Genomic DNA, 72,089 nt, shown 5'->3' with positions numbered 1-72,089 from the left:
TGCTTAAACTTTTTTTTCATTATTTAAAACATTTCAAAACAATATATGCTCAAAAGACTTTGAAAAGTTGGTATTCTAAATATATTTTTCAAACTAAACTAAATTATGTCCCCAGCTATGGATATTTTTTTTTGATATTTAAATATTACAATCTTGTGGAATTGTCAATGCTTTTCAAATGTAGGCATTGCTCTATTCAAGATAGCAAGATGATCACATAGGAAATTTGACAGATCTGACTGACTCATGCCCACAGTCTTGGTTTAGTAGGAACTTCTCTGCTTACTCACAGCTGGACTTTCATTTAATGAAGTTTTCTTGGCCTGAGGCATGGAATTATGAGTTGGAAAATAGCTCCTATACCGGTCCTATGACCTATTTCTTAGACTCTCTAGGGGAATATGTTGTAGTCCAATGTGATTGATTAGACTCTTCACAGATATAAAGACTAAACCAGTTCTAACTTGATTTGGACAGCAAAGAAAGCAGAGATACCAACCTGAACAATCTATTACCTAATTGCTTACGAACATGCATTGTGGTCCTGAATTCTGTTTCACTTGTATAGCATCAAAATCTATAATTCTCAGTAGTCATGATCTTAGTAAATAGTCATTAATTTCCCAGTGTTATAAGCCAATAATGCATGAGGCCACATAGTAATACTCATTTTCATTCTACTACATGCAACATTAAAGTCTTTGAGCAGCATTTAAAATGTAATCCAATATTACAAACTCATCAAGTACTTGTAGCTCTGAGGTTATTTACTTAATATGAAGACAAATTTCAACCCCAAATTATTTTCTTTAACATTTATTTTGCTTCATTAAGGAATTTTATTTTGTCAAGACATTGGACTTCAAAGATGGTAATATTAGAAATAAAATATTTCTTTCCAAACCATGCAATTGTATGAGAAAACACACTTGAAAACAGACAAAAGTGTGTGAACCAAGACAATTATTAACAAACAGAATGGAGGAAATGTTTTGAATCTACAAATCACTTAAAAAATTGGGGTTTTTTTTTATACAACTAAGAAATTTCGTTCTAGAAAGATACCTAGAGAATTTAATTTGCTCATGGACAGTAAACATAACAGTTAAAAATTTGTTCTTCTGATAGTTTGATGGAATTTACGGTATATGTTTTGGGGAAATGACCTTCAAAAAACAAGGAACTATAAAATTTGCTAAGCTATTTTTGATTGACTCACCTGGATGATTTGTAGGTTTTATTTCTCTGTAAGCATGGTTATTGCAAACTTAAACACACATATAACAGATTAATGATCTAAATTTTTAGATATTATTCACGTAACTTCAGAAGTATAGAAATGGTAATCTTAGAGAATAGAACTTAAATGCTCATGCAACACTAGACTGTAGTTCATTGGGTGCCTAATGAACTACACCTAAACACATATCTTCACCACTGACAATTTAGCTCAGTATATACAGAATTAAGGCATAGACATCATTAATAAATGATCCAAAATGTATAAGAATTCTGAGGACATATTCAGGGTATCATACATATCAATTTGACCCAAAGAATCATAGACATTTTGCTGTCAGAAGATACCTTATATATAATCTATTTCAAATTTTCTTATTTTACAAATGAGTTTTCAAACTGAAGACCAGAAATATCATATCTGGAATACATAACAATGTTTAACTGAGATTGTATGTTCTCAGTCAAATATTTAATAAAATTATTTTTAACATTGTTGATTATTTGTTTCTGATTTTTTGTTCCAGCATAATAAAAAAGAGAAAAATGTGAAGACACTTAGATGAGAAGATCTCTGAGAGCAGAAATCCCTTTTGACCCCTGAGTCCCCAGCCAGTAGCCCAGTACTTTTAAAACTTATTCCTTAACATTATAAGAAATAAAAGTGAAGTACAAATGATTACTTTTTAATAAATAAGCTTATATTGAAATATAAACTCCATTATTTATTAGCTTTGGATTAGTCACTATTTCATACCTGAAGAAATAGGAAATAAATCAGTCCTAGAATTTTGTTAATAGTAAGGATTATAGAACATAGTCCAACCTAATGGTGCACTGGTAAATGTTTACAATGGCATAATTTGAAGTGGAGTGAACTGGTTGTACCGTTTGCCAACTTCCATGTTGTACGTATTCCCAACATGGCTCATTTTATGCCACCAACATGCTGCCAACTGTCTTTCAAAATACTTGAAAATTTAACAATCAGCTCTAGTGGACCAGTGCAAATCAGCTCTACCACACCTGTGGTCCAACCCTTCCATAACACAAGTGATTTCATCTATAATGCCAAAATGTATATTCTAATAAAATACAACTTATTTGTGGATTTCTCTGTGATACACATGATAAAATATTTTCTAATCTATAAAATACTGTGCAAATCTTGGTTGTCAATGAATTTTTATCAATAATTATATAAATTATTTATGTGGTTCCTTATACTATCTTGTTTTGAAAACAAAGTTTTGAAAACAATACATGAATCCATGTTTATTCATTTGAATTTTAAAAATCATAATTTACCCTAAAATTTTAACAAAAAAATAAAGTAATAGTTTATGGTAAATAAATATTTGTTATTTTTAATAGTTTGTGATAAATTTTGTGGGGCTTTTAAATAGAGTTGTGAAAATAGCTGTCTTTTTTGCAATGTATGGAAAGTAACTTCATATACATTCTTAAACAGAGCAAGGGACTTGAAATATTTATGGTCACAGATAAACATACACAATCTTGCATTTACAGGGATAGAATTTAAAGTGGTATCTTGCTTAAAAAACTCATCTGATTTTGGATTTTCAGATTGAAAGTGAAAGTGGTTTAGCTCTTCTGTTAGGATTAGCAAAGTGGCATTGCTTTTCCATTAGGATTAGCTGTCAACCATCAGCTGTAATACTAGAAAAAACACAGCTCTACTCTGAGCAAGCCCAGAGATGCTGCCAGGAAGTTAGTATCAGTTTCTATCCTTGTATGCAGAGCCAGCAAAATTTACACGAAGGCAAAATCTGTATTGATTGTTTAGCATGAAAAGGTCTGCATTACACTTCCAGTGAATTTATTATGATCTAACTTATTTCATTTAATGAAGCACTCTAAGGTTTTTTATTTCTCTTTATCTAAATTTGGCTTCTTCGAAGATAGAAACATCTAAGGTGGCACTGATTGCCTTTGCAAATTCAGAAAGGATGCACTAAAACAAAGATGCCATTTCTGTTTAGGCTTCTTAGATTTGAAATTCAGTATCTGCTTAAGTTATTCGGGAAATATCACTATGGTATTAAATTATATATAGATATGCATATAAATATATAAACATGTTAGTTTATATGTCTAAGTATATTAATTAACACATATACACATATATGCATATATATACAGTATATATATTAGCATATATTTTTCATGGTTAATTTTTATTCAGCAAACATTTGCTGAGTAGTTAGAATTTTCAAAACATTGTTCTAGGAGCTGAAGGGAAAATACAGGTGAGTAAAACACTCAGGATAAAAAACAAGATTTTATTTTCTAGTAGAGAAGACTGGCACATCCATGGGAAATGAGATTGATATATGAGGCGGTCAGGAGAAAAGGAAGAGCAGAGTATAAAACTGCCGGAATAGAACCCAAAGTATAAGGAGTTTATTTAAAATACTAACTCAGCAGATCTGTTGTGGGTGAACAATTCTACTGGGTCTGGTGAGGGTAGAATGGAAAATTTATGCTTAGATCATTTTTAGGGAGACCTTTCTCCAGACATGGGTAGGATATAACGTCATTGTCATGTGGCTAGACAAAGATAGGATAAAGGTTTTTGAAGGGAAATTTTCCAATGCTTATCAATTCTTAAAATGCGCATAATCTTTGGCATAACAAATTCACTCCTAGGAACTACCCTCCGCTTCCCTAGCCAGGAAAAAATGACATTTTATTTTCCTCCTGAGAATTCTCAAAAGAACATTGCTACAATGTGGTAAAATTAGAAACCACCTACCTAACTTTCCAAGAAAGGAAAATTGTTAAATGACATAAATTACAACTGTACAATTGAATAGCAGGAAAAAAGTAACAATGATTTTGTTTAAAAATGTACTTACAAATATGAAAAAAATTTTCACAATAGATTATCATCATAGAATAGTATCTGATATAGAGTTAGCACTCAATACGAGAACATTTTGCTCTTCTAAGTAGGACTTGGACATAGATTCATTTAAAAAGATTTTTTAAACATTTGAACAAAAGTATGGGCCACTGATTTTTTCATTGCTGATGGATATTAACCATAAAATACATGCATCTGTGGTTAATCACTCATACATAGTATTTCACAATTTATATCTATTTTGTAGCCAATTGGATCCTATAATGATATGGGTTATACACAATTTCAAAATCAAACTATAGTTATACATAGCAAATACAGGTAATTGCCAAGTTGTGATTATCATTGCATATACCTCTAGCACAACTATGTGTGTGCGAGATATGAGAACTTTCTTTAAATTGAGATTTAGATTTCCCTCATGGTGAGTTGATTATTTAGAACTTAGCACTGTACGAAGAAAGTAGCCTTGGCTAAGCATTATGTCACGTTTCTTGTTTAAATTGTTAGAATTTCCAGGTACCAAGTAAACTGAAGTTGTAACTTACCACTTCTATTCTCCTAAAACAAACAAAAATCCTTCTTGAAAGTTTTTCCTTCAATTTGGACCTTTATATGCTCTCCAAAGCTTAGTTTTTCTTTCCTGTTGGTTGTTTCTATAAGCCCTGTTAAGTCTTAGAGTTGCTTTTGTGAAGGGGGAATGAACATAATGTAGCAAAACTTAGCAAAATAATGAATAACTGCATTGCTATTTATTGCTTCAAATGATATTTGCAAAATATGCAATAGGTTTTCTTTTTTGTTTGTTGACGCATAGTTCTATAGCCCTAGAGCTTCCCTTTAAGCAAACTTACTTTTCTGTACAAATAGCTTTTTGGCTCTCATACTATTACACAACCGACTTTCCTTAAATGTCATAAATTTCTTACCACAAGCTGAACAAATATATTTATCTGGCATAAGTATAAGACAGTGTCAAAAAGAAAATATCTGGTGGTCTTGATAAGTTAATTTGTCACTGTATGTTTACTTATATACTTTCAAAGCCTATCCAAACACATGTTTAGAGACATAGTTGATCTAAGTTTCTTTAACAGAAAAGCTCTAACATGCATAAATTTTCAATGGAATTTATTTGCATTTATATTTTGTTCCCTTTAATATTTTGAGTTTTATCCAGACACTCTATGACATTGACCAGTAAGGTTGGGTATCTCTGATCTAACATCAAAGCAAGGCATCTGCTACTACTGTTGAAAATATTCTTCTGAAGTTTTCTAAAATGTTACATTCAGCAAAATGATTTCAATAGCTCCTGGACAAGGCTAGCAGTTTTTCTTTCCTTTTACACATTTTTATCAACCCAACTATTCTTCATTTTATATCAGAGAGAAAAGACAGGACTCAAGAGTGAGCCACTTTGTACCTGCTAGCTGAGGAATGTAGGATGCAGCCAGAAAAAAACAGGAGTTAGCATGTTTCTTTCAAACTAATACAACCTGAACTAGCTACTTACATTTAATCGAATTCCCTCTGTACCAGTTCCCCTTTAGGTAGGCATCTCTAATAATGCATTTAAATCAGGACAATAACTTTATCAAATAATTGCTACTAATTAGAAGGTCCTTGGTACACATAGTTTTTCTGATTCTTCCCTTCAATAATTTCTGCTTTTCTAGTTGGTCTTTTAGGTGACCCCATTAGTGGCATAGCTGAGAATTCACAGTTAGGAGTCTTGTTCAGCCGAATTAATTAAGTGCCATTTTCCTTCTGGGAGGAAATTAACTGTTTAGATAAATATAATAATTGAGTGTTTGTTTCTGTTTATTGTAATCACACTCAGAATTCCTTGGCACAGTTATACCTTGTTTCAAAAATATTCTGTCAGATGGTGGGAAATATAATGGCATGCTGAAGAAATGGCAAAAATCTAGTTTGGCTAAAATGTCTACACTGGGCACCTAAGTGTGCACAATAACCATTAAATATAAAGAGTATATTTGAATCAAAACCCTGGAAAACTTTCAGTTCCTAGCTAAGATGTTTGTGTTTTAGCATGCAATGGAACTCTTAGAAAGTGAGCTCAGATCTGTGATGTGGGAAACAGTCTTACTGATATTCTAATTATTTTTGGCAATACACAGAGATAATCTCCTGAATAATTGCTGTATTTGTTTTACCTACTATCCTTCATTGCATCATTCAAACATTTTTTTTTTTAAAAAACATTTATTAAGGGCCTAAAACTGTATTTGTAATATAGTATCAATTACCTAATTTTACAAACTATAGTCATATCCATCGCATAAAAAGATGAATCAGATACAATACTATCTATCATTCATAATCCAGAAGATAGGATAAGAAAATAGATAAATAACTATAAAGTGAATTTCAAGAGAAATAGAGGATCAGGAAAAGATTCCTGAAAAGGTGGCCTAAGCATTGGACTCAAATAAGTTATATCTTTATAAGAATTATTTTATAGGCCATCTTAAAAAGAAATAGACATATGTATCAATAGAAAATATCATTTGTTTTGAGGGATTCTAGGTTAATCTACTATTGCCAAAGTAGATTTCCAAAGTCTGCTAAAAGCATACAAATGCTCCTATTTTTTGTTTAGAGAAAAATTCCGTTGGGTTGTCTCATTGTACTTTGGCTACATTGGAGTTATCTGTTTGAACGGTATGTCAAGAGAGGAGTAGCTCACCAGTGTGTTATGCTTAGTTATAACCTTATAACTAACATTATAATACCTGAGTGTACTCGTTCATCACATCACATTTTTCCATAAAATTCGAGACAAGTAGAAATTGAAATTTTGATAACATTAAGATGCCAAAAAATAATGAGAATCATTGAGTTAGAATCAGAAAGATGATAGAGTGACTGAACCTAAAAGACCAATGGGAGGCATGAAGGTGGTAGAATACTAGTAAGAGAGCAGGTATGTGAAACTGAGGAAAAAGAGGTCATTGAAGAAGGAAGGAAGGAGGTCATGAAATTATGAAATGATCTTATGTTTTTGCTTACTATTGGTTCTACCTAGGACTAACATCCATTGGGCATGTCCCAGCATCTGTTCTGACTGGTCAGTGTCCACATGGTATCCACTGTTAAATAGTCTGCTTCTATTTAAAAATCACATGGTACTTATAGTTCATATGGTACCTCCTGTTAAATATCCTGATTTTATTTCAAAATCATACTTCAATTAAATTCTTCAAGTAAAAAACAAAATAGTCGAAATTACTATTGTTGGTCTGATTAAGTCATAGTTTCTCTTCTCCTTGAAATTCTAATTTGGTTGGAAGATATTACAAAAATCACCACAGTAACTGGCTTTAGTTTCTTAGTCCATCCAATCTTTTCTTTCTGGAGTCTGGCTCATTTCCCTGTTTTACAGTTCATTGAAGCCCTTTGTGGTCACTGAGTCCCATCCATCTTATTTTGGGTTGACTTTGTGAATCTCACACATTTAGAGTAGGCACTGAGGATAAGTGGAATCTGGGAACAAAAATCTCACACTGGAGAGGCATGTGACATCTAAAAGCAGATTTGATAAAAATGAAAAGAGACAGCTTTGGAAGTCATAGATATGATGAATATATAGCACATTCTGTGACCTTACAAAGAAAATATTCACAGTTTATTTTGCATTACAAAAGAAATATTAATGTTCATGTATATTTCCAGAATGTGACATTTTAATGTATTAATACAAAAAGAAGCATTTAAAATATATTTGGTTTCATGTGTATGTTTGTTCGAGGTTAAATTTTCCCAGATCATCACTTCTGCTCCCTCATATTTTCGCAAACTTTAACTTCCATCTCTATTATAAGCATAATATTCTCCTTTCATCTCTCTGACTTCTGTAATTTCTGATTGCATCTCTTTGGTTTTATATTTTATACTTAGCACTTATTTGAGGCTTTTAATCTTCAAAGCTCCTGGAGAACATTACCTAATTAATCTTTCCCACAGTCTTATAGAGAAAGTCATTATTAGAACTTCTACTTTTTACATGTGGGAAAAATAGGGTAGAGGTTAAATGGCTTACCAAAAATCACACAGAGTGAGTTGCATTCTGTACTCAGACTACTTGATCATGTTGCTCCTGTTTCTCTCTTTTGATCTCTTCTTTCTGGTGTTATTTAGTATCATTCATTTAATTTAATATTGCAAATTTTATTTCTTTGTATTTCAGTCTCTCACAGTGAACAGCAACTTTCCTTTTTTTAATAATAGTTTCTCTAATAATTATCTATTTTCTATTCTCTCAATGCTAGTTTTGGGCCTATCTTGTTTCTGTGTTTATTTTGAATTGTATAAGCCTTTTACTATATCTTCCATATTCTTTTTAACCTGTTCACAATTTTACTATAATACAAGACCTAATTTGCTAATCTACTATTGTAATGGAAAAAGCAACACCTTTAAAAGTCATAATTCAGATTGAATACTTTTTCATTTGCTCTATATAAGTTATTAAAATAAATTAATGCCTTTGATCTATGATATTTTTACATATTAGAAAAATAGAACTTATATTTCATTAGACCACTAAAAAATGAAATAGATAACACACATGAAGTGCCCAGCATAGGACCTGCACACAGAGTTGTTTCAATTCTTCTTTTATATCAATTATTTTTCTAAATTAAGATATATTTTGCATACATGTAAAAACTAAGATTTTAAGTGTGCAATTTTATGAGTTTTGACAAATGTAACCATTATCTGGCTCAAGAAATAGAGCATTTTCACCATCCCTGAAGATTTTCCAAGAATGGTTTCAAGTCAATACCATCTTGGAGGCAACATTGTTCTGCTTATCTTGGTTACTCTAGAATTTCATATAAATGGAATCATATAGAATCTATGCTTTTTCATCTATCATCTTTCAGTCACCATATTTGTTGTTGGATATTGTTTGAGTAGTTTTTTCCTTTTATTTGTGTTCCTAATTCTCTACTTGATGGACATTTAGGCTGTTTCCCAATTTGGAGCTATTTTACGTAAGTCTTCTTTGTACCTTACTCAAAAAGACTTTTTATGAACAAATGTTTTTATTTATCTAGGAAAAATACCTCGGAATAGAATTGCTGAGTCATAAAATAGGTAATGTTTGGCTTTGTAAGATGCTGCCAATCAGTTTTTCATAGTGTTTATACCATTTTATACTGTTTTTGGCAATGTATGAATGTTTTATGGTTCCACGTTCTTGTTAATACTTGGTAATAAAAGTAATTTAAATTTTAGTCATTTCATTGGGTGGATAGTGGTAGTTCATCATGGCTTCCTTTTGCATTTCTCTGATGACTAATGATGTTGATCAACAATTGGCCCAATTCTTTTTCTGGAAGAGCATTATTTGCTTATCTTGTAGCAAAACTGTTATTTCTCAGTAGATTTTTCTTCACATTTTGAGACATTAATAAATATATTAGAATTTTTCATTGTATTTTTTAATTTTAATTTTTCAAAGGTTATCACAATAAGGATTGTTTTCCTATCAAAAGCAAGAAAAATATGTGGTCAACCGCACTACTTTAATTCTCAGTATTCCCAATACAAAATTGGCAAGAACTATTGATTGTCCCCTTTATGATAGAATAAGAATTGGATTTTCTTCTGAAGACAGAACAATCTTTGGACTATATAGGGTTTGATAGGAAATTTTTGGTGAAAATGGAAAATAAGCCTGGAAGAATTATAACAGAGCAGTGATCTTCTTTTCTGTTAATAAAGTTCGATAGTAAACCACATCAAAAATGGGGAAACAATATTTTTATGTTAATTAAAACTATATAGGTTAAGTAGTTTAAGAAACAATGACTTAAGGAATTGAACCTTGGGTTTGCTTATTAGGATGTGGTTATACGAAGATAGCTGTCAAAGAGGTTGGAGAGGAAGGAAAGAAAAGATCAGGAATCACGCAAGTGGAGTCCAAGTTCCTCCTGAGATGAAATCATTAGCATACCTATTATATTTTCTCAAACTTTTCATTACCTAGCACATTTTTCCTCTGAACAGTAGATATTCAAAATTTCAAAAAACTATAATTTTACTAGCCATGACTACAAAATAAGGTGCACTTCAAATGTTTTTTTTAATATGGCTACTTCAACCGTCTTTTTCCACTTGTTTATTTATCACTTTAGAAAATACTGAAATATGACTTTTTAAAAACAGGATAAAAGTATATATGTCATAGAGGAAAGTTCTGCACATAGTATATAGCTGATTACATTAAGGCTTCTAAGGCTAACAACATAGTTGACCAAGCTGCCAGTCTCAGCTAGCTAACCTATTGAACCAAGTTAGTTATTGGTGATATTGATTTCTCAATTAGTAGCCTTAAAGAATGGGAAAAAATAAAATTTCCACAGGCGAATTAGTCCTTTTATTCTGTGACTTGAGAAACATGCGTCATAAAAGCTTTGTGCCTTTCTGTAATGGATAATCAGTAGATAGAAAGAAAGATAGGTAGATGCATAGATAGATGATAGATTGATACAGAAAGAATAAAATGAAAAGAAAAATTTCACAATAGGAACTGTTCTCTCTTAGTAACTATATTTAGATTCTTACAATAATATAAAGCAATTACATTAATTGATTCTCTAATATTTCCTGAGTACTCATAACAATCCAGACACTATGCTCAAAACTGAGTTGACAATAGGAGACCAATCAGGCATAAGTCATGTTTGAATGTCCAGCTTTTTCTCCTGGCTTCAGAGTAGGGGTGGGTGTGTGTGTGTGGGTGAGTGTGTGTGTGGTGTTCTTGACAACAGACAAAGAAATGGATGCAACCCCAGGACAAAAACTCTGGAAAACAGCAGCCATAGAAAGCCACAGTAAATTATATTGTTGCCTAAGGTCAAAATACTACTTAAATTTTTAATAATATACTATTTTTGTTCAAGTTTCCTGGAAGCAAACTATGAGATGGGGATTGATGTGCAACAAGTGTTTTATTAAGGAAGTGCTCTCAGGAGAAACCAATAAGGGAGTAGCTGGAGGAAAAGCCAAACAAGGGTGTGATTGTAGAGGATTCCACTTCTAATTCCCAGGCTCACCCACAAGGGGAGCCCTAGAGTATAAATTATACTCCAGTTTGCCCACCCATGAGTTGATGGAATTCATCATTCATACTCTTGTATAGGTCAATCACTGGCTCTGAGCTGCCTCAGGGGAAATAATCTCTTAGCCACTTCCTACTTTTCTGATCTATCAATATTCCCAAAGTTAAAGGCACTAGAAAAAAGAAAAATCTTCACTGGCTACCATACAGAAAATTCAGTCTGCAAAACTGCTTTTACCCCTGGCCATTAACATACATTTTGTATGTTTCAAGCATTTATATTGGTCACAAGACAAAAAAACATAAAACAAGAACGTGTGTGGAACAAGGCAAATGTTTCACTATCAATCCACTATTTCTCAGAAATAGATAGCCTAAGGGTAAGAAAGTCTGAAAAAGTACAGTCCGTGGTATTGAGTTTAGCAAGAAAAAAAAGGTGGCACTTTAGTCTAAGGATTGAAACACTCAGTCTTTCCAAAGAGATAACTAATAATCCTGTGAGTTTTGCATAAAAAAAATCATAACCTTTTACAAAGCCATTAAAAGCAGAGCAAAAGAAGCTGAGGGTAACTGCTGAGAAGTATAAAAAAGTATCCAAAGAGATCTAGGGAGGACACTAACAGTGCTCCATACAACTTTCAATTGAGAAAGGAGACTGAGCAGTTCCATAGGAGTCCTGGGGTGTTGGGGGAAATTCTGGGAAAATCTACTAAAATAAAGTTCTCTCTTCTCAGAGTAGGGAGAAATAACTTCAAATCTTTACCATTTATCGCTGTGCATATTGGGAGGAAAATGGAAAGAAAAAGTAGAACAATCATAACTATACAGTGCTAATTCGTCCAATAATAGAAACTTTATGGAACTTAAAAAAAAAATGCTGAAATGAAGGGGCCTCAAGAGCTCAGCTGAAATCACCCCTTCCACCCAACCTGTGAACTACTAAAGATTTGGTGCAAGCTTGTTTACAGAGATGTGAAGAGGGGTAGAAGCAACTATTATATAAAGAATGATACAATGAAGGAGTATACCACCACCAAGGGAGAACTATCTAAGAAATGTGATTTTATCATATCCATTAGCATTATAAACAATACAAGAGTAAAATGATTTCTTATACTATGAATGCAAATGGCTATATATACATTCATATATACCATTTAAAATAAAAACTGAGATGCGTAAAAATAATAATGCAAGGTATCTCAGTCAGTTTGGGCTGCTATAACAGAATACCATAGACTAGATGGCTGAAACAACATTTATTTCTCACAAGTCTGGAGGCTAGAAGTCTGAGATCAAGGTGCCAGCACGGTCAGGTTCTTGATAAGGGTTCATACATGCAGATAGGGAGAGAGATTCCATGTCCCTTCCTCTTTTTATAAGGTCATTAACCCCATCATGAAAACCTCACCCTCATGACCTCATTACGTCCCAAAGTCCCCACCTTCAAATGCCATCACATTGGGAGTTAAGGTTTCAACATAGGCATTTTGAGGAGATACATTCAGTCCACAACACAAGATTCTCACTTGTATAAGCTCATTTCAAAGTTTTAGGAGGGACCCCAGCAATGTGTTTACGTGGTTACATGTTTCTATAAAAAAAATAAGATATTTATCTCAATTGGTAGAGGATAATATCTCAGTGGTCAATTCTACTGGCCCTCCACCACCCTATCCTTTCTGCCTTGTAGTAACATTGGAATGAGCATGAGCAGTTTAGGATCTGGCTAAGGGATAGTAGAGTCATACACATATTTTGTTGTTTATTACCCAAAGTAATAGTCTACTCATATGAGTTGCAGCTATTTCCCTGTATAGTTATTGCCAGAAATTCTGATATAAGAATGGTTTCCAGAAATATTCTTACCCTATTTCATCTATTGTTGAGACACAAAAGTAAAAGCTTATATCATGAAATGAATATTTCCTATGGCATTTAGTTGTGAAAGTACATGGTATGGTGGAGGAGAAACAATATTTTAAATGTGTGTGGCCAATAGCTAGTCTATGGACATTCCTTCCAATCATTAAACTTGTAAAATTGTCAGAGAAGAATTTAGTTCACATCTACTTCTCATTAAAAATAACAACTATAAAAAATTAATTTAGATCAACCATGTTAAGAAAATACTGCTGGTATATTCTTCTCTCTAAAGAAATATTATACAATTGTCATCATATGAAGAAATTATCAAATAATATTTAATCAAAATCTTAGGGGAACTGTTTATAGAAGTATGTTAATCAGTTAATAAAAAATTTTAAATTATATTTCTGGATTTTCGTGATGCATGTGGTGTTTTCTGCCTTTTGAGAACAAGATTTGTTCTGATTTCTTTTGTTAACTCTGAATGTATATTTTCATACTTAATAATGTATTTCCAAGTTTAGATCTGACTCCAACATTATACTGCTAAAACGTTTGGCTATAGGAATACATATGGTTACATCATTTTCAATATTAATCCTGAAAAAGTAGTTTATATTCTGAAGTACACAAAACAACGTTGCCTTGAGTATGTCAATGTCTTAATTTTTGGAAACTGTGAATATGTTATGGTACACAGCAAAGGAGAATTCAGGTTGCAGAGAAAAATAAGATTATTGTTAAACAACTGAACTTGAAATCACGAGATTGTTCTGGACCATCTTGGTGAACTCAATGCAATAACAATGATCCTTTTTAAGTAAATGAGAGAAATAGAAAAGTCAGCATTACTGTCAGATGCAGCATTAAAGAGACTCAACCAACCATTGCAGACTTTGAAGACAGAAACTAAGACCCTGAGCTACAGCATGTGGTTAATTTCTAGAAGGTGGAAAAGGCAAGGAAACTGATTTTTCCCTACAACCACTAGAAGGATTGCAGCCCTGAAGACATATTTATTTTATTCCAGTGAGACCAATTCAGATCCCTGAACTCCCGAAACTGTAAAAGAAATTTATGTCATTTGAAGCCACTAAGTCTGTAGTAATTTGTTACAGCAGCAATAGAAAACTAATATAATTTTTAACTAACTTTTCCAATTTTCAGAAAGAGTGATGCCATTAATTAGTATACATCTGTTACTGGAGTTTCATAAAACCAAGATTTTTTTCTTAATTTCATGTTTCTAGAGAAATGTCTCAATGCAACTCAGTGAGCAGAATTTGATTCTTATTCTAAGAGTTTAGAGAGTAGAAAAATGTCTATCTTGATCTTGGGCTAGCTAGCTTCATTATTATGATCGAAAGGGAGGGAAACACTCAAATCTTCCTGAGAGTGCCCCTTGATTGGATAAATCACAGGTTGGTTAATCTGTCAGGCCACCCTTCTGAAGAATCAAGGATCTTATTACCATGAATCTGTTCAGCAAGGACCATTGCCAATAATCAAATACCCAGACACATTCTGACAGTGGTAATTAATAATGCGGATTTGTTTATTGGCCTGTAAAATTGTCAGAGTATGTGTTTCCTCTTGCAAAGGCATCTTTTAAATGAACAAACATCAAAAAACCCATCACAAAGAGTATCATCAAACATTATACAATATGTAATGATTTGTGGGGAGAGGATTTTCACTATTCTTAAAATAAATTTAGCTTGTATCTTCCAGCTTACAAAAATAAAAAAGGAGACCTTAGGGATAAGAACAAATAAATTTTGCATTCTTTTTTTAAAAAAAATTTCATTTCATGTTTTGTCAAACGTGCTCAGAATATGCTAAGCAATAGAAATCGTTAACACAAGAAATCAATCTTCTCATTAGAAATTAACATCTATCTCTTCTCTCATTAGCAGTTCTGTCTCATCACAATGATAATGTGTTTTCAGACTCTTAAAGATGATGTGAGATCAGATATTATTAGCCCACATACTCTAAAATGTTCATTGACCAACTGGAGCAGTGAATTGCAACATAAATCTCAGAAATGGGGCTAGGATTGGGGGCAGGGGGAGTGGACCCAGAGAATAAATTTGCAGATACGTGTGCTTCCTGGTAACGGTTTCCATAGTTATCCAAAACACAGCACTGCCTCCTTAACTTTCTTCCCTGCCCTGTTTCCCCTTTCATGAAATATAATTTTACTCAGCAGCAAAGACTAATAAGGCAGAACCTTTTCATGAACTCTAAATTTTTCAAATGCCTTTGGCATTTTCTCAGTAGCCAGTTACTATAACAATTGTACAGTCATAGTGAGCAACCTTAGAGTTGCTAAAAAAAGATAATTATTTCTTTTTTATTATCATTATAGTGGGTCAATTAAGGTAAATGGAGAGCTATAACTTTGCCAGATTTACTATAGAATTTTATGGAAGGTCACTTTGCTTTATCTTATCTAGAAATTCATTTAAGTATAACATAGTCTGTTATAGCACAGGTAATAAGACTTGTCTAGAGAGAAATTGTTCTATTAACAGGCTTTTAAAATGGTAAAAAATATATGACAAACTGTTGTGTGGTATAATAATAATCCTGCAAAAAATAGGCACAAATTTAATCTATAAATACTGTATCATAACTCAGATTTTAAAAGACATATATATCAATTAGATATGTGTTTGGACATTTTTAAATTGCTCTAGAAGTTAAATTGGGACGTTGTCTTTAATAGACACATGAAAGCTCTTTGTTACCTCTCCTAACATAGTCCCCAGTACATGCTTATCACTCAATAAAAATCTATCAATGACTAAAATTTCCCTCCTGCATAATTTCAAGCTTGTTCCCTAAATTCTTCACCCTGTATTGAAAACATTGCATTCTTCCATTGATGCATTCTTTAACTGACAGGTCCAATGCAGGCATGTGATACTGAGGTGCTTAATTCCTAAGACTCACCTAAATTGGCCTTAATGGGGTAAGAATTCATGCATGCACTGAAGTCTTCTCTCAACCTCTTGAGGAATCTCATACTGCCACTATACTTTCTCAGAACCAACCTGTTCTGCATTCCATTCTTCAAAACATTTTTCCATGTCAGGAGAAAGCTACCTAATTCCATATCCTATACCAGGTATATCAGTGGATGATAATAGCTTAACATTTCACCTCTTCTCAAGCAATATTTAAGTAAATGTTACCAGGGTTCTGCTGAACAAGATGATAATTGTAGAAGTAATAGTAACAATCATGATATAATAGCTAAAAATCATGGAGCCCTCATTACCAAGCACTATATTAAGAACTTCACCTGTATGCTCAGATGTATTTCTCACATCTCCCTGTGAAAGACTCATTTTTATTCATGCCATCAGTCTTACAGAGGAAGCAACAGAAGTTCAGACAGTTTAAGTAGCTTATCAAAAGTCACCCAGTCTGAGTGTATAGGACTGAGGATGAAAATCTGAAACTTCTGATTCCAGAGCTTTAACATTTAACCACCATATTATGCTTCCTCCCTCTTTTAAGCCCCGAAAACTGGACATGCCTATTAATATCTCCTTGGCAATCTGGTGATAGAGATTCTAAGGCAAGTAGATCTTTAACACATGTCATGCTATGTATTCCATTGAGTATGGTCCAATAGATTTGGCTGCTGCTCAATTTCCAGTTTTAACTTTTGTTGAAGTATTTGAAGTAATGGACATGTTAATTAGCTTGAATCAGCCCTTCCCCATTGTGTACATATTAATATATCACAGTATTGTACCCCATAAATATATACAATTATAAATTGTCAATAAAATAAAAAAAGAAAAATCAGAATCACAGGAAAATAATTGTAAATGAGCCAAGATATTTGTTCAGGGTCAGTTTTACATGAAAATAGTCTCTGTTACTTTAAAAATCAGTTCAACCAAACCACATTGCACGCAATAGATAATCCACAGTTCATGATCAATAGTGTTATCTGGTCGCTTGCAGATTCTGATTTCCTAACATTTGTCCAGCTTTCTGATTTTAAAAAGAATTTGCCTATTTAGTGAAGCAATACGTGGAAAACCATTTTATAACTCAATTTCTCAGCTCTGTCCTCCTGCTGGAGATGTAGCTTTTACGGGCATATGTGAAACATTGGACTTGCTTCTCATTATCACCTGCTAATTACCTACTGTGAAGGATGCCTTACCTGATAATGACACACTGTAAAGCATGGATTGAAGCTTTCCCTGGCACACAGAAGTAACACCGTGAATGTCTTTGTTTTCAGTGACTAGGTTGTCACAAAATGGGGGATAATTTTAGGGGTAGATAGTTCCACAAAACCACCACTGCCTCTCTATATCAGAAAAAAATATTTATCTACATGTTAGAATGCTTTTCATCAATGTTTTTCATCTGTGACATCATGAGGGGGAAAAATCACCTTCTTATGGAACCATTAACAATGTGAAGTAATTAAATAACCATAGCCTGTAAAAATGCTGAGCTGCTTAATTACATTAGCCAAAGATCATGAGACTTTCTCTGCATGGCATTTACACCTGTTGCACGCTGCATATATTTACGCCTAACTTAACATATATAGCAAGAGTCTATATGCCTGTGCTAAAAACTGTTTTACTGAAGCACATACCCTTATCCTATAGGTATTTGACTGGAAAGATGGTAGCAACTGTAGAAAATTCTATCATACTTTTAAGATTAAAAAAAGAGAGAGTCCAATGAAATGTAAAGACCTGCAGATGATTTTAATTGCAAATTTGGCAGTTAGACCATACCTAAAACTAGATTGACAAGAGTTTAGAATAGTGCAAGGACTATAATAATCTATTGGAGAATGAAAAAAAGATGTTGTATTGGTGTTTCTAAAGTATAACACAAATATCATATTTTAGTCATAAATTATTCAGTTACTAAAGATATAGCTTTTTTAATAACGATTTTTGCAGAAATAAAAAAAAAACAAAAAAGGAGTTGCTGAAAGTTCTCAATTTTATCAAATTGAAAATGACTTAAATGTTGAAATAAGCAACAATCTCAAAGCCAGAATAAACTTCAGAGTTATCAGAATGAAAAAAAAAAAAAAATCCCCCTCTCTCCTGGCTCAGGCTGTAAATCACCGGATACTGGCATACTCTTGCATCAAGTGGATATCCATGCTTATTGCAGGATTAGTCATGCTAAAGCTGTGTTTCTTAAGCTGGGAAGTTTTCACAAAAGGGAAATATTTTAGGTCTTAAACTCTGGAGGGGGAAATTCTAGTGAAGTCTATATGTTTGTATTTTATAAGCACTCCCCAGGTGTTTGTAGACCTGGGTCCTGTGGAAAATCTATGAATTGTATGTTTTTGCCTTTGAATTTCTCTCTAGGTATGATACTCTCCTTTCTGGAAAGTAATTTTGCTATGATCCCCTTCAAAACTAATGCAAGGAAATTATTTTTCCTTATGCCTGACATTATTTTTTTACAACAATGAGTCAGTTTTCATGAATTTCTCTTTCTCTCTGCTCCATAATCTGTGACCACTCATAATAATTTCACATACCTAGGTACATCACTCTCTATTTAATCTAAAATGATCTAGATCGGTGATTCTCAATTATTCTCATACTTTAACATGTATCAGCATAGAAGGCTTATTTAAATCCAGCTTACTTGTCCCCTCACCCAAAATTCCTGATTCAGTAAATTCGAAATGGTACTTGAGAATTCACATTTCTAACAAGTTCACAAGTGATGGTAATGCTCACACATTGAGATCCACTGCTTTAGAATATTAGAGTATTTTAGAGCATTTCCCTAAGAGAGGAAGTGCACAACTTTGACCAATCTTCTTGTTTACTGAATTTGCAGATTTCTTTGGGCATTGCTTTAGTTGAAAATGATATTGATATTTAAAGTAATAAAATTAAAAATTTGCAACAAAAAATTATTTAACTAAATTTAGCCTTGTTTCATCAATATAACCATAAGCCAAAATAAATTCTTTTCATATATTCAATGAATAGAATAAATCCTATCTATAATAGCCTTTTAATTTATATTTTAAATCTAAAACAATATCAAAAGGATTATTTTTAATATTTTTATCAATAATTCCTGAAAAACTTCAAAGTCTCCTAATAGGAAATGAAGGTCTTAGCTCTTCAGGATAGATTAGTTTATATTAACATGTATATATGCATTCATTGAACATCTCCTCTCTTTAACACATTGACCAAGGCATGGTGTCACATTCGGAGTATACTTTTAAAGTATGCAGACTATTGTTGTGTATGGTTACATGTCAGTGCATGATAGATTTGGAGTTTGGGGGCAAACTCACCTTAGATATCAATTAGTCCAAGAAACTTGAATTAGAGAGAATTACTAGATGGGAGTTTTGGCCTTGTTGCCTAATTTATTGCTTATTCTGGGGTAATATTTTAACCTCTCTGAATTTCATTATGTTTGTGAAAATGGTATTTTTGTAAGGATCAAACAGGAATGTGTATGTGTATGTAAGTATGTGTCATAGTAATTGTTTCATGGTAGACATTTGTATTGGGGCTCAGAAAACAGTACCCCAAAATAAAGACCTCAGGAGCAAAAGTTTTCCTCTTTCTCCTATCCTCCTGTCTCTCAGTCCCATTCTCCTCAAGGTTAGCCATAAAAACTAGAACCTCTTTCCCAAGGCGGGTCATAGAAACCAGAACCCGTTTTCCCTAAAGCCAGCCATAAACCCTAAAAATATTTTGTATAAAGCCTGGCCATAAAGAAATTATCTGACCTACCTTGTTTGACTGTAGGTCATAAGACTCCCATTCCAAAGACGGCCCTGCCCCATACCCAAAGGAAGAAGGAAAGCATGCTCAGAGAGGCCTTGCTGGGTTTCCCCATTCAGTCTATTTGTCCAGTCATAGTTACACATGGCTGTCTATACTTTGTTGAACCTAAGCATAAAAGTGGACAATTTTCCCTATATCGTTCAGTCTTCATTCTGAAGGCTGCAGTGTATACATGTTAAATAAACTTGTATGTCTTTTCTCCAGTTACTCTACATCTTGTCAGTGATTTTCCAGCAACATTTCACAGGGCCAAGAGTCCTCTTGACCCTTACATTTGCTATGGTTTGAATATTTGCCCCTTTAAAACTCATGTTGAAATTTAATCTCCAATATAGCCAGTACTGAGAGATGGAACTTTTAAGAAATGATTGGGTCATGAGGGTTCTGCCCTCATGAATGGATTAATGGGTTAATGGATTAGCGGGTTATCATGAGAGTAGGAGTAGTGGTTTAATAAGGAGAGGAAGAGAGACCTGAGCCAGCATGCTCAGCTTCTTTCCACGTGATGCCCTGTACCATTCGGAACTCTGCAGAGTCCTCACAAGCAAGGAGGCCCTCACCAGATGTGGCCCCTCTACCTTGGACTTCTCAACCTCAGTACTGTAAAAAACAAATTTCTCCCCTTTATAAATTACCCAGTTTCAGGTATTCTTGTATAAGCAACAGAAAACAGACTAAGATGACATTCCATATAACAATGTAATAATGCATAGAATAGAATAGAATAAATTAATAGAACAAAAGTTTTTTCCTACCAGTGAGTGGAGAAAGTAAGGTTAGAGCTTTCTTGATCCTCAGCCACATCGTTGACCTTTCTTGTAAATCTTGAAAGAGTGAAGGATCTGAAAAGTTTGGCATATAAAAGAAGAAACCAGGTGTGTTAGACATAATGATGTGCAACCAGATCCCCATTCAAAGGACTTGTTGACTCAGCTATCAGTTCCTTCAAGGGCCTCCTCAGCTGCCAAAGAGCTCCCTCCCCCAAAGTTATAGCTCTTCCTGGGGAATCCCACATGCAAAGAGTGAAAAAGTCAGAATAATTAAGGCCTGTCCAGTTAGGCCCAACACAGAACAATTTTGAAAGGTCATTTTAACTCTGGACATCCTGGTGTGGTCAGGTAACACTATCGTTGGCCTATATGGCAGTTCTTTTCTCCCTTTGTCCAACCCTGCTTGCTTCACGTTCCATCCACAGACATTGATCCCAAAGGTGCTCCCTACAATAATTCTGCTCCTGAACTCCATTGTAAAGTCAGCTTTCCAAGGAACTCATCCTCCAACACCTAGGCAGTTAGCATTAGCAACAGCCTCAACAGGAGCATCAACAGCTTCATAAATTCTACATATTGATTATCTAGCATAAGTCATACTCTATGCTAGATTATTTTGGTTTCATTTTCCTCACAAAAACATGCCAATTAGATTACGATAACACCCATCCTGTCACTTGTAGCCCAGTAGCGATATCTCATTAGATGAATTTAGATTGAATCAAGAGTGATGGAAGAAAGGAAGAATCAAGAAAGAATGAAATATTAACTTAAATGACAAGGACTTCTCTTGCAAATCCACCTGTTTGCCCCACGCTTGTTTTCTCTAACCCCATCTTTTAATAGATGACATGTGCTTCTTAGTTGGTGAGCTTTTTTTTGCACATACTCTGTCCTATAACTTTTGCCACTGTAATTTAATAGACAATGACCATCTTCATTTTTTCATTGAATGAATCAACATTTATTCAACATCTATGGTATTCTGTTATTATTCTAGTTATTGGAGTTATGGCATAGAAAGAATAAGAAACATAAAGTTCCTGCTTTCATGGAGCTTGTATTCTCATTGTGGAAAATAAAAAATGAACAAAAAGTATATGAATAAGCAAAATAATTTCAGATGGGAGTTGATAAATGCTGTAATAGAAATATATCAGAAGAGTATAATGCAGAATAACATGTCCAAAATCATACTCAGTGGTCACTTGACAAATAATATGACCTAGATCTTCTTTTACCTTTACTCTTAACCATATCTAGCTTCTTTCAGTTTCTTATGCTGGGTGTGTTCTTTTTGCCACAGGAGGAAGGCAACTATCTATTCTCCTTGCCTGGGGTGACCCTTTCCCCATCTTACCCTTCAGAATTCAGACCATTAAATACTGGCACAGGGAAATTTTGCTTACCTTAATCAGATTAAACTCCATTATTAGAGAAAACTGTGGCTCTACAACATTGTTCATGACCACAGTTTACATTTGTATGAATGTTTAGTTGCTGAATATCTCCTTGACTAGACTGCAAGCTACAAGAGTGAAATAGTAATTTTGTCTTTTTTGTTCATTTTCATATTCCTATTACCTAAGAGAGTGCCTGAAACATAACAGGAACTCAATCACTTATGTGCCAGGTATTGTATCCAATACTTGGGATACAAAATAATAAACTAATAAATAATTATACCTTAGTCCCAGTCATCAATGAGCTCACAATATAGTATGAATGATCAACATGCCAAGTTCATCATAAGTTAGGTGCTCTGTTAGAGTTTTGATATTAAATACATTTCTGTGTATAGCAATTCTGTATAATTAGATATTTTGTAGGATTTTTATATGCAGACATATGCTCCTCCCTTGTATGCATTATTATATGGTATAGTTATTCAAACCACTAATTTTAAAAATATTTATTCTATTGTGATATTAGTTAAGTAATACAGTTCCACTATAAAATTCGTGCTTATTTTTTTCTTTGCTCATTAGTTATTTAGTCCACTGGGGAAGGTATTTTAAATGGCAGTGATTCACACAACTGAAGACATGTAAACTTATCTTTCAAATTTTAAGTATTGTTATTATATTTTAGAGACAATATAGGTTATTCCTTTTACTCTTCAATTGAATATAAAAAAAATATTGTCTTCAGGCTGCAAAAAAAAATAAAATAAAATATTTTCTGAAATTATTGGTTTTATGTTCACACAGAAGGCTCCCAAATTCAGACATAAGAAACCAACCCTACTATAATTCATCCTGCTTCTTTCAATCATGTAGCAATTAGATCATATATTAGGAATGATATATTTTAATTATTCAGGATGGTGCTTTTCCAGCTAAGATCAAAGCATTATGATAGTGCATTTTCTTTCTGTAAGTGTCCAACCAAAAATTCAACAATGCCTACAAAGGACATGATTTACTGGCATGTGTGCATAAAAATAATTTAGAAAGGCTATTTTTTAATGAAACTCAGATAAATATAATGTCTCATGGGGTCTCATGGGGTTATAGAATATTAGAGCAGTAAGTTTCCTTCAGAGAAGTTTGATGAAAGTATTGATTGATTGATTTAACTAAGTGGATCAGCTATTCAAAGGCAGAACTATACCTAAAATTGATTTCTTTTTTTTTTTTTTTTTTTTTTTTTGTGAGACAGAGTCTCACTCTGTTGCCCAGGCTAGAGTGAGTGCCGTGGCGTCAGCCTAGCTCACAGCAACCTCAAACTCCTGGGCTCAAGTGATCCTCCTGTCTCAGCCTCCCAAGTAGCTGGGACTACAGGCATGCACCACCATGCCCGGCTAATTTTTTCTATATATATTTTTAGCTGTCCATATAATTTCTTTCTATTTTTAGTAGAGATGGGGTCTCGCTCTTGCTCAGGCTGGTCTCGAACTCCTGAGCTCAAACGATCCGCCCACCTCGGCCTCCCAGAGAGCTAGGATTACAGGCGTGAGCCACCGCACCCGGCCCCTAAAATTGATTTCTCAAAACTTATAGCCCTCTACAATTTTACTATGATGATTCTTCGATAACTATTTATTTCACTGTACTTCAAAAATCCCTGAGAGATTAGGAAAAATATTTTCTATACTTCATGTAAAACAGAATTAGTAATTTTGAGAGAGATTAGCAGTTTCTTAGAGGCAGTATAAAACACTATATTTAACTTATTTTTTTTTTCTCAAGGGCAGTTCACATTCTGTTCTATCTTCTCTAAACTAGCAGCAAATGCAATGAGAATTATATGAAACTATAACTTTATTCCTTATGAACAAACTTCTAAAATTATGTGATATTTTGATGTTTGCAACCAGGAAACAAGACTGTTCACAACTTTTAGGATGTTTTCATACAGAAATGCTGAAATCACAAAACAAAGCAATCAATATGTATCTATCCATATTAATTTATTACATGTCCTTTCTCTTTATCCAAAAACATATTCTTTATTGTCCCATCAATGCCTATAATAACAAGAAATATTGAAATTTTTATGTTCTTCTAGGACTTAAAAATTAATTTACATGTTTGGAACAAGTACTTTTTGACTTTTTCAATTAGCTCTTATAATTATGGGGATGGATATCTTCAGGCATACAAGATAGCTTTATGTCTTAAACATTTATCCATTGAGAAGTGATCATTCAAAAACCCGTTATCCTCTCCACTGACCTGAGAAACCTGTTTACGGCACTGAATTCAAGAGTGAGGGTAGATTAATAGCTTTTTTTTTTTTTCAATTTAGGAATGCAATTTAAAATCCTGTTTTCCAGACATGGGATCAGTTTGAGATCATTGATGACTTTAGATTTTCACTTGATGATATAATCATTTGAAAATTCATCCAGATTCATTGTAAATATCTGAATTAAGGCACATTCACAGTACAAGTTGGGGAAAAGTGGATTCCACAGTAATTGCATTAAATCATTCTGTTACATGGGTTTAAAGATAATTTCAAGAATTCTATATGTTTCTGAGTTTATTTTTTCAAATTTATTTTTTCAAATGACATAGAAAATTGTATGTATTTATTGTGTATAACACGATGTTTGGAAATACATATACATTGTGGAATGGTTAAATTTAGCTAATTAAGAAATATATTACCTCACATAGTTATCATTTTAGCAGTGATTACACTTACCCTCCACTCTCAGTCTTTTTACAAATACAAAATATCATCGCTAACTATAGTCACCAAGTTGTAGAAGACATCTCTTGAATTGATTCCCTCTATCTAACTGTAAATATGTATCCTTTAAACAATATCTCCCCAAGTCCCCCTCCTCACTAACCTCCTCAGCATTGGTAACTGCTATTCTATGAGATCAACTTTTTTAGATTTCATAAGTGAGTGAGATCGTGAAACATTTGTCTTTCTGTGCCTCACTTTATTTCCTTAACATGATGTCCTCCAGGTGCATTCATGTCAGAAATGACAGGATTTCCTTCTTTTTATTGTTCAATAGTATTGCATTGTGTATATATACCAAATGTTCTTTACATATTTATCCATTGATAGAAACTTAGATTGATTCCATGTTTTATTTATTGCAAATAGTGCTACAATAAACATGGGGTAAGACATGTTTTTGACTGTTTTCCATAATGGCTCTACTAATTGATATTTCCACAAACACTTGCCAACACTTACTTGTCTTTTTGATAATAGCCATTTTAAGAGGAGTGAAGTGATACCTGATTGTGGCTTTAAACATTTTTAAAATGTGGACTTTTATATTTTTAGTTTATATATGACTACTTTGTGAAACCATCTTATTCCTTTTATCTCTATTTCTAGGTATATGATCTTATTCTCTACTAATAATGTAACATACTTTCTCTTCTCTTTTTCTTAATCTAGCTAGAGGTCTATTGATTTTGTCTATCTTTTCAAAATATCAACTTTTTATTTCATTGATTCTTTGTATTGTTATTTTTGGTTTCCATTTTGTTTAGTTCTACTCAGCTTTGTATTTTTTCTTCTGCTAGCTTTGGGTTATATTTGTTCTTCTTTTTTGAGTTCCTTGAGAAGTGATATTAGGTTATTAATCTGTGATCTTTCTGCCTTCTTGATGTAAGCATTTCAGGCTATGAATTTCCCTTTTAACATTGCTTTTTCTGTATCCCATGGATTTTGGGTGCTTGCACCATGATTGTTGGTCAGTTCAAAAACATCTTTTGATTTCCATCTTAATTTCATCATTGACTCAATAATTATTCAGCAGCAGGTTATTTAATTTCCATGACTTTATGTAGATTTGAGAGTTCCTCTTGGAGTTGATTTCTAGTTTTAATCCACTGTAATCTGAGAAGACACATGGAATGATTTTGATTTTTCTGAAATTGCTGAGACTTGTTTTGTGGGCTAACATATGCCTAAAAATTGGAAATTAGGTTTAAAGTAATAATGAAAAAAATTTCCAACAATTTTCTAGGAAATATTACTGCACAGAACATATAATCTGACCTCAATGCAAATAAATTAAAAATTAATTAGAAGAAAAAACTTTAAAACCTCATAGCATTAGTATATTTTTATGACTACTTCTAAGTACCTGAATTGAGGTGACAGTTACACAACTATAAATTCGATATATATCATAATGTCTAATTGTATATTTCAAATGGATGAGTTTATTATATGTAAATTATACCTCAACGAAGCTGTTAGAACAATATTGTTTCCCATCACATTATCAAGAAAAGATCAATCTAATGAAAAATAGCCAAAAGACATAATTATTTTACAACATAGAAATAACCAATAAATATGTAAAGAGTGGCTCGCCCTCATTAGAAATCAGAGAAAGTCAAAATATAAGCAAAATGGGAAATCATTTTATACTGAAAACTTCACAAAATGTAAGTCTGGAATACTCTGTTAAGAATAGGAAATAAGATAACAAGAATCCTTATACACTGCCACAAGAATATAAATAGGCAAAACCATCTGGGGACAAATGGTATTATATAGTAAACTGTGTATTTTTCCTTTCACCCAGTACTTTCAAGATTGTATGTGTATGTGTCTGTGTGTGGTATACACATAACACCAACAAAAACAAAAAAACCCTAGAAACAACTCAAATTTCTAGAAACAGAAGTATGGGTGAATAAATTGTGATGTATTTATACAATAGAATGCATAAAGAAAAGTGTGCTAATTACTGCCATACATATCAACATAAGCAAATTTCAAAATCACAAGTTAGTCAAAAATAAGTCATTGAAATATACACTGTGCAATTTCATTTATAGTAATATAAAAAAGGCAAAACTAAATCATAGAGAGTTTATTGAGGTGTGTGTATGTGTGTGTGTGTGTGTGTGTGTGTAAAATAAAACATTTAAAATCAGGTAGAAAAAGAAGGAAGGAGAATAATTGTCATAAAATTCAGAATAATGATAGCCTCTGGTAAGGAGGCAAAGATAACTAAGGAAGGGCCCATGAACAGTCTACAAATTTCTGATTATTTTGTATTTATTTATCTTATAGGAACACATAAATGTCCATTCTAATTCTCCAAATTGGACCTATATGCCACTTGTAAAATCTTCTCTATTTTATTTCTTAAAACTTTTAATATACATATATGTCTATTCTCTGAAGATCTTTTTTTCCCCTTTACATCAAGACTCTTTATTGAGCCAGGAGATTTAATACACTTTGACACCTGATAAGATTGTCGCAGGGTTTGTTTTCTTTTTTTCCTTTAACCTTAATTCAGGAAGTTTCCTTTTCCTTTATTCATTATCTGAGCTTTTAAAAATATAATTTTATTGTTATATCTCTAATTTCTTTGAAAGCATAAAATGGATGATACTGAAAATAACTTTATTTTTCCAAAGTAATGTTTTAAGCATACTTTCTTCCAAAATTGCTTTGTGTACTAAGTTTTATCCCTTTTCTGATTATTTTTGGTATTCCATGTTTTGCATTCATTTATTACTGCTGATATTGTCTTTATTTATCCTAGGATGAAAAGAAGTACATTCTGGTCTTGAGTCATACTAAATTATTATAATAAACTTCTATTATATCTAATTATTTACTGATTAGAATTTCCCTCTATTCTTCTCTCAGAGCTCCAAAAACAATAGTAAATTCACAATTAAGTTCCCATTATAACAAAAAAATAAATGATATATATAAAGAAAAACTGCCTGGACCATCTACTTCTCCAAAATTTGTTCTCTCCCCAGGGAATATTAATACTTTTTCTCAAAATCAAACTATTAATGTATTATGAATCTAATCAAACATGAAATTATTTTTAAAAATTAATAACTGAATTATAAAAAGTAGCATAAAATTTAGAGTTTCATGTATTTAGTTTATATATGACTATTGTATGAAACTATATTTATTTATTTATTTATTTTATTTCAGCATATTACGGGGGTACAAATGTTTAGATTATGTATATTGTCTTTGCCCCACTTGACTCAGAGCTTCAAGCATGTCCATCGCCCAGATGGTGTGCATCACACCCATTAAGTGTGAAAATACTCATCCTCTCCTCTCCCCTTTTCATCTGTCTGACCTGATGAATATTATTACTATATGTGCATTCAAGTGTTGATCAGTTAATACCAATTTGATGGTGAGTACATGTGGTGCTTCTTTTTTCATTCTTGTGATACTTCACTTAGTAGTATGGGCTCCAACTCTCTCCAGGATAATAGAAGAGGTGCTTGATCACCACTGTTTTTTGTGGCTGAGTTGAACTCCATGGTGTACATATACCACATTTTATTAATCTACTCATGTATCGATGGGCACTTGGGCTGTTTCCACATCCTTGAAATTGTGAATTGTGCTGCTATAAACATTCTACTGCAGATGTCTTCTTTATAGACTATCTTTTGTTCTTTTGGGTAGATGCCCAGTAATCGGATTGCTGGATCAAATGGTAGTTCTACTTGTAGCTGTTTGCGGTATCTCCATATTGCTTTCCACAGAGGTGGTACTAGTTTGCAGTCCCACCAGCAGTATATGAGTGTTCCTATCGCTCCACATCCACACCAACATTTATTGTTTTGGGACTTTTTTTATCAAGGCCATTCTCACTGTAGTTAAGTGATATCTCATTCTCTATTTCTAGGCATATGATCTTATTCTTTACTAATAATGATACTTTTTGTTCTCTTTCTAATGACTCTTATTTTTCTTTCATGCTTCAAGTCCTTGTTAATGAGAATGAAAATAGAACCCATCCTTGTTCTATCTACAGTTTTACTCATTTGTCATTAAATGATGTTGATGATTGACCTAAGATGGTTAATTTTATCTATCTTTATACTTTGTGTATAATACAATAATTAGATGATGACAGCTAACATTTATTGAGAAGTCCAATATCAATGTGTCATTTATCAATGTATCTATTTTACATTCATTATCTCACTTCATCTTTAGAACAACCAATGACATAATGCAGAAAGTTTTAAGGACCCACCAGGATCACTCAGCAGTTAGTGGTCTAACTTAGTCTATGAATACAAATTATTCATGATAGTAGTTACTTATCTATGATATTTATGTAATAATATTTATAAAAATCCCAAAACCTATTGATCAATTCCTAAAGCAGGTATATTTCATTAGGTACACTAAAATGTTAATGATTCAAGTAACAAGTAATAAAAGATAAATGAATTGTTTTTTAGCTTTGTTTCATCTCTGTCTCACTTAAATTACACTTCCAAAAAATAGAGTTGTAAATCTTTGGGCACAAGAGGTATATAACCTTTGAGCTGAGTTCATTGCCTTGCCTGTGAGCCACTGTACATTTGACCGTCACTGGTATTTTGATTATACTGTATCATCACTCAAAGTTCTGGGCTCGTTTTATTTTGTGTAAAAGTTGGTTTGGCATTCTAGCTTTATACATATTTAAGCCTTAACCTTCTCCTTACCCTACTTATTTGACATATTTTTTGTCAGACCAAAATTATATTTTCCACAACATTTCTTGATTGGAAATCAAGGTGAGCATAAAACCCAACCATGGTTCCTAGTAATCTTGAGGTCAATTGAAAGAAATCACCAAGGGATTATACAATTTCCCTAGTACACATTTCTTTTGATGCCTATTGCTTACTTTTTAAGCTAGTTTGTTCCTGAACATTGGCACTTGGAAGACAAGTAGCATCATCCATAAAAGAGCAATAGACCCAAGCAGGGCTGGCCTAAAGACAAAGCAAACATAGGCATTCATCTTGGGTTGTAGTGAAAAAAAGACCAGTCATGCCAGTTTGCTTCTAAAATAAAATAAAAATAAACCAGGAAATATGCCAGCGGTGGAGGAGGTGAAATGACAGACTTTGAATTTAGAAGTCTGACAAAAGTGGAGTGAACTACACCAACATCAGTTATGTGATTTTTATTCAAATTAATTAAATTTTGAGTAAGACTTCTTCATGTTTAAAATGAGGATGATTCCACCTTGCTAATAGTGTTTAGATGATACATTAATATAAAAAGCTACCAAATATCTGGTTCATGGTACATAGTAAGCCATGGTTAGGTGGTATCTTTTATTACATGAAGTACATCTGTGAGGAATATAAAATGCAATGGAATCATGAGAACAATACAGTGAATCTAAGAAAAGTCGAGGTTGCAGTGGCAGCAGTACCAGCAGCAATGGCAAAGGTCCAGCTGGCTAATGGTTCCTTGAGATGTGCACAGTCCCTGTAGTAGCATATTAGGCTATTGCCCAAACTTGGTTCTCCAGCTTGGTTCTCTCCGGTTTTCCATGGCTCATCTGTAACTCTTTCAAAAATCCCTTTTATACTTAATTTGTTTCTGTTATTTGTAACTGTAAACCACAACTAGTGTACAAATTGGGATGGTTTCTAAGAACAGAACTTTAGGGGCATAGGGAATTCTGGGCTTTGTTCTCTGGAATATTTGAGAATGAAGATAGTGAACCTCCAAGTTAACATTAAGAGACAGAATTTGTTATTCCACAGCATACTGCGGAGAAAGATCCATCTAGTCCATTTCTGTTGTCATCTGAAAAAAAGTGCCCATTGAAAAAAGAGTCTTTGGGGTCTGAGTGGCAACTGTCATAAATCAGTATGAAGGGCATGTGAAAATAAAATTTCTATTTTTATCACACTGGACATAATAAGAAGAAAGTGACAAGATCAGATTGCAAAATTCTCAGCTCAAAGCAAAAATTGAAACTCAAGCTCATCCTGGGGGGGTCTTTTAAAGAGAGTGAAGGATCATGGTATGGTTTTCCACCTGTTTACATCCTCTGATATATCCTTCCTCAGTGTTTTGTAGTTCTCCCTGTAGAGATCTTTCACCTCCTTAGTTAAATTTATATATACCATGGAGTTCTACTCAGCCACAGAAAACATCCCCCATCTGGGGGATGGACAGGCTTGAAGCTCTGACTCGGGTGGGGCAAAGGCAATAGGTATAATCTAAACATTTGTACCCCTGTAATATGCTGAAATAAAAATAAATAAATAAAAATAAAAAAATAAAGAGAATGAAGTGGTCTCAGTAAAAGAAGCTAACATTTGCTCTTGGAGATTGTGAAATTACAAGGAAATTATTTCCCACCCTCATAGATATTTAATATAAAATTTAGGGTATTTGCAGAGAAGGAGTTGGACCCTGATAATTGGAAAGGGGATATATGGAAGATTAAAGAGATTCAGAGTATCCTGAAATCCAAATCAGTTTTCTTCTCTTATCTGAGGAATTACTCTGTTGGCTTGAACATTCTGTAACAGCATTACTCATCAAGTTACCTTGAAAAGAAAAGCCATTTCTACTAATGCTTCCCACTCTCCACTCCTCTTTATCTCTAGCTGGTAGATTCAGATTCTATCACTAATCCCGAGAAATGCTAAAAATAAAACAAACAGACAAACAAAAACCAAAACACCTTGCAGGGGAAGAGTTATACCTCTGTAATAATTATATTTCAGTAACTTGGCAAAATTTCATGGAATATATTCAGGATGTATTCTTTGAGGGCTGGATCAATGAAAAACTTTTAAAAAATAATCTTACAGCTAGCTAAATTCATTGATTGCTATTCCTATAATAGAGATAGAACTAAAACTCCAGTGGTATGGAAACAAAAGGCCAGTAGCAGCAACACCAGCACCATCAGCAACAAGCATTGCTACACTGAACATGGTGTACCTGTCGTGCTCTCTTTTCTTTACTTGGCTTATCTAGGTCCTTTGTTGACCCAGTTCCCCAGAATGTCCCATTGATTCTACCTAGTAGACTTCCGATATGTTTCTTTTTTGCATAAGTTAACCAGTGTTTATTTCAGACTAGTACAACAGGTATCAATAATTTTATGCTCTGTTATAATTCTTGGAATACAGTTTAACATAATTATGTTCTTATGAATTAAAATAAAGCTTCCAATATGAAAATCAAGATGCATTTAAATTTGCTAGTATGTAATTAAACCCTAATAAATAGATTATAAAGTATCTCATATAAAGATTCATCAAAGAAAAAAATTTTTCTATGCCTACTATGAATCTCTCATTTCTCTATTGTTATTATGGAATTAAATCCAGGATTTATTTGCACAATTATTATTTTGATTATAATTCATCATTTTTTATAATAGTAGTCAAAGTATTTTAGAATCGGTACTGTGTGATATAAATAGAAGAAAATGCCTAATACTAGAGAAGACATTTTAAGTTCCACATACTATATTTAAAAATGTGGTTAGTAATTTATACAATGCTTAATTACCTAGTTATCTATTGGAACATCCTGCAACTACCTATAAATTACCAGAACTGCAATTTCAATCTAAAATCATCTAACTGTCAATATAAGAAAATAAAGCCTTTATCTTTGACACAAATTAAAATAGTGTTCATTTAACTATACCACATGAAGAAATTTGTAGTCATTTGTTTTATAAAACTCATTACATGATAAATAATATACTGAAATGCATTTGAGTAATGAATTTTTGTTAATGTTATTAATAACACTAATAATATTTCAAAACAAAGATTTCAATAACGTAATCACTATTTTATTATTTTTTTAACATTTTGTTTCAAATTCAAAATATCTACCTCATATAATCTTCCTTATTCTACTCAAAAGGTATTGCATTACACTCTAATTTTTTTCCTTTATATTTACCATTATCTAAAAATATACTTCTTTAACTTGTTCAATTATTGTTTTAGCCCAGGAACCAATTCTATCAAAGCAAACACTTTATTGATAATTCTTACTACTGTAAATCCATCATCTAGAGAATTAATCAGAACAAAATCGGTATTAGATAAATTCTTGCTAAATTTTTAGTGCCTTTGGTGCAAAAGAAACATATATTTCAATTCTGAACTTACTGCCTCTATGACTTTTGGTAACTGCTTTTCTTTCTGAGCCTCAGTTTGCTAATAGGAAAACTAAAGATGGTGATATATTCAGAAGATTATTACAGGTATAAAATTACATAATGTTTAAAAAAGCCTGACATAGGCTGGGTGTCGTGGCTCATGTCTGTAAATCCTAGCACTCTGGGAGGCGGAGGCCAGAGGATCTCTTGAGCTTAGGAGTTCGAGTCCAGCCTGAACAAGAGTGAGACCCCGTCTCTACTAAAAATAGAAAAAATTAGCTGGGCATGGTGGTACACGCCTGTAGTCCCAGCTGCTTGGGATTCTGAGGCAGGAGGATTGCTTGAACCTTGGAGTTTGAGGTTGCTGTGAGTTAGGCTAACTCCACTGCACTCTAGCACAGGTGACAGAGCAAGACTCTGTCTGGAAAAAAAAAAAAAAAAAAAAGAAAGAAAAAAAAAGCCTGACATATAGAAAGTGGCCAACATAATATGCTATTTACCTTATTCTTCTAACTATTATATTCACTAACTCCATCATGTTAGTACATCAATACCTATTAGCAAAAGTATTACTATAAATATAGAGAATAGAATCAATACCTAAAATGCATTAGGTTAATGAAGTAATTTTCTAAATTACTATATTCTATATATCTCAATTAAATGACCTCTAGTTAACCAACTCACCAGATTAAGTGACATATCATTTCCCTTATCAAGCATATCAATTAATAGCCATAGTAAACTAAATGCTGAGGAACAATGCTATTATATATCTTTGCATTTTTCTTTTTTAAAGTGTTTGTTTTTAATTATTATGAGTATATAATAGTTGTATCTATTAATATCTTTGCATTTTTCTTCTCACGATTTGATTTGCATGCTTACTCAAAGTCATTAGTTTTGGTTTCTACTTCTAGATATGCTAATTGCCTTTGTTATTAGCATTACATAAATAAGTTAGTCAATAAATCATGAATAAATCGAAACAGTGAACTATAACTGCAAAAAAAGATTGCTCCAGTGAAATCTAAATTTATAGCTATGAAAACTCTAAATAAAAGTAAGCCGCTAAAAAGTTCTGCTGACAAATTTGCTGTATATGAAGCAACCAAACAGTATTGTAGAAAAAAACTACATAAATTTTTTAAAGGATTATACATTTGAATTGTTTCTCAATTGCTCTTAATTATCTTATTCCACTCTGAAGAAATATATTTAACATTTTTCACAATGTATTACATATATGGTTTACGCAAAAAAAAAAAAAAAAAGAAAGAAAACATAAAATTTTTTTGACCTGCACTCAAAGACAAGGACATGGACTCACAAAAATTAATGGCCATTTATATATTTGTATTTTAAGTTAAATTTTTAAGTTATGGATATATTTTAAGAACTCCTATGCAATGAACTTGTTCTTCTTTTTTTTATTTCAATAGATTTAGGGGGTACAAGTGTTTTTTTCTACATAGTGAATTGTACAATGCTGAAGTCAGGAAATTTAGTGTACCCATCACTACAACAGTGTTTATTGTACCCAATAGATAGGGTTTTATCCCTCATTCCTTCCCACCTCCTTCACTCCTTCTTAGTATGCAATGTTCATTACACAGCTTTATGGCCCTATATATGACTCATTTAGCTCCCACTTATAAGTGAGAGCATGTGGTATTTGGTTTTCCATTCTTGAGATACTTAATTTAGGATAATGGTCTCCAATTTCATCCAAGATGCTACAAAAGAAGTTATTTCATTTCTTTTTATGGCTGAGTAGTATTCCATGGTGTGTGCGTATCTATATAAAACATATTTACGTTATATATATGTAATATGTGTGTATGTGTGTATATATAGATACAGAAAACATTTTCTTTATCCAATAATCAGTTGATGGGCACTTAAGTTGATTCCATATTTTTGCAATTATGAATTTTGCTGCAATAAACATTCAAGTACAGGTATCTTTTTAATAAAATGACGTATTTTCCTTTGGGTAGACACTCAGTAGTGGGATTGCTGGATTGAACGGTAGGTCTACTTTTAGTTCTTTGAGGAATCTTCTCTGTAGAGGTTGTACTAGTTTACTGTCCCACCAACAGTATATAGGCAGCCCCTTTTCACCACATCTCTGTCAACATCTACTGATTTTAGAAATCTTAGTAAAAGCCATTCTGACAGGGTTAAGGTGTTACCTCATTGTGGTTTTAATTTCAATTTCCCTCATGATTAATGATGTTGAGCATTTTTTCATATGTTTACTGGTCATTTGTCTATCTTCTTTTGAAAAAATCTAATCATGTCTTTCACCCACTTTTTGATGGGGTTATTTATTGTTTATCACAGATTTTTTGAGTTCTTTGTCAATTCTGTATATTAGTCCTTTATCAGATGTATAGTTTGCAAGAATGTTCTCCCATCCTGTAGTTACCTATTTACTTGTTGATTATTTCCTTTGCTGTGTAGAAACTTTTTAGTTTAATTAAGTCACATTTATTTATTTTTGCTGTTGCAATGTTTGCCTTTGGGGCCTTAGTCATAAATTATTTTCCTAGGTCAATGTCCAAAAGAGTTTTTCATATGTTTTCTTCTAGAATTTTTATTTTTCAGGTCTTACATTTAGTTTTTAATCCAATTTCTGTTAATTTTGCTTATGGTGAGAGATAGGGATCCAGTTTCATTCTTCTGTTTGTAGCTATGCAATTTTCCCAGCACCATTTATTGAATAGAGCATCCTTTTCCCAGTGTATGTTTTTGTCTGCTTTGTCAAAAATCAGTTAATTGTAGCTACATGGGTTTATTTCTGAGTTGTCTATTCTGTTCCATTGGTCAGTGTGTCCTACCTTTACATCAGTACCATGTTGCTTTGGTTGCTACAGTCTTGCAGTATAGTGTGAAGGCAAGTAATGTAATGGCTCCAGATTTGTTCTTCTTGCTCAGGATTGCTTTGGATACACAGGTTCTTTTTTGATTCCATATGAAGTTTAGAATTTTTTTTTTAAGTCTGTGAAAAATGACGTTGGTAAAGTGGTTTGGAGTCATCCCTTCTCACCCAAGCATGCAGTGACACCTATCCATGGCCCTAACAGCAGACCCTCCAAACTCAGTGGACCCTGAATTGTCCCTAAGGCTCTAGTCCAACAATGCTCTCTTGTAGTCCTCACCAAGCAAATCTTACCAAAAATCCTGAAATATTTTGAAATGAAACTTCAAATAATAATATGAATTTATTTTCATATTATTATGGCATCTTGACAATTTGTTAGTTACAAATTGCAACAAACACGTTTTTTTCCTTTCTAAGATTGAAGTGTTCTGTTAGAAACACTTCAGGTAAGAGAGAATCTGTGATTTTTCTCTATTTTGTTGGTAATTATAAACAGGAGGTAATCACGGCTCAACTACTTGTTACAGGTGTGTGCTTGGTTTGGGGAGGAGGTCTACTTTGAAAAAAGAATTAAGCTATTATCTATGGTTTAAGAAAATGCCACCTAGCACAAATATAGGTTTTTCAGTTAGCCAAGTAATTAGATTTTGGAATATATCCAGTGAACTGTTAAACAATCTAAACTGTGAAACTCAATGCCACTGTATAAAAATTATAAATAAAAGTAAACCAGAATAGAAAATGTCCAGTGAATGCACTTATGACATATGTGCTCCAGGACCAAAGACAGAAAAATATGTTTTACAAATTTCTCTTGGCAAAATATGTCCTAATGAACTTTATGTGGGAAATACATGTATCAAAGCAGTACAATTGAATAGTCATGTTTTCATAAACATAACTATGTCTCTTTAAAATGCAATAGTCTTTACCCACTAAGATGTTGCATACCACTGTATGGTGGAATGCATGTTTTTACAACATTATGCCATTGTCTTTTTGAATAGTATTTTTGCAGTTATAAAGATAAAATCAGTCATTTCTTGGTATTAGATTAGGTAACAAGAAAGTATTGAAAAAATTATAATTTTAAATTTTCATAGGGGTTAAAGATAAACTTTGATATAATTTCCAGATATTCTAATTCTCATTATATCTCTAAGAAGTAAAATAGAGAAAATCTCTTAATTTGAATTAAAATAAGAGCTATTTTTTACAATCTTCCTTTAAACTTAATTCAACATTGAAATTGTCTCATGCCACGTGTAGCCTATGTTTTTACCTGTACTTTTTTATATCTTTTTGTATTTACTTTTTGTTTTTTTTTAGAAGGAAACATAAGAGAGTCAAAAGGTTGTATATATATTTAATCAACTTCCCTGTTACAAATACCTAATATTGTGTAGTTCTATGCTATCAAAGTGAATCAATATTGGCAATGATGAGAACTATTAAACAAAACAAAAAAAACTGTATTTATTGTTATAGCCCAGAAGTCCCTGTCATGATGGAATATAAACGCCATCTGTGCATTTAAGAGGACACATGAAACCATTAAAATGAAAATACCTCCTAATCAAGAAAGATAACTCTTCAAATACTCTATGCTTATGGACAATGTACTGTTAGAGTTTACAATCTCTGGATGTTCCCCTACCACACCCGAGACATCTAATGATGCCTGAAGATGCCCCGTTATTTTCCCATGTAACGCTTAGAAACAGGAAAGATGTTTTAGAGGCAGGAGTACATGGAGTGCCAATGTAAAATGGTACCTCACACTCACACAGAGTTTTAGCAGAGACATGGGGAGTGAGAGGAATAAGATGATATGTATTATTTTGTACAATGCTGTGGAACATGTATTTACACTCTGAAGTGCCAAAATGAAAAAGAAAAAAAATACAAAGAAGGTAGAATAAGAAGGAAAAGCAAGTATAAAAACATCGAACATGGCTATTGCTAATATTACTTAGCAAAATGTTTTATTTTTCTTGATGAAAAGACAATGAGAACCTGACACAGAGCTCTAAAACAAAGATGATTTTGTACCATGTATATATGCAAGATTGACTTCTGAGAGTCCTATCTGAGCTAAAGAAATAGGGAAAAATGGCCATGGCTCCCTAGCAGGTCATCCTGCCTGCCCTTTACATCTGACCTTGAAAACAGATGTTTTTAAGTTTGTGAAACTTCTCTATAGAGAACTCTCTCGATGGGACTCACTCTGCCCTGAAAGCAGCTGAGTGTTTCTGTGTTTTATCACTGAAGCTGTGTGTTTCCTAATGTTCATTGACTAGTCATTACTTGTCATAATGACTTGTCATTGATCACAGCATTATTGAGAAGCAGGGTACCGTCTCCTACAATAATACTACCAGTGTTTGGCCTTTGCCGTTCATGAACTGCAAGGTCTGAAGGCAAAGAAGTTCAAAGACAAGTTCTGGGCCAGGACCATGGACCATATCTATCAGTAAGACCAGTCCTACTACAGAACTACCTCTTTTGTTCAGCAAGAAAGGGCTGGCAGATTGGAGGAATTCATAACTCAACTGCCCAATTTGTTCTGATACAGTTAGCATTTATTTTTTCTACAAAGAACACACCACTTGGAGTCAAAATACCTGTGTCTGTATATTAACTACAGAAATCAGTGCCTGTGTAACCTTGGGATCAAATGGTAAGCACTGCTCCTACGATGAAGAGGTTGGTTTAGTGATATCTAATTTGAGCCTTGGATTCTTGGTGAGACTTACAGTGGGCATTGAAGGTCAGGGGAATATGGGGAAAGACACCCTGGTCACAATCTCATTTTGTCTGAGGGTTTTTTTCCCCCAAACTTATAACTCTGCCCTTATTCTATATTTGCCTTAAAATATTTTACAGGCTATGTCTTGTGAAAATTTCCCTGTTGATGGAGACTAGAACAATCTAAAGAAGCTGTGTATGGTGAATGGATGGGAACAGGAGGACCCCTCGGTATGGCCCTCACTGATATTGCCCTTGTGTTCTTTCGGACATCTTTCCAGTCCAACTCATGGATTGGAAAGAAGTTTAGATCCAGAACATTGAGATAAATTTTCACATCGATTTTCAAGGTCTGGCCCAAACTCAAAGTAGGAGAAAGCAGCAGTTACTGAGCAGTCATGTTAACAAAAAAGGTTCCAGGTACATGGAAAAAGGATGACAAAATGACACCAGTGGTCACCGAGGCCCTTCTTCTGGGGCTCCCGAGGCAGGGTGGAAGTGAGGAGGTCCAAGGTTCCTGATGATTTTGAATTTGGAGGTTGCTGGGGAGCTCATGTCCCTCAGTCATTCCTCACCTCCTTAGGCCAGGGCTCTTGTCTATTTCTGGTGGAGACAGGCTAAGCCAAGCCTGGAGGGACAGGATCCAAGGGAAAGGCTTGTGCTGAAAGCTAACTGGGACAGAAGTGGTAGAGGACATACTGGTGGATGTCTTTGCCCCCCACCCCTATTAACCCCCCGCTCCACTCCATCCTGATTCTGTCCCAGTTGGTTGGTTTACTGTCCAGGGGGCCTGGTGCCTAAATGCTAGATTTTTTTTTAAAGAATATATAACTTTGTTGAGGTACATTTTACGTATTATAAAATTTACCCATTTCAACTGTAGCAATTGTTTAGTAAATTTAGCAAGTTGTGCAAGGATCACCATAAATCAGTTGTAGAACATTTTAATCATCCAATAAGATCTCTCATGCCCATTGACTGTTCATACCTATTTCAGCCTCTTCTCCAGGCAACTATGAACTGACTGTTTCTGTAGAATTTAGAGGCTAGATTTTGAACAACCTTTGATACCATACTTACAATATTTTAAACAATCATTAAATAACATAAAGCATTGAGAACACATGTTTTAGATGCTTGTTCCAGAGCATTCCTGGTGGCATGGTGACTGGGAGACGAAAAGTGAGAACACAGGTATCAGGACACTGGTTATGAGAGTGTTGCAATAATCTGGTTGCCAATGGTAAGGCAGAAAACTTACCGTCAGTCCTGGGTGGGTCCTGCATGGTCACAACAGCCAGTTTTCTCTGTGGTGTGAGTTCCCTGGAATAGCCGGAACAAGAATGTAAGTTCTGACGGGCCAGGAAAATGGCGGATTAGTGGTGACGTCTTGGCTCTCTGCTCCCAGAGTAGGAGGTGAAGAATGTTGCTCTCCCACAAGAACAGCATCGTGAATCTGCAGAGAAGCAGTGCCGGACAAACAGCACTGGGGGGAAAAAAAAAAAAGGTGAATTAGAGAATAAACTGCAAAGTCTGGAGAGTGCGAGATATACAACACGGAAACAGCGTGGGACAGCCGCGCCCCTCGACCGGCCAGGGCAGTGTGATCTGACCCACAGGAGGACGACTCTTCCTCCACTGACCTCCACATCCTCTCAGGTAGGGAAGCGCCTGAAGTCAGTGTGAAGTTGTGGCACGGGATGACAGGCTGTGTGGAGAGGCAATAGCAGGAAACAGTTTGAACTCTCCAGCGCTCTGTGCTAGGTCCACACTGGGCGGGGGAGGGACTGGTCTGAGTGGACACTTCCCAGGTCCTCAGGAGGGAGTTAGGAGATAGGCAGCTCAGCTCTGGCGGTCACCAGGACCAGAACAAAGGAGGTCCTTTGTTTGGTGTTCACCAGAACACCAAAAGGGAGTCTTGGCCCCTGGAAACCGCTTAAGATTCGGCTGGCACAGGGTGGGACAGAGTACAGGACCCCGTACGGGCCTGACATGAGACAGTGGGTCAGGGAAGCAGTGGGGACAGCCGGCAGCTGGTTAAGACAGTTTGCCAAACCCAGCACCCACTGTCCCCTAAGCAGTCGCCTCCAGTGCTCGCTCTCTGTGGGTGGGCAGCCGCCATTTTGGGGAGCTACAGCCTAGAAATGCTGTGGCGCCTTGCGGTTCTCGGCATCGCCCCTTCCCCAGCCCAGCAGGGCAAGCTCAGGCAATGGTCTCAGGCTACTCCCCTGCTCCTTCCCGACAGAGCAGGCCCCGCCCTTGGAGGAAGGGAGTAAGGAGAGAAGCTGCTTTCTGAACCTTACTCCCTCAACCCTGCCTACCTTTATCCGCTGGCAGGTCAAACCCTGCCTTTGGACGGGAGGAGTAAGGACAGAAGCCGTTTCCTGGGCTGAGAGATGTGGCGGCATCAGGCAGCGCCCCTCCCACAGGCAGGCAGCTTGACTTTCCTTCGGCAGGGCAGACCCTGCCCTTGGAGGAGGGGAGAAATGAGGGAAGACGTTTTCTGGGCTGGGACATGAGGTGGTCTCAGGCAACTCCTCCCCTTCCCAATCCCAGAAGGGCAGACTCCGCCCTTGGAGGCAGGGAAAAGGGAGAAAAGTAGCTTTCTCTGTGCAACTGGGGTGAATCTGTGGGACCTTGAACTAAGCAAAAAGGGACAGTTGATTCAGTCCAGTGGGTTGGTTTTTATCATCTGATAAGAACATAACACTTAGGCTTGCCCTTGGCACAAAGGCCACTGCCAGCTTCGGGGCTTGTGGACCAGGAGGGAAAATCCTGACCAGAGTCTTCAGCAATTGCACCAGTTGACACCTCTCACCTGGAACTTCCTCACAAGTGTGGTGAAAGAACCCTGAACAACATATTAGCAGCTCTCCCCTAGCACCAGATCAAGCAACCACAGAAATATATGCTCTCAGGCTTGCAGGCACCTGTTTCCCTTACCTCAACTAAAGTGACAGCAAGGCTCCAGTAACCCTTGGGAGTGACAAGACATTTCCCAAAGATTGAGTCACTTGTATGCCCCATTCAGGGATTTAGAGCCCAACACAAAGGTATTGGAATACCTTGATAATGGATTCCTCCACACAAACTACAAGCAACAACACAGAGGGTAACCCCATAGCTCAACACAGTGCCTCCCATCTCAAACTATTCTATTGGAGGGCAGGGGAGTCACACACACAAGAGTGATTCACCACCGGGGACCTTAAGCAAGGGGTCCAAACTCACTAATCTCCTTTGGCAAGAAGTGAGGACAACAGGTCAGAGATAACCCAACAGGCTAAAACACCTCTAAGGCAGTACCAGACCAGCATGCATCTCCCTAGCACTGTCAATGAATGTCTCTTTGGGGACTTGGAGTTAAGGCCATAAACCACCCCCAGCACCCCTAGCTCTCAACAAAGTAGCCTGATGAGAAAGAATCAGTGAAAGAACACAGGAAACATGAAACATTAGAGAGAAAAGTCACCCTCAAAAGAAAACATTTGATCTCCATCAATAGATACCAACTTACATGAAATGATTAAACTGACAGAGGAAGAATTCTGAATATGGCCTGGAAGAAAACTCAGTGAAATTGAAGAGAAAAAAAGAAATCCAACATAAAAAAGCCACAAGAACAATACAGGAAATGAACGGAAAATTCCCTAAATAAATTGAAATACTACAAAAAAACCAAACAGAAATTCTGGAAATGAAAGACGCATTTAGGGAACTGCAAAACACAGTGGAAAGCCTCAAGAACAGAATGGATCACACAAAGGAAAGAATCTCAGATCTTGAAGATAATGTCTATATACTAAACAAATTGGTTGAAGAAAAAGAACACAGAAACAGGAGACAAGACCAAAACATACAAGAAATGTGGGATTATGTAAAGAAGCCAAATATAAGAATCATAGGCATCCCAGAGAGAGAAGAGGAAAATACGCAAGGGCTGGAAAACTTATTTCATGGAATACTTGAGGAAAATATGCTTGGTCTGGCCAGAAATCTAGATATCTAGATACAAGAAACACACAGAACTCCCAGGAGACTCAATGTGAAAAGGCAATCACCACATCACGTAGTTATTAGGCTGCCCAAAGTAAACATGAAAAAAGCAATCATTCAAGCAGTGAGGGAAAAACAGTAGATAACCTACAAAGGAAAACCTATCAGAGTAACTGCAGAATTTTCAACTGAAACTTTACAAGCCAGAAGGGACTGGGTGCCTATCATTAATCTTCTAAAACAGAATAATGGCCAACCTGGAATTCTCTACCTGGCAAAACTAAGCTTCATCTATGAGGGAGAAATAAAGACCTTCCCAGACAAGCAATCACTGATGGAATTTGCAAAGACCAGACGAGCCTTAACAGGAAATACTCAGACCCGCATTACACACTGAACAGCACAATAGACAGTCTCCAAAGTAAGATCACTCAAGAGTTAAAGTCTAGAACCTAGATTCCACGATGTCTCAAGGAGTAAAACAAAACAATAGGAATTCACTCAGCAATATGAATGGAAATCTATGTTTTTATATCACAGTAAAAGTCTACCACTGGTGGAGGATGCACCTGAATATGGACAACCTGGGGGTGAGAAGAGTCCAGATAAACTCAACCATCCTAAATATCTCACGGGGCCCAGTGTGAACATTGTCTATTCTCATGAGTTTAAGGTTAATAAAAATCATACCCACCGACGACTATTCTCTCCATGAAATTGTCCAGGGACTGAGATTTAATCATTTTCTTATATTAAAGCTTACTTTCTAAATACCTCTGTTAAAGTGTTAACATGTTATTTGAGTATTTTGAGGTATGTTATTAATTCATTATCATCTATTGATCAGTAACAAATTAATTAGATGTCATCAAGAAAAAAAAGGACCCCTATGAAATAATGAGAAACAATCTGAACCAGTTGTCATGGGGCTGTCTTGAACAGCAACACTACAAAGGAAACAGAGCTGAGCCCAGCTAGGACCCCAGAAAAGGAGACCTTTCTTTGTTGTGGTATGCACAGTATATGCATGCTAGTAACTTGACATTCCTATTGTATATGCTGTTTCTTTCAAAGATAACATTATGTTTACTCTGAACTCTAGAAGTGCAATTGTTTTTCTCAATTTTTCTTATTTTTCCTGGTGATCACATATAGTTATTCTATGATTTTTCTTTTCAAATCAGTCAATTGATCTATAGACATTTATTCAACTATATTATGGGGAAAACCTTATGAGGAACACAAAAAAGTGTTACATAATAAGGACCAGGAGACCTGTCAGGAAGTGAACAGTTATTTTTCCCTTCCTTTCTAGCAAAACCCAGTTTTATTCAGAGTGTGAATGGATTGACTAAAAACTTGTTAGTTTTACCTCTCCTTGGAAGCTAGAAGTGTTCATGTATAATAACATAGTTTTGTCCAATTGTATATAATTGGGAGTAAATATTTGGTTCTTTAAGGAAAAAAAGTCTCTGAATAAAACTAACCCAGCAAGCATATATCCTTTTACTTCATGCTGTTCCTGTTCCTCTTGCCCAGAATATGGCTGTGATGCTGGAAACAGAACAGCCGTTTTGTAACCTCAAGTTGATATGTATGTGCTAACAAAGGCATATTGAAAATATAGAAATCTGCATCTACTAGCATTGTGGTTCACTTTACTAGTCTCATTATGTGAGATATATAAAACTCTACAGCAGAAAGAAATGATTAATTGATATAGGAGATTCATTTCAATGTCCAAGTAAGAGGTAATAAGGACAAGACATTCTAAAGTTATGACTAGACATTTGTGTCCTCAGAAACTGTAAATGTTATTGAGGATGTCAGAGATAAATAAATAATTATACTTTTGTAAGATAAATTCTGTACTAGCTATGTAATCCTGGTGTTACACATCACTAATTTGACTTGAGTGAATGTTTCTCAAAGGAGGTAAAGCTTGAACAATGACTTGAAGAATAAGGAGTTTTCCTACTAATCTTTTTTTTTTATTTCAGTATATTACAGGGGTATAAATGTTTAGGTTACATATATTGCCTTTGCCCCACTGAGTCAGAGCTTCAAGCATGTCTATCCCCCAGATGGTGCACACCACACTCATTAGGTGTGAATATACCCATCCCCTCCTCCCCACTCCCATCTGCCTGACACCCAATGAATGTTACTACTATATGTGCACATAAGTGTTGATCAGTTAATACCAATTTGATGGTGAGTACTTGTTTTTCCATTCTTGTGATACTTCACTTAGTAGAATGGGCTCCAGCTCTATTCAAGATAATATAAGAGGTGCTAGATCAACATTGTTTTTTGTGGCTCCATAGAACTCCATGGTATCTATATACCACATTTGATTAATCCACTCATGTATTGATGGGCACTTGGGTTGATTCCACATCTTTGCAATTGTGAATTGTGCTGCTATAAACATTCTAGTGCAGATGTCTTTTTTATAGAATCTTTTTTTCCTTAGTGTAAATACCCTTTAATGGGATTGCTGGATTAAGTGGTAGTTCTACTTTTAGTTTTTTGAGGTATCTACATATTACTTTCCATAGAGGTGGTACCAGTTTGCAGTCTCACCAGCAGTGTATGAGTATTCCTATCTCTCTGCATCCATGCCAACATTTATTGTTTTGAGATTTTTTGACAAAAGCCATTCTCACTGGAGTTAAGTGATATCTCATTGTGGTTTTGATTTGCATTTCCCTAATGATTAGAGATGTTGAGCATTTTTTCATATGTTTGTTGGCCATTAGTCTGTCTTCTTTTGAGAAGTTTCTGTTCATGTCCTTTGCCCACTTTTTGATAGGGTTGTTTGATTTTTTTTTGTTTGTTTGTTGATTTTCCTGAGTTCTATATAGATTCTAGTTATCAGCCTTTTAAAGAATGTGTAGCATAAGAATATTTTCTCCCATTCTGTAGGTTGTCTGTTTGCTCTTGTGATAGTTTCCTTGGCTGTGCAGAAGCTTTTTAATTTGATCATGTCCCATTTGTTTATTTTTGTTGTCACTGTGATTGCCTTTGAGGTCTTCCTCATAAATTCTTTCTGTAGGCCAATGTCTATAAGGATTTTTTCAACATTTTCTTCTAGAATTCTTTCTAGAAGAATTTTCATGCCTTAGGTTTAAGTCTGTTATCCACTGTGAGTTGCTTTTTGTGAGAGGTGAAAAGTGTAGATTCTATTTCAGTGGCTACATGTGGCTATCCAATTTTCCCAGCACGATTTATTGAATAAGAATTCTTTTCCCCAGTGTATGTTTTTGTCTGCTTTGGTTTTATATCTGGGTTCTCAGTTCTGTTCCATTGGTCTGCCTCTATACCTGTGCCAGTACCATGATGTTTTAGTTATTATTGCCTTATGGTATAGCTTGAAGTCTGGTAAATTGATGCCTCCCAATGTATTCTTTTTGCTTAAGATTGTTTTTGCTATACTACGTGTTTTGTAATTTCATATGAAGCATAGTTATTTTGTCTAGATCTGCAAAAAATGATGTTGATATTTTTACAGGGATTTCATTGAATCTGTAGATCACTTTGGGTGGTATGGATAGTTAGGGGAGGAAATCCAGGCAGTTCTCTCAGTCTGTGAAAAGGTGCACGCTCTTACAAAAAAGTGGAGAGAGGTAGATACAACTATTATAGGGCAACTGGTGTCTTGTGTGTACATCAAAAATAGTGGAAAGACAAGCTGAGTCAGAGGGCAAGGGCCAGATGTTGAAGGACAGTGTAGGCCTTGCTCGGGAGTTTGGGTTTCATCCTGAAATCAGGGTTTGCAAACTGGCAGCCAACAGTAGAATCCATATTTGGTTTGGCAAATACAAACTTTTATAACTTTTAAACTACAATTTTCTAGGTAAAGTGTGCTGTATATCCTTGAAAAGTACAGATGTGTAGAAATAAGTAGAAGGGAGATACTTCAAATGAGGGACGGCTTGATTTCACGTAAGCAGACTAAAAAATCCTAAGTGCCAGGAAAAGGAGAAGAGAGAAGATAATAAACTCAAGCAAAGATGAGAGAGTATGAGAAATGGTCCTGTTCAAGAGTGTAAAAAGAAAAAAAGAGTAGTCAAGGAAAGGCTTTCTCTTCAGTAAGTATTTAATAAATTGAATTTTACAGATAAGACTTTTATAGTTAAAAGTGCAGCTCTCTAATTTCTTAAAATTATTAATATATTGGCATGCTGCTTAAAATATTAAATATTTGATTGGTAATTCAATCAGCAATAAATATTTAGTGAGTATTGACCAAGCACAGATATAACTTTCTAAACTTTTGGGAAATCTAACATTATATTTTTGCTTAATAGACATAGTATCTCAAAACCAAGATGTGAAACACTAGCTATTCATTATCATAAAAAATAAGGTGGATAGTAAAAAGGAAAATTAAGTCTGAAAGAATAACAGATTAAATATGGTCAATTTACAAGGTAATATTAACAAATTATCAAGTTATACCAAAATATATTATTTAACCCAAGTAGTTTTAGCATCTTCAATAATGAATATAACATAAAATGCACAAATATAAAGCCATAATATATCCTTTGAGCATTTTTACCAGTGTGTTAATGACCTGCTTGAGTTAGTACCTCGGGCTTTGCCTCAAGCCTTAAAATACAGTCAGTTATTACCTGCTCAAATCTATACCAGCATGCTTTAACTAGGCTAAATATACTCTAAAGAGAGGTAAATATTATACTATTTCATTTTCATTCTCAGCTTCTAAAATCACAGCTATTCTTCATAATTCAATTGTAGTTTTGAGTATGCCATAACATACTTGTAAGGGAAAATCATGTACTTGTGACAGTGTTTAAGTTTCTTGACTCATAAAATTAAAAACATCGGAATCTGACATAGATTTAAAATCTTTTTATATATACTTAAACAGTGTATTATCATTTTTTCTTTTTTCTCCAAATACAATATATCTTAGATCATAGCTTTTTGAGATCATATTAAAACACCAATTGCAAAATAAACTAAATAAAACTATATTTTATAGCCATTGTCAAACTATAACGGAGACATACAACATTCAGAACAAGTTTTATTTATTCAAATAATGATTGTTAGTTCGTTCATTATTTGGACTAACTCCTCCTCCTACCTCCTGTACCATAGCTAAAAGGCAATTTGTATTTGGTTAATTATTTACAGGAATAATCTCTGAGGGGAGAAGGGACAATATTTGAAAATTCAAAGGCTACCTCTGTATTCCAAATTAAATATCATTTGAGTAAGCAATATCTTGTTGTTTAGTTAACTGAAAGATTACTATAATTTAAGGTTTAGAATTGCTTGAAGTTGTCATAAACTTAGGGTCAATGTTTATTACCTTGTCAGGAATTTGAATGATACAATTCATATTAGTGATAATGACAATGCTAAAGGTGATAATAATTACAGCCACATGCATTAATTTTCAGTAAGTGCATACAAAGTGCAAGTATTGTATGAAATATTTATTCATATTGTCTCATTTAATCTTCAAACAATCCTATACATAGTAAATACTGTTATCTCACTTTCATAGCTAATAATTGCTGGTATTTATTGAGATCTTATTTTATTGTATGTTCTATTCTAAATATCCCAATGAGATAGTTACCCTTTTCTAGAGAAGAAAACTCGAACTTAAACTGAGAAAGTAAGTGATTTGCATAAATTTCCATATGTAGTGATATTGGATCCATGACTCATTTGTAATTTAAGAAGTCATGTTCTTAACCACCATGCTGTTATTATCATACATGTTAGTCAGTGTAAGTAAATCTAGATGCTTTAACAGAGAAACCCAGAATTTCATCAGACTGACAAAATAAAGGTTGCATTGTTTATTCATGTTATGATCCAAGATTCAACGCAGTTGCAATGTTGTCTACCCATAATGGAATCTGAGAAATAGAGTTCATCTGTATGTCCAAGAGAAAAATAAAATAGATTTTGTATAAATATAGTATTTTCTCTGCCATAACTTATTAATAAATCTTGACTTTACTGTGTAATATTAGGGAACTATTGAAAGATTTTGAGCACACAATGACATTATTAAATGTCTGTTTTAGATTTGTGGCCACAGTGATATTACAGAGAATAGACTGCACAGGGGTGGGTAAGACCAGAAAAGGAGGAGCTATTTAGGGGTGTCCATTTAGATGAAAGCTGATTTGAGCAGGAGTAATACAGTGGCTATAGGGCTTAAGAGAAGAGGCAGATAAAGCCTCTAAGAGACATTGGGAGGATAGATTCAAAAGAACTTATTGAATATTCAGAGTGAACAACTAAGGAGAAAAATCAATGATACTCCTAAAGTCTTTAGTTTGAGGAAAAGCGTGGATGATGGTAAGAATTAGATCATAGAAGTGATTTTCCTACATGAAGGAAACAGTTTCAAGTAGTAGTCCTTTGTCAACAGGTATGTATATTGATCATGAGACATATGGGTTTGTTTATATTGATATAAAAATTTCCAAACATCAAAATCAAGAAAAATCAAGAAGAGCAAAATCAAGTAAATTCATCTTATTTAATTCATTCAATCATTTATTCAACAAGTAAATTTGAACTCTGCAATGTGCTAGATATTGGAGAAAGCAAAATAAAAGACATAATGTCTGAGTTTGGCGTGTTTAGGTCTAGTGGAAAATAATCATGATTCAATTTAATAAATGCCAAATAAAAGCAAGTTTAGGATTTTATGACTATTCATACAAAGTAAATGTAAATCCAGAGGGTGGCAAGAGAAGGTCAAAAAAGTCCTGATAAAATTTTGAAGGAGAGATCAGAGTTAACTAAGGAGAAAAAAATGAGAAGACATGTTTAGGCTGAAGGAACAACGTGTACATAAGCCCAGAAGGGAAATAGAATGCCATGATTAAGCATTGCTGGAAGCCAAGTATGGCCTGAGTAGGGAACTGAAGGAGCATTGGTCAGAGATAGGGCTTTAATGAGGTAAATGTTAGGTTATGAAAGATATTTACCCTATGCCATAAGCCTTTTGAAGACTACAACTTGAAGTTGAAAGTTAAAGAAGCCACTGAAAAATTCTTAGCAGAGAAATGGCATGGGCACATTTATGCTTCATTAAGATGATTCTTACAACAGTGTGGGTATTGGATTGGATAAAAACAAGATCAGAGGCATGGCATCTTATCAAGGAGCCTTAAGAGAAGTCTAGCAGAGGGGGAATTGTGGTCTGAAATAAAGTGATTACAATGAGTATGAAAAGGAAGGGAGAAATTCAAGAAATGTTAAGGAGACAAAATGAATAGTTTTATCCTAAATAAAATTACAATCTAAATGACAGGGAGGAATTGAGGCTAATTCCCAGGTTTCTGACTTAAGTAAATAGGTATCTGATTTCCCTATTCACCAAGATAGGGAAAAATGAAAAGATGAGCGGGTCTGAGGAGGAATAAAAAAAGTAAACTCAGTGTTATGTACAAAGATATCCCTGAAGCATTCAAATAAAGATGTCCAGATGGAAGTTGGATATAATTTTCTAAGGATAATGTAATGTGGCTCTAAGCTTTATGTATTATCTATATGTACCCCTACTTAGTGCTTTAGAGGCAGAGTTAAGGGTCTCAGTTTAATTTTTCATTTTGATTTAACTGATAGACTCCTGCCAGTGACAAGTAAGAATAGAAGAAGAGAATAAAAATTAAATGTAAATGCATCACCATTACTAATTGTTGGTCAGTATCATTTTTTAAGAAGATAATTATAAATCATCAAATTATAAGAAAATCAAAACTTACCTGTTTATAACGTATGCCTGTTCTGAAAGGAAAGTAACTTGATAAGAAAACTCTAAGCCACAAATAAAATGACAGCTAACAAAAACCCCCAGGTTACTAGTTAATAGTTTATGCTGATGCCCATGTATTTACAATGATAAACTATTGTAACCTGAGTTTAAATTTTATCCCCTTTCCCAAAAGAAAAATCAAATAATGAATATAAAAAATTAATGAAGATAAAGTTACAAAAAATGCTATGTAATAAAAATTACAAAACCGTAATGTACTTATACAAAATTATGATCTTCAATGAGATAAGATGAGTTTGTATTAGACCAAGGAAACTACATAATTGCAAAACAGAGTCTGAAGCAGCTGAATTAAATAATGGAATTCTCAAAAAATGAAATATTTTTAGAAAACATAACTTTCTGAAAACTTTTACGAAATATTTTATTAGAGTCTTCATAATTTTACACTGTTTATTTAAAAATAAAAATTAAGTAAGGTTGACCAAGGGTATTAGAAATGGAACTCTCTCAGATAGAATCTAGGAGAGAATCTATTGTTAGGATCCAGATATATAGGTTGGTAGGGTTTCCCCCACATATGAAGCAGTTTAAATATTTCTTACTATTTGATGTCACTAATTCAAAAGTTCATAGTCATTGCTATGTGGGGGTGTGTTCTAGAATCCTTCAACCTTATGCCAACCTTTCAGGAGAAAGCCCTCCCAAGAGCCCTTGTTGCAAGAACACTGGAAAACTTAACTGGCCACCACAAAGCTCTACAATATCATTATAAAAAATTTTTCTCAAAAAAAGAAAAAGCCCAGAAATTTTTAGTAACATGCCTTTAGAACATTGCTTCCTATGCCCTTTGGTATGTACAGACATGATATCAGTAGTTCCATATGTTTCTTTGCTCTTTTATGAAAATAGCTTGTCTGAGAAGACTTTCTGCTTAGAAATTATGACTATTTCAGTTCATAATTTGAGATCATATAATCTCTAAGCAAGCTTTTACGTTGGTGCTTTAATCAGAAAATGTCTCTACTGAACAAAGTTTTGTTATTAATATGCAAATGAATGCTGTAAGGCAGATGACACTTTTTCCCAAACCAAATTCAATTAACATACCAATAACTTTAGGTGCTCCTAGTGTAATCAAAATTAGTGTTTTACATGACAGATTTTTTAACACTTCTTAGATTCTAAAAATAAAGAATTCAATGCTATCATTTATTACCATGATGCAAATGCAAAACATATAAGGTGAAAGGAATGGAAGAAAATAACCAAAGATGACATAAATATAACAATGTTAAAAATGCTCTTATTCAGGCTTCTGAATTGATTGCTAAACTAGGAAACCATATAATTACCCTAAATAGGGCATTTAGTATTAAATTTAATAATAGTGCCCATCTGTTATATCAGAATTATGTAATCAAGTTCTCTTTTACCCTACAAGTGAAGATGAAACAACAACAATAAAAAATCATTAAAGAAAAGCATGACAGATCAGAGGGCAAACTGCTCAAACTCTTAAGTATCACCTAAAGCAAATTCACATAGTTGAAGCATTTTAAGAGATTAAAGTTCAAAATTAAGAATTAACTTCAAGACATTCTCTGGAGGCTCTCAAAGATAAGTGGAAAAAGAGTTATTCAACCTCCCAGAATATTACCAATCTGTGTCTCTGCCTGAAGTATTATCTACCTGCCATCAGGCAGGTTATAATCAATATGGAATGAAAACATTGAAGTCTTGTTTTACTTTCTGTGTGTTGGAAAGTGATTTTATGAAATTTATTTATTCAGTAAGCACTTATTTGTCACCTATTATATTGTAGCACTATTATGGGGTCTGGGGCTGTAGTGTGAAAAAATGTTCTTTTAGGCACTCAAGTGTAGCTTTTTACCTATTTGATATCATTTTAAGGAATCTAATTTATATTTTATAATACACAATGCTATTATCATGGCTATAAAAATAAAGGTTTTTTTTTTTTAACTGACATCTCTGGATTGTTCCATATGTTCTATCACATAAATTTTTTGCCCATTCAAATGGATTGATTTCTAATAGAATGACAAAGATTTGTGTATGTCAGCATGTTTGCCAGTGCACTTACTATTTTCTGAATAGTGTTGATTTTGATAATGGTTTTCCTTGGGGAAAAGGCCGGCACCCCAAGGTGATTACATTCAATGTGAATGTAAATCATGCCAAAACCTAAGAATTACTTTACTGACTATTATTTCTGGAACTCATAGTCAGCACTGATGTCATTAGTATTAAATAGATCAGGCTAGCTTCTCTGTAATCAAAACAGAGATTTCACATTCATTTTTAGTTTCAACACACTTCTTACTTCAAATATTATTCTGGGGCAATCTGTTCCTGACATAATACAAAGTAGAGGCATTTAAAACTTAAAGTTGATCCCTTAATTAAATGTAGCACACCACATTCCCAGTACACTGAGAATTCAAAATTTAATATTTAAACAGATCACACTTCAGTGTAATGCTTCACATTTGCCTGTAGTATTTTATTAGGGTATCATTTTTGCCATTAATATGACTGACATCCAATATACTGCCCTACAACAGCAGATCAGCAACATAGCTTTCAACAGCCCCTGTTGGCGTGCTACTATTGGCTATAATTGCTCTTGGAGGAGTACCACATTTCCTTAAGACACTACTCTGCACTTGTTATGTACACGTATTATTTTTAGCTCTAGCCAGAGTTTGAAGAATGTTTACTTTTACATAAGAAGGAATAAGAAAGGAGAGAAGAACAAAATCCTAGGGATACGAAATTCGTAGCCTTATAGCCATATAATTTTTTGTTGTTGTTGTGGAGAAAGGGGGCATTGGTGACTTTCCCGATGAAATGAAATGAAATGCAAAAGCAAAAACAAACCAACAAACTCTTGATGGAATACTTCTTATCTAAGAGCTACCACGGTATATCTCAATCTTAAACCTAATCACATATTTTTTTATCCTATCTTAATGTCAGCAAAGCAGTAAATTGAATGAAAACTTTTGGTTTTTATTTTATTTGACTTCAAAGCAGCCCTTGACTCAAGCTTATTTTTTTCATTTCAAAAGCATACTCTTCACTTAGCTCCATGACACAACCATTGGCAGGCAGGCTTTCTTTTTCCCTTTCTATCTGCTTCTTCTAACTCCTCTGCAGGCTCATCTTCCTCTACTGGGCTTTTAATAAAGATCTAGCTCGTCGGTATTTCTCAGTATTCTTCCTAGGTAAATTAATAGACTCAAACATTTTATTCTCAACAGAGAGCACACTCTAAAATTGAAACCTTAAAATCCAATTCTTGGATTAATATCTCTTTTTGGTATGTGTCAAAGTAACCTTCAATCAAATATTTCCAAATCAGAGCTTTATCATGATCCAGTTCTTTAAACCTGGTCCTATTCTGCTGCTTTCTTCTCAATGAGAAACATCATCATATATGCAATTTGTCAAGGAAGAAAGTTTATAGTCATCTTCACTAACTTCCTCTTAGTCTACTCCTCTAGCCATGGCATCACTAAGCTTGTTGATTTTATGTCACAAATTTTTTTGCTTTTGTGTTTTACCACCTTATTCATCAAAGTCCAAAGAACTATCATTTCTTACAAAGAATACTACAGGGGGTCTTGACAGATAAATAGATGGATCAATGGATAGGTATATCCAGTCTGTTCTCCGTATTGAATCTCTTTTTAAAAGGTAATTTTATCATTTTCCTTTTTTTCCTCTCTTTCTCCAGCGTGTGTGTGCGCGCGCGCGCGCGCTCTCTCTCTCTCTCTCTCTCTCTCTCATACACACACACACACACACACACTTAACTTTTTCTTTGCTGTGGTAGATTAGATTAATACTCAGAAGTCTTCACTGTTTCTCCTTCCTCGACAGAGTAGTGGAGTATTTTTTCCCACCGCTTAACTTTAGGTCCAGCTGTGTGACTTGCTTGGCTAATAGTTGAAGCTGGAAGAGAAAATAATCTAGTTCTAAGCCCAGACCTTCCGATGCCTCATGATTTTCCACCTGCTTTGCAATGCCTCTGCCATCCTTCTGGAAAGAACTTGTTCAGGCTAGCCCATGGCCAAAAAGAGAATAAGCGATGTGAGGAGCAAAGATGCACTGCCCTTTTCAAACTCAGCCTTGATCAGAAAATGTCTAACCATTCATAGTCTTGTGAGCTAAATAATCGTAGCATTGTAGGCTGCTGAGATTTTTTGCACTTGATTGTTATGCAAAATATCTAAGACCATTGTTAAATGATACGTATGTTTTTTTTTTATTTTTCAAAATATAAAGTAAAATATCTTGAACATGGCCAGAAATATTCTGTGTAGTTGCCCTCCTACTCTGTGTTCAGCCTTATTTCACACCAAACTCCCTCTTTTTCCCAGTTCCAAATCATGATGGCCTTCTCTTAGTTCTGTGAATGTGCCAATGATTTCTCACCACATAGAAACTTACACCTCATTGTATCTCTTCTTCCTTTTTCTAAAGAAAAGTAAAATAAAATCTAGTTACCACCTTCTCATCCTTTAGAATCTCAATTCAAGAACTTCTTCCTCAGGATTAGCTTAACATAATCATTTTTCTGCATTTATTTGTGTGGTTTTCTCATTGGTTTCCACCATTATATTAAGACCCATAACAACAGGACTGTTTAATTGCTGAATGAAATAATGAATGCGGTGATCCGAGCCTGACATCAGCCATTTTCAAAAGTTCCATTAATTGCACGCTTTTTGACACTTGCTAGCCTAATATCATCTATGAAGTATTTTCTGCAAATAGTTGCATGCGTATTAAAATAAATTCTAAATGGTATAAAACAAATTCAGTAAATGCATTCACCATTGTCTTTTTCTCTTCATAACCTCAAACAAGGAAAAATCATAAATTTCTTCACCAGCTTCTTTGTAATACAATAAATTAACCAAGTTGAGAGTCTATTAGCCCTCTTGCTCTGTGTTTCCTTGGGGTCTTCCCAGGAAATACTTCATTTTTTATCAAGAAAAATATTAACAAACTCAAGCATCATTTAATATTTTGTTTAAATAATATCAGATGTGAGCTATAAATTTATAGCTTTTCTTTTCAGCTTTCTTGGAAGCAATATCATCTCCTGTACCACTGAACTTAATATACATCACTGCATTTAAAATGGGTTTTCTACACAATAATAGTAGATCTGTAATTTCTAGTGAAAAGTTATTCCATATTTAGGATACAATAAATATTTTCCAGTACCTTTACTGTAGTCTCTTGTTCATATGTTATTGTCTGTACAGATCTATCTTTCTGACTGGACTGTAAGCACATTTTAAAAGTAAGAAGTTCATTTTATTCACCTGTGCATCCCTCCTTCACTTCCAAACTGTAGCTTAGTTTTAAACATATAATAAATGGTTAATCTACAGTTGTTAAAATGTTAAAACTTACCAGGTATAAGGAATTACCGTTTCCACAAATATCATATTGGGGCTAGGGCAAAAGGTTGGAATACCTTCATTGGCCCTTTTCTATTCCAGAAAATCATTGTACTACATTCAATAGTTTCTCCATGTTTGAAATTTCTAGCACATAATTTTATGCCTCCTCTTTACTTTTTGTGACAGTCATCTTCCATTCTTTTACACACTCCTCACTTTTATCAAGGAAGTTTTAGTCCCTTGTTCACCATTTCCCCTTTACCCAAACTCTTGTTAACATTCTGAGAAATCTCAACCATGATATTAAAAAATTCAACATTGTTATCTTAGAGATGCTGTATCTTTTCAAAGAAAATGATCTTTATTTTTACCACAGCAAGGACCTACCAATTTAGGCTTATTTTAGAAAATTTCAAAAATTTTTAAATAATAAAATTAGTAATATATTTCCCTGGTATTTTTTATCCATCCATATTTTCAATTGTTTCTAGTCTTCTGTTGAGCTTGTATCCTCATTTGTCCTCTATTCCTTTTGTTTGTTCTAATCATTGCAGCCTAGTACACCCGCTAGTTTTATAATCCTTTCTGTTAATCCTAACCACTTTGATCCACTGTTCCAAATATTCACTCCCTAGATCACTGGATACTCTTAACTTCTTGAATTTGTTTTTGTTTGTTTGTTTGTTTGTTTCCACTTGCTTGTTTAAATCCCTAGATGATCTTTTCTGTCAACTCTTACTCTTGGCATGTTATTATTAAGAAAAATGATGAAATCGATATTCTTGCCATCCGAGCTTTGTAAGCATATATATAGTCATCTGGAAGTGCTTGGCTTGGTCATGGATTGTTGAGGCTCTGGTACAATAAATAAATGTTTAAAGATAGGCTAGAGATGGATTGTCAAATATACCAAATTTGACCAAAATAGGTTGAGTCTCAATTTTTAAATAATAGATAATACTTAAAATACTTAAAGAAAAAGGAAGCGATATTGCTTGATCTGTCCTAGAGATTAGAAAACATGTATTATGATACTATAAAAACAAGTTATTACAGTATGAATTTATATTAATATAAAATCAATAGTAAAGAGGAAATAAAATGATAAAAATAGACTTCCTGTTAGGTAGAAACCAAAATTTTTAAGGAACTATTAATACTATGATACTATTCTTTTGCTGTGGTTCTCAAAATATAATAATCATCTGTGGGATTTTTTAAAAAGGCTGAGACCAAGGCTCCGCCCTTGAGTTTATGATTCTCTATGTCTGCAGTGGGGATGAGTGATCTCCATTTCTCAGAAGCACCACTAATCACTGTGATGTATGTACAGGTCTGAGAATCACTACCTGTAGGAAGCAAAATTCAGGTCACCTTTATCTCTCAATATATGGAGTTCTACTTCGTTTTTTTCTTTGTTCTCATAATCAGTCATTTTAAGGGAAATCTCTAAGCTAATAGCATTTTCCTATTTATTCTTGTAGAAACCATTTCTCATGGGTTGAAAAAACAGTCCTCTATAGGCCACATTTCCCTCAGTTAGAAGTGTTTTGCATTGTCTTGCTGTCAATCATTCTTTCAGTAGTAATCGCCTATCAATTTTACCTCTCCTGTCAAGCGATTTTTATGGCATTTACGATTTATGTGGCAGGAACTGCTTTCCAGAGCAAGGCATCAGTTTTGAACACTGTTTACAGGGCTGAGATCCATCTAAATGCCATGCTAGCAGTGATTATCCTGAATGCTATTGAGAAGGAGTTTGAACAGCTTGAGATTCAGTGGCAATTCTCCCCACACAATCATCAGACAAACTCAGCATGCTGGATTTCCTTTGCCAAAGGGGTGAACAAATCAACATCTCAGAGTTCAAGAGAATTTGGTTTATAATTCAAAGACTATTAAATATTTTTGCAGCTTTATTTAGGTATAGCTAACAAATTAAAAGATTGTATAGATTTAAGGTAAAATGTGGTTTTTTGATATAAGTGTACCTTATATAATGATTCCTACAATTAAGCTACTTAACATAACCATCTCCTCACCTAGTTATCTTTTTTATGTTTATGGTAACGCTAAAGATATACTCTTAGCAAACATGAATCATATATCATTATTAAATATAGTTACCATGCTATACATTAGATCTCTAGAACTTATTAATCTTGTAACTAAAATTCGCACCCTTTGACCAAAATCATCCCATTTTCTCCACCACTCAGTCCCTAGCAACCACCATTCTACTGTTTCTCTGGGTTTGCCTTTTTTAGATTTCTCATATAAGTAGTATCATGCAAAATCTATTGATTATTATTCTATCAATTGTGAAATGGAATTGGGAGATTGGAGTGTATAATACCTTGATATTAGTATAAAGTGATTTTTTCAATAATTAAAAGCTGACTTTATTCTCATATCTTAAGTAAAAATAGGTAATTACTTTGCAATGACATTTCAAATCCAAGTCTTAAATAAACTAAATGTGAGTGAGGTATTTTGGTCATTAATGATTTGGAGAGATTATTTACTTAGGCCACAAAAGCAAGTTTCTAGGAAGAAATTAACTTTCTGGTAGTCTCATCAGCAAAGTTAAAATGCCTGGGTTTGATGGTTCTTTTCGCACCAATACCAACATACTTTCTACCTTCTTTCCCTTAAATTATTCAATAAATAATAAAGTATCATTTCATGTTCTTCTCTGCCCTAACATATCTGAAGAAAATCAATATACTATATTAGATCTGTATGATTTGCAAAATGAGGAGATGTAGAAATCACCCCGTATATTCTGAATTTCTTTAAATCCATCTCCACATACAGACCGTCTTTGTCTTTTTTTTTTTTTACTGTTGTTGATTTAAAGTCTTTTATCTGATATGCAAATAGCTACTCCTGCATGTTTTTGGTTTCTAATTGTGTGGAAACACTTTTTTCCACCCCTTTACCTTGAGTGTATGCAATTCTTTATGATTTAAATGGGTTTCTTGGGGAAACCATATATTTGGGTTGTGTTATTTAATCCATTCTGTAAATACATATTTTTAAGTGGAGCATTCAGACCATTTACATTCAATGTTAATATTGTTAAGTAAGATACTGCTCCCATTATCATGTTGATTGTTACCCAGTCGCTTTGTATTCTTCCTTGTGTTTTGTAAGAGCTGTCTGTGAGTTTTTACTTTTGAGTGTTTTTATACCAGTAAGCAATTGCCATTCTTTTCAGTGTTTAGAGAACTTATGAGCATTCTTGTAGGGCAGGTACAGGGGTGACATAAAAATGTTGCTACATTCTCTTATTAATCTCCTCTGAGGGCATTCTCCCTTAACTTGTGTTGCAAATCATTTTAATAGAGCCAGAAAATTCTGAAACATAAATAGCATCAATTAGTAAAAATACATATTTGTAGAAAAGATCTCCTAAGAAAGTCTGCTGGTATTAAGGTTATATTTATCCCACATATGGCTAATCCATAAAGAAATATCATTATTTGAGGGTTTTTTTGAATATGAAACTTAAGAGCTGAATTCAGAAATAAAAATATTAAGATTGTTATAACTTTCCTCATTTTTCCTATTATCTTTATACTCCATTTAATAAGTGAACAAATTAATCAAGATGAAATATAGAGATCTAATTCCATTCATTTTTTTTAAGCTAGCCTAGTTGCTAGAAATTTTTGAATTTAAAAATTAAAGTGAAGCCATTATGTGGGAGGAGGAAATATCAATGGAAAAAAGTAAGAATATAAACAACAATGATAGTCCAAAGCATGGTAACAATTCCAGTTTAAATTTGTATTCCTTTGTAGATAATCTTCATCATATATCTAAATAGCTTTGAGCCAAAGCCACCAAAATCATTTAGGTATTAGAAAATGTCCTATATAGAATTTAAAATCATGTGATTATATTCTTATCCATTGATTTAGCCCTCAGGTACCCAATCTGTCACTCCATTAGGAGACTAAGGTATGCTTAATTAGCAATTCTCCCTTGCAGTGATCCTTAGAGACTTGAAGAATCAACAATGCAGCCTAAGTTATTTCTGCTAACCTATTCTATAGGTGTCACTTCTTTTATTTTCTACAAAGCTTTTCATAGCTACATGCCCTGGGAAAGACTAATTAAAATCACTGAAGGAAATATGATCAGCCAGATGAGGCAGGAAATAAATCTATGGAAAAAAATCATTTAATAGTTGCTGCATTTTTGTAATCAAATGCTTTTCTTAGATGCTGAAAGAATATATTTCACTAGAAGTTATTAAGCAGAGGAAGTATGGTTTTCTCCACTTTATTTTCATGTATGATAACTATATTTAAATGCTCAATATTTTAAATAAAAATCATACATATTGAATATGAAAAAATCTAACAAGGCTTTATTTTAGAGGGTAGGATGCACATAAAGAAATAAGATGTATGTTTGCTAAGCTGAGTAGCTTGGTATAAATCAGCTCAAGATGATTATCAGAATTAATTTCAAGCTACAAAGACCCACAGAAGAGAATAGTGTGGCCAGGCAGAACCTACATATAAGCCTAAGATGAGAAAACATATTCCATTTATAAAAACAACATGACTACTTCTTACAAATAATGATAGTTAAGCAAGCTTACTCCAAAAATATTTCCTGACGGACAGTAAAATGCAATATATAAAAATCTAGAATTTGAAAGGCATCATTTTCTTTAGTAATAATGCCCAAAACTAAATTTTATCATCTGTGTCCATGCCTTGTACAGTTTCTGGAATCTAGAATTATGTTTTTTCTGTCTTTTAGGAAGGGGAATGACAATCAGTGATTTTTTTTAAAAAGTGATAATCATTACTTAATTAAATTATGTTAGCAAAGTGTATTTCTGTCTCTCTCTCTCTCTCTCACACACACACACAAAAATACATATTCAGAATCCTAGAACTTTTGTACCAGTTATTACTTGGGAGAAATCTCAAAATTATCATTATGATTCAACTATTTTTGTTTGTATATAATTTTATTTAAAATCCTACATATTCAATTTATAAAATCTATTTTTGATTTTTTTTTCAAAGCAGCCATTTTCAAACTTCCTTCTTCTTGGATTATTGATCAAGTTCATTTTTATCTTTGACTATTTCAACATTTATTTTAAATTCTCTTTCTGATTGCTTTGTTAGCACCAGCCTGTCCCTTGTGAGTGTTCCAGAGTGACTCACTCTCATCACAGTAATGTCATCTTGTGATTTGTAATTTCTCCGAGTCTATCCTTAGGAGACTTACTTTTTGATACTTTCACATACGTTGGCCCTGGATGGTCAAGGTGACCCTATGGTATTGTTTTGTGATTGCCTCTGTCATGGCTTTATTGAGTTCACTGATTCAGGGTAAGGTTTCAGGTAGCCTTACGGCTGGGGGTTATTACAGCACCTGAATAGTAGAAATTTAACTTTTTATTCCTGCAAAATGCATGCTCTCATTGCCAAATCTTTACTGGAACTCTCTTTTTATCCATAGTTCTAAATAGACCACTGCTATGTTCTGGCACTGGTGGTTTTATTACAACAAAATTTATAATTTTTATAAACTTCCCACTGTAAACCCCAAAGTTTCCCAGATTAGACAATAAATTATATGGTCCCTTACATACACAAGGTTATAGGCTCAACTCCCTGTACTGTATTGTCATTCAAACTTCAGCTTCTAAAGCAGGGGTTCTCAAACATCAGCATGCAGTTTTTTACAACCAGATTGGGGTGTTCCACCTCCAGCATTCTGATCCAGAGGATCCAAGTAGGGTTCAAGATTTTACAGTTCACAAATTCCCAGATAACACTGATGCTTGAAGTCTTGGACCACACCTAGAAAATAACTGACCTAAGATATGTGTGTATGATTCAGACACACATGAAAGTCTTTGCTCCTTTATGGTTTTAAATTTTCTTTATCTATAGAGACCAGAGATCTCTCCTTCTTCTTTATCTTCTCCATTGCCTCCTCCTCCTCCTTCTCCTTTTGACACCTCAGCTACTAATTAGGTTGTTTTCTCCCTTTTTAAATGTTCTCAATTTTAGCTGGAGCCACAGTGTAAGGAAATGAATTAAGCATAGGCCTCATTTCACAGAGTGCTGCCACGACTGTTTATTAAGGGTCACTCTTTATTTTATTCCCCCTCACACCTATAGATGTGTTGGACCTTATAGACTTTAAAATTCCAGTTTTCTTGAATTCCTGTAATACACATTATTTTACAATATGTTAATTTTAATACACTATTGGGTTAATTTAGCTAAAATTATATTTTGCATTATCACCTGTATGCTTATAAGTAGGAATAGTTTACCTATTTAGCTTAGTTTTGTTTTTGTTAGTTTAATTATACTTTGACCTGGTTTAAAGTCAATGTATCAGCCTCTCACTCCTTCACTCATCCTCACCAATGCTATGATATTTTTCCTTTCTTTATATTTTCTAGAATAAGTTTTGTTATATGGTATTATCAGAGCCTGGAAATTATGGCAAAAATCACCTGTAAAGTCATGTAAGCCTGATTTTTTTTTCAAGGAAAAGGGAGGGTAAGAAAAGTGATTATCTTTCAATTCTTTTAAAATTTAATTGTGTTTGAATTCTGATATCAATTTTGGAAACTCCAATTACTTAAATATGTCTGTTTCACTTGGCAAATTACTATATACATGTTTATACAAATGAATTTATGCATATATCTTTATGTTCACTTACCATTATTATTAATATCATTGTCTCTGTTGTACCTATGGTTATTTTCATGTTTACATTTTGTTTTTCTGAATGTTTTCTCCTTTCTTCTTGGTCTTGTTTTCCTAAAATGTATTTATTTTATTGGATTTTTGTTAATGCTATGTACTAGGTGTTTGCATTGTCATTCTCTATTTTTTTAATATCTGATTTAAAAAATCTTCCTACTTGTTATTTTGTATTTTCTATCCTTGTCTTTCTCTCCTTTCTTGTATTGGCTTATTTTTTTCTTTATTTACTGTTATCTAATCAGTATAATTAGAGCTTTACACTTTCATGGAAGTATTTTTTTTTAGTAATGTCTACAAATCTTGACATATAGTATTTTTATTATTTTGAAGTTTCCATATGAATTACTCTTTAACCCAAGATGGATTTAAGAACATACTATTTAGTTCCAGACATATAACTTGTAATTTATTTCCAGTTCCACTGCACTTGTTTTTTAATTAATAGAAATTTTTTAGAGCAATTTTAAATTTACATGATGATTGAGCAGAAAGTACAGTTCCCATGTACCCTTCATGCCATCCCCTCAACACACACACAGAGTTGTTCCTATTATTAACCCCATCCACTAGTGTGTACACTTATCACAACTTAGCTGACATTGATACATTCTTAACTTGTCCAAAAATTACATTAGAGTTTACTCTTTGTGTTGTGTATGAGTTGTATGGATTTGGACAAATATATAATGACATATATCTATCATTGCAATATCATACAGAATAGTTTCATTATCCTAAAAATCTACTGCATTTCACCTATGCATCCCTCCCTACCACCACTGACTTTTGTCTGGAGAATCTAGTTTATGAAATATTGTCACCATTGTAGACCAGGACATAGTCAATTTTGTATCCTTAAAAAAGAATAAACTGAAGATATGTGGTGTGTGTACCTATTGTATCATTGGAGTCTTTTACATATTTGATTATGTATTATTTCTTTGATCTATAAAATATCTGAGATAGGTGTTTTAAACTTTTAACATTGATGTATCTCTATCCATACTTCTGTCAGTTGTTGCTTGTTCTAAGTTGTTTGCTGTATACTTATTCATAATTACTTAGTCAATTTGTTCCTTGAGCACTCTTTATTGAGCCCTTACTCTGTGTCAGTCACTGTTTTAGGTACTAGACAGACAGCAATGAACAAAACCTACAAATTGTCTACTCTTGGGGAGCTTATATTCCTGGAGGTAGTGGGGAACAAGGTAGAAAATAAACAAATGTACATAACATATGCAATAGGAAATTGAAATAAGTGCCATACAGGTGTATAGCAGAGAGTAAAAAAATAAATTACAGGGAGTGTGAGTAAGATCTCTCTAAATAGGTCTGATTTGATTAAAAATCTGAGATGGGGGGTGGGCTAACCTATATAAGGGTCTTGAAGCAGTAGTTTGTCTTTTAATCTACGTAAGTATATTCTTAATTATTTTTTCTACCAGTTATAAAAACTCTTTATTCTTCATGATTTTATTTACTTTGAATTCTGTTTTGTTTATATTTGAAATTCTTGCCCATATTTGGCAGTTTTTGGCTAGTTACCCACTATTTATTTTCTTCGCCTTTTTTACTAACAGTAAACTAATTTTATCCAGTGTAAAAACGTGTCTGGATGTTAATATTTACTGTGGCATATTGAAGAAAAAGTTCCTAAAGATATCAGGCTCTAAATTCTGAAACCTGTAATGGTTATATTATTTGGAAAAAGGATCTTTGCAGATGTGATTGAGTTAAGGATCTTGAGATTGAAGGTTATCCTGGATTATCAGGGTGAGCTATTAATATCATATGTATCCTTTTAAGAAGTTGTTTGAGAGAGATTTACCCACAAAAGAGAGAAGGAAATGGGAAGACAGAAGCAAAAATTAGAACCATGTGTCCACAAACCAAGGAATGCTGGCACTCACTAGAAGCTGGAAGAAGAAAAAAATAAAATCTCCCTTAGAATTTCTGGAGGGAGCATGGTACGGCTGACAGCTCTGTTTTGGACTCCTGACCTCCTAAAACTGTGAGAAAATGATTTTATGTTGATTCAAGCCATCTAGTTTGTAGTGACTTATAATTTGTAACAATAGAAAACAAATATACTTATTTTCCTAGACACCCTTGTAGTTAAAAAATGGCTGAGTGAAATAGTCATAGACCCACAGTCCTAAGCAGAAATCTTCCAGTGGTTTCTGGGGAAAGTATTACTTTCCTAATATAGATGTCATCCTTTCCTCTTTTTCTTTCTCTCTTCTTCCTTCCTATAACATGTATATGGTTGAGTATAAAACAACGTATCACCTTCCTGAGCTCTCCTTTTCTTGAGTGCTTTATCCTCTCACCTGACTTTTTCTAATTTTCAGAGAGTGAGTGGAAGAAAGGAGAATAGATGCTCTGGTCCTGGGAATCAGGCTGCACTTGATTTTATACTCTCTTCACTTCAGTCAGTCTTGGCATGACTTTGATATTATCCCTGCTGACCATAGCTCTCCACTGAAGCTGTTGTCTCCCTCAGAGGTGTGGGGGCAGGAATAAATGGAGAAAAAAGCAGAAAGGAAAAGTTCTCTCCAGATTGCCGGCCCACCTTCCAAATCATACAAGCTCGCTCGCGTTAGCTAGTGTTTCCTTTCCACATTAGGTCACACTTGCCCTCTTATCCTCAGGGGTTTCTCACATTTATTTACTCTAATTTCTCTATTCCACATACTCTCATTTTCTCTCTCACATCTACAGATTTAAGCTGGGGAAGAGACCCAACACACTGGGTTGTTTTGTCATCTTGTCATGAGCCAAAAGTCACAGCTATTTTTTTAAATTTTTTCATTCCAGCTGCTGTTATGTTTTTCTGTGTATTTATAAGCAGAAATAAGCTTTATCACATCTGTTCACTCTACCTTTTGATTTGCAGTTGTATTTTATAACTTTATGAGTTTAATTCTCATAAAACTCATTTTTTATGTTATTTGCCATGTTTTTACAGGTGAGATTCAAAAAAGGTAAAAGTATTTTCTAAGATTGACAGAAAAAGAAGTCGAGTGAGCCAGGTTTGAATCCATGTTTGTCATATCTGTAAGTCCTACAGGCACTAGATTAGTAGAATATATTTACACTTTTCTTCCTTTACTCAGACATCTCAGAGAGTCAGCTAAGGCATAGGACCCACATTTACAACGGCAAATAAAAAGGATGAATGATTAGACAAGTGACAGTATTGGTCAAAAGAAATTTGAAAGGTGTGGAGGATAAGGTGCAGCTTTTCCTACAGGCAATCCATTCAAAAGTTTCTAAATTGTCTTTAATGAAATTTTATCTTCTCGTGTAGGCATAAAATTGAGTTAATCATTTGGTCCCTCTTTGTCTGTGTAAACTGAAATATCTGTGTCTCATTAGCTGTACGTGTGCTAGAAAAGTCTAGTGTGCACAGTGAGAACCTGGGACTGAATGTGCAACATTGTATGTGGGGCCGGGGGTGGGGGGGGTGTTATATTCTCAGATTGTCAACAGCTATACAAAAGTGAAATAATTCTTAACTTTATACTGAAGGCTACTCAGAGCATAAGTTTATGCTTTTAGTTATATAAAAGAAAGTCTTTCTAGGAAACACAGAGGTTAAGGGTGCAAAGACTCACCTTGAGATAGAGATTGATGTGGTTAGTCTAAAACATTTCTGAAGGAAGGTTGTGTTTAATTCCTATATTCTATAGGAGCATTTCCTTGCATGTGCAGGCCATCAAGCAGGAGTTCACAGTAGGATTACGTTTAATGATCTTAGTGGTTTGACCAAAATATTTTTCAAGGTACTACATCTTATCATCTACATTACTGAAATTTTAAGTGTGTATTCCAAAAAAAAAATGCAATTTCAGTTTATCTCAATATACCAAAAGAGTAACAGGGGAATATTCTCCCTAAAGTCTCATAAATAAAAATGGAGAACAATTTGAATTAATATATTACTGAATATTGTAGTATCTAATGAGCTATGGAATTAGAGACTTAGATTTGCATCTTCTTTGTCACTTACAAGCTGTGTGACCTTGAGCAGATTACTCAATTTATTGAAAAATCAGTATTACTATGTTTAAAATGGGAGTGATTGTAGCTTGTTAATTGGCCACTTGCATAATTCCTTCATATTCAGGGAATACGAGAGAAACAGAGAAACAGAACCAATAGGATATACATCCTATAGTTCAGTGGTTCCCAACCTTTTTGGCACCAGGGACTGGTTTCATGGAAGGCAATTTTTCCATGGATCAGGGGGCAGGGTATGGTTTCAGGATGATTCAAGCATATTACATTTATTGTGCAAACCTCTCTGCTAAAAATAATCTGTATTTGCAGTCGCTCTCCAGCACTACCATCACCACCTCAGCTCCTCAGGCATTAGATTCTCATAAGGAGCATGCAACCTAGATCCTTTGCATGTGCAGTTTATACAGGGGTTCAAGCTCCTATGAGAATCTAATGCCCCCGCTGATCTGGCAGAAGGCAGAACTTGTGCGGTGATGTGAGCGATGGGGAGTGGCTGTAAATGCAGAGGAAGCTTCCCTCCCTCACCTGCTGGTCACCTCCTGCTGTGCAACCAGGTTCCTAACAGGACACAGATCAGTACCGGTCTGTGGTCCTGGGGTTAGGGACAGCAGCTGTAAATAGCTATAGATATACCTATTTACATCTGTATCTATGTCTTTCTATCATCTATCCATCTATATATTCATCTATCTTATCTGTCTAGAGGGGATATTATTTTAAGTGATTGGCAATGGGGCTGGCAAATTCAAAATCTATAGGGCAGACTGGAAACTGAGGTAAGAGCTGATGAAGTCTTGAGTCTGAATTTTGCGAGGCATCAGGCTGAGGTCCAGGCAGGGCTTTTATGTTGCAGTCTCAAGAAGAATTCCTTCTGAGGATCTGTTGGGTTCCTTTTCCCTAGTTTCTCGTAGTTTTCTGCCAATCTTTGGTGAGCTTTGGCTTGTAGATCTTTGCCTTCGTCTTCATGTGGTATTACTACTGTGCACATGTCTCTGTACCCAAATTTTCCTTTTTTATAAGGATACCAGTCATGTTAGAATAAGTCCCATCTTAATGACCTCATCTTAATTAATTACATCTGCAACAACCCTGTTTCCAAATGAGGTGACATCCTGATGTACTGAAGGTTAGGGGTTCAACATATGAATTTTTGGGACCCACAATTCGACCCATAATATCCTTGTATTGGAAAGTGCTCAGTAAATGAAAGCTATTATTTTCAGACATGAGCAGATACTTAAGGAAGATTGAATTTAGGGCTTTTTAGTGATAGAGTATATAAATTATGTAAGAACATGAGCTAATTCAAGGAAAGGATACTTATTTGTCCCCTTCAATGACATCAGTAAATAGAAACACAAGATACAGTCTTGCTGTATCTGTATTCTGCAAGCTGAAGTAATATAGATTTAATAAATAAGAAGTTATATTGGCTCTAGATGCAGCTATTGATAAATTGAAGGAAACAGAGAAATTTAAGGAAAAGAAAATACCTACATATTTGGAGAGTATTTTTGCTTTTCCTCAACCCATGTGTTCACAGATTTATAGTTTCCCTCCAGAGGATAAATCAATTTTGAAAATCTTCAGAAGCATATCCTGAAGGATATTGGTTTGATTGAAACTCATGAAGAGAAGGTATGGATTTTCTCATGCAGAGAAAAAGTACCAATGGGAAGGATATGGGAGCAACATAAGTTTTTTGAAAGGACCGTGTTCCCTGTAAGGAATTCTAGTGTTATATTATTGATTATGGTGATTTCCAGCAGGAATTAACACATTTTTCCTGTGCTTAAATAAATAAATGGTATATGATAAAACACAGTCACATGAAATGTTGTTCAAAACTATATTCTTTCTGACTTTCATGTTTGGATTTTGACACCAGTCTACAAAACCCAACATGCAAGAACTTAGAAGAACCGTAGTTTTCTTTCTTATTACTTAGAAGACTCAATTCTTTGGTCATGCATGCGTGAGCCTGGCCACCGTCAGCCAAGCCCAGCCCAGATCAGCAGAACCACTTAGATCAACAGGGTCATCTTGATGAGACAAAGACTCATCTATAATAATAGATGCTTGTGGTTTAAACCACTAAGTTTTAGGGTGATTTGTTTATGCATCAATAAGTAAATGATACATAGCCCTTTAGGATTTGAACTCTGTATAACCTCTCATTACTAGCTAACACTTGGAATGTTTTGCGCATCTAAGTCACAGCTGTTAAAATCCATTCTTCCAGGATGATTGACAAATCTGCTACTTAATTACCAGAGCTTCTATCTAACTACTAGAATTCCTGTCAGATCCTGATTGATACTGAATGTTGCTTTTCATTAAGTCTTGGAAAATATTTTTCTGATCTATTTTATAATCCAATGTATCTTTACTTTGAACCCTTTTCACCTGATTTAACCTAACTATATCTATTTCTAAGAAGCTAACATAATAATTCTATAGATTTATTAAGTTAGATGAATAGCACAGGTCCTGCAGGACTGTAGCTCTCCATGCAGGATGTATAAAGAATGAATATAGGTAACAGAAAGCATCCTCCTCCTTTCTCTTAGATGTACCTAAAAAAAAAAAAAAATGCTAGACTTTTTGAGAGGATAAAGATTGCACCAGGATCACAGATGATTTCCAGGAATAGGATACAGTAAAGTCAAGTCTTCTAACCAAGAAGTCTTTCTTCTAATATTACTTATGTTCACAAATTTTAAAAATAGATAGATGAACCCAATATAGCACAATGTGTCAATTATTTGTCCATATGTACCTATGTTTCTAACATTTGGATTTTACAACCATAAACTATTAGTTTAACATTGTATTAGGTCTAAAATAATTTGATCCTCAAAAATGTGTTTATAAGAAAGATACATTCTGCAACACAAATCAAAGATTTGGGGAAAAAACAAAATTATATTGAACATGGAGTAACATCTGGAAATTAATTTGATATTAAGAATAGTAATATGTAAAGTATAATCAATTTTTTAAAACAGAGTAGTTATATTGCATTTCTAGGCATGTTTGATGCTGTAACTGAATTTATACTTTGAGAGGGATGTTTATTTTTGATGACCTGGAAGTAATCCTTATATTCATGAGGCTCAGTATCTTCATTATAAGTCAGTGAGAAATATAATGGCCACTGTTACATTTCTGAGAATCTAAAAGAGAAGATATTGTATAAACTTTTGGAACCCATGCAAAATGAATTCAGTGTGGATCCTTGGGTGTGAATACATTGAATGCATTTATGTGTTTATTGCTTATAATTTATTAGCATTTTATTTTTAACCTAGAATGATAAAAGCTATATTGCACCTATTACTTTTTAAGCTTCACTTTACTCTGTAGAATTTTTTCATTGATGGTTTTGTCTTGTGTACAAATGTGACATTCAAGATTAATTGATTCATCTATTCAACAAGTAATTATTGAGCAAGATATCTAAGCAAGATGCTGTGTGAAGCTCTAGGATTTTAGCTTTCGTAGAGCTTATATTCTAGCATGGGGGAAAGAAACAATAAACAAGTAAACAAGAAAATTTACTGTGCAAAATGATGAAAAATGGATAAAGAAATAGTGAGAAACGGGATAAAGGAAATATTGGAATGCCGGTGGCCAGAGAAGGAACTGTTAATACCTAATGAAAGTGCTAGAAAGACCCCGCAGAGAAATAAGGGAAGAATGTTCCAAGAAGAGTAGATTCAGTATATATAAGAAATGAAAAGAAGGCTCGGATAAGAAGGAAAGTGGTAGGAGATGGAATCAGAGAAGTGAGGATAGTCCAAAATCTTGTAGGGCTTTGTAGACCATTGTGCAAAACTTGGCTTCTATTTCAAGTGCCATGGGAAGCCATTTGATTGTTGTTGATCACGGGAGACATGTAAGCTTATTTACAGCCAGTCATCAGTGCTGTGGGGACAAGGCTGAAAAATTAACCTCACTTAAAATCAAACACATTAAAATACATAAAAAGGGTCTTTGATTTGGTTCTCAGTTTGACTGTTGTTGGTGTATAGGAATGCTACTGATTTCTGTACATTGATTTTGTAACTTGAGACTTTGCTGAATTTGTTTATCAATTCCAGTAGTCTCATGCCAGAATCTTTGGGGTTTTCTAGATATAAGATCTTATCATCAGCAAAGAGCGATAGGTTAATTTTTTCCTGCAAAAAATTGCAAGTGATTTTTACTTCCTGCTTATGTGTGTGTAATAATTTACTTTTACTTACTTATTACCTATTATTTCTATTGGAGTTTCATTGTTGAAAAAATATTATTTTGTAAATTCTATTTTATTAACATTACTTCTATATCATATGTACTACAAAAATTTCACTAATCTGTTACTTAGTATGTCTATTTTGTTCTGTATATTTTATTGTTTTTTCTCCATTTATTTCTATTTTAAATTTGTTTATATAGTCAACCATATCTTATCTTCTTTGGATAATATAAATTCTCATTAATATTTTATTGATTTACAAATTTCTTTTTATATTATAATCAATTATTTAATTTATCTGAAATTCATTCTGTTGCATGGTGTGACATAAAAATAATTTGATTTTTTAAAAAATCAAAAATATTTAAACATCAATTTCAAAAGTATTTATTGAAAAATTTTCTTTGCACCCCTTCTCCTATTTTATATATTATATTTAAATGTACAAACATAAAATACAAATCAGAGTTTGTTTTTATAGTTTAGTTGTGATCTTGCTAACTGCCTATCTCTTTTTAAGCCAACAGCAGAACTAGTTTTAACTAGTACAGTGTTAAAATATTGCTCATATCTTACAGAACTGGCTGTCCCATGTCACTCATCTTCCAATATGCTGGAGTTTTAAAGTACCTGGAATCCTTCCAGATAAATTTTTATAGAGTTTTATTTTTCTAGCTATTATTTTTTGCTATTTTTTTCTAGCTATGTCAATATGAATGAAATTTTTTTATTAAAATTACCTTACATTTAGCAAGAAAATATAGAAATGTTAGTTATATCTTAAATTATTCAAGTTCTTTTTATATTTTGCAGTAAAAGTTTGTGAATTTATTCACATGTTCCACCCATTTCCTCCTGTGACTATTTGATGGCAGTTTATTTGGGAGTAGCTGCTATAATTTGGCTTTTTTATACATTATGTATTCTTGGTTGTTGCTAGAATACAGTATCACTTACCTTATTTCATTTTTAAATTTTATTTCACTAGGAAGGGTACTGTTGTGAGATTAATCCCAACAGGACTGAATACTTACACGATGGATAGTGGCTAAGGCAAAATGCTATTTTCAAATTGCCTGCATTTTCTTCCTCTTGTGGATTTAAAGGTAGAAGGGAGCTTTTGTTTTTGAGGCATATTTTCCCTTC

This window comes from Eulemur rufifrons, chromosome 16 (genome assembly GCF_041146395.1).
Source record: "Eulemur rufifrons isolate Redbay chromosome 16, OSU_ERuf_1, whole genome shotgun sequence".
Lineage (NCBI taxonomy): Eukaryota > Metazoa > Chordata > Mammalia > Primates > Lemuridae > Eulemur > Eulemur rufifrons.
The sequence above is the reverse complement of the archived record's forward strand: the minus strand, read 5'-3'. Positions refer to the sequence as shown.